This window comes from Aotus nancymaae, unplaced genomic scaffold, assembly GCF_030222135.1.
Source record: "Aotus nancymaae isolate 86718 unplaced genomic scaffold, 86718_ANA_hifiasm-v0.15.2.pri h1tg000058l, whole genome shotgun sequence".
In the NCBI taxonomy this organism is placed as follows: domain Eukaryota; kingdom Metazoa; phylum Chordata; class Mammalia; order Primates; family Aotidae; genus Aotus; species Aotus nancymaae.
Window position 1 is genome coordinate 28,442,454 of NW_026988472.1, and position 72,089 is coordinate 28,514,542.

The 72,089-nt window shown below is 38.0% G+C and overlaps 1 protein-coding gene across 1 annotated transcript; it reads left to right on the forward strand.

Moving 5' to 3' along the window:
- The first annotated feature begins 24,973 nt into the window (after positions 1-24,973).
- On the forward strand, positions 24,974-44,846 carry TASL (TLR adaptor interacting with endolysosomal SLC15A4). The gene is made up of 3 exons (XM_012448864.2): positions 24,974-25,233; positions 26,004-26,115; positions 42,188-44,846. The coding sequence occupies exon 3, from the start codon at positions 42,189-42,191 to the stop codon at positions 43,083-43,085; it is 897 nt and encodes a 298-aa protein (XP_012304287.1). The 5' UTR covers positions 24,974-25,233; positions 26,004-26,115; position 42,188; the 3' UTR covers positions 43,086-44,846.
- Positions 44,847-72,089: the final 27,243 nt, after the last annotated feature.

Below are 72,089 nucleotides of genomic sequence, written 5' to 3' on the forward strand. Positions count from 1 at the left end.
CTTTGACTAATTTCTACTTGAAGATTGCTTCTTCATTCTTTATGACTCAGCTTCAGTGTTGATTTACCTGTCAAGTATTCCTCAAGGCTCTTCTGTATTGCAGAAGCCTCTAGCATCCCCCAAGGCTCCTAAATGCACATCTAGTTATTTATTTTTGTCTATAAATAATTGTTTTATAACTATCATAACTATTTTAGTAGTGCCTTTTAAATAATCTTCCTATAAAGAATTAATGATATTCTAACTTGGAACTATTTCTTAGCCAACCCTGGCAGTCTCTAACTGAAAAATCAAACACGGACAGTTGCTTGATGGTAGGAGTTATTTCTCAGGCACTAACACACAAGGTATGGTTAAAAAATATTGGCGATGTAGATTGATTAAGTGATTGAATAGACAAGGAGTGATGTGGCAGACAAGATGGCAAGCAGGGAGCAAATGGCAGTGCCACAGCTGGGGGCATGTAAAAATGACAAGTGTTTCACTACTTCTGGGAGTGACAAATTACTTCAGAAGACTAAGAAAGGGATCTGCTGAGATCCTTGACTCATTGGTTAAGGTACTTTAATAGTACATTCAAGGAGAAGAGGCAAAGATCCTGAATCAGGACTTGACCCAGTCTGGGCAGTGGGTCAACCAGCTACTCTTGGGAAGAGATATATGTTCTAGATGATTCTGGACTAAGAATATCCTGAAGAGGGGGCTTTTAGGTCTCTTGGGCATATGAGGGTATCTTGATAGACACACAGATGTGCCTTGTGGGTGTGTATTTATAGTAAAAAAATATGGCACTCAGTATATTTAGTGAATAAATAATAGAGAATAATTGTAACTTTCAATGAGGTAGCTATTAGGAAGGTATGTATGGAATTGTGTATGGTATATTTCTGTGACAAGTCTGTTTTCCTCTTTCCCTTGCTTTTTTCTCATTCCTTGAATTTATATAATTTTGTCTTTATATGGCGATTTCCCAATCATCTTATTTTCTACTTTATTTTAAAGATACAAATAAAACATATTTATTATAAAAGTGGAAACCTCAAGCAAAAATGGAGAAGGGAGAAAAATTTTTCCCAAATATCATCTTTTGAAGATAACCACTGTTAAATTTTGGTGGCTACCCTTATTATGTAGACAAACAGTTCTCTTACTAATCATTTTATAATATAATTGAGTAGAAAATACTTTTCTCTCACACTATAATTGTATTTTTGAAATATTTACTCTCTTTTGGCATATCTTCCAAGAGGTAATGTATATAGAACCATAAATATATATGATATATATTATATGTAAAATCTATACAATATATATTACCTATATTTAATATATGTGTATATTTCATATATTCACTTATGTGGGATTATATATCCCACATTAAAAAAATATAAAACATTATATATACACACAGACACGTACACACACATGCTATACATATATGTATATATACATGTATGTATATATGTACACACACGTGTGTACCTACACATGCATACACATATGTACTACACAAATATATGTATAAATACATATGTAAGTACATATACATATATGTGTGGAGCATGCTATTCATCTATGTGGGATGAATAGCACACTCCAAATTCTTAGTTGAGAATCATCTAGGACATATATATATTTAGATATATGTATATGTATATAATGTATGTGTATACATGTACACATATGTATATATACACACATATATGTATATGTGTATATATATGTGTGTGTGTATATATATGTGTGTGTGTGTATATATATGTGCATATATATATCCCATGTAAATGAATAGCACACTCCAAACATTATTTAACACCTTGTTTTTTTCTTACACTAGATCTTGGAGGTCTATTACATCTCAGTTCACTGAAATTTTCAGTGTTTTCTCTACATGGCAAAAACTATGAAAGTGAAAACCTTTTTTTTTTGAGTGAGACTAATTAAAACAAAGAGAAGGAAATATCTTTTGAATGACACTCAGAACCCCCAACGTCAGGAGGCACAGAGAACAGGAAAGAACAAGAGGCATGCAGTGGGTGGTAGGGACCTGGCTAGAGCTGGGAAACGGTGGGGATGGCATTGCTCAGCTCTAGCTGGGAGGAGGACAGACTGGGAAAAACAAGAGTGGCTGAAGTCAACCACTAGACAGGGGAAATTCAGAGATTACTGACCCCTTGAGGTAGCTCTAACTGGGAGAGTAGATTCTTTAGTTTCAAGCTCCCAGGGAAGTCCATCTGGGCAGAGACTGGAGCTCTGGAGTTAGGAAATAGAGACTCAAATAGACAATGGGAAGTCCTGAGCAGGGAGAAGCCCATATTAAGTTTGGGGCTGAGTGGCTGGAGTAGGCAAGAGGGAGTTGATGAGCCTGGGGAAATGAGGGTTCCTGTGGAGAGGACAAGTTGGTTGTCCCTTTCTTTTCCATTTATATCACTGGGGAGTTCTTAGATGGAATCAGCAGAGACTGAAACCTTGGGGTGAGGGGAAGAGGGTAAGTGGAAAGAGAGACAGAGAGAGAGGAGGAGCAGCAGCAGTCAGAACACTTGGAGCCCTTAGTTACAAAACAGGATTTTCACTTCTCTTTTTTTTTCTTGCTGGTAGATGCTTTTGCCCACTGAGGGAGGGTTTTCCTGTCCCCAAAGCCCCTTCCCTTCTTGCAGAGGCCCCTTCACCTTGCTTTTACCTGGGAAAGTCAAGAAGGAGCCATCAGGACTCAGGAAGTAAGACTGAGAAAAGAGGTAGATGTGGGAGGGAAACAGATCAGAGTCCACAGCAGGGTATACAGTAGGGGACAGGGAGGTGATGAGATAAAAACGTCTATTTCCCAACACCAGCATGATCCAGAGGGAGGCAATTTCTTGCGCACAGGAAGGACCAAGTTGTTTACACTTGTGTGCTTTTTCATAAGTAAAAATGAATAACCTTTCTTTCTAGATAAAGAGTCCTGCATTGGCTGAAGAAATGGAGTTCCACTTAGGAAAACGAGCTCTTGTCTTGGAAGCTAACACATAAACCCATTTTAGTAGATTGAGTAACAATACCACTACCATTATTTTTAGAAAAAGGAAATACACCCCAAGACAACTAATTCTTGTGGTGGCAAATGGCAAAGGAAATGATTTTATTGTCAGATTTTTCCAGTGCTCTGTTCTTCTCCAGGAGCAGGTGTGTTCTTTGATGGGTGTCTGTCATATGTTCAGTGTGACATAGACCACATTCCTTTCCCATCTGCAGACTTGACCATGACATCCTGATCTCAAAATCTGAAAACGTAAACTGAACTAAACCCCTTTTAGGAACCTGTTCTTAGTGATTTCTGTGAATTGACTTCTTGCTAAAATTTCCACACTCTGAAGGTTTTTCCACACATGATTTTGTCTCTCCTTGAGGAAACGAAACAAATAAGCCGAGACCTTTTGATCACATGACATTTTAGATGCAAACAGGCAAAAGTATTTGCTTCAAGCATTGAAATAGTTCTTTTTTTTTTTTTTTTTTTTGAGACAGAGTTTTGCTCTTCTTGCCCAGGCTGGAGTGCAATGGAACCATCTCAGCTCACTGCAACCTCCGCCTCCCAGGTTCAAGCGATTCTCCTGCCTCAGCCTCCCGAGTAGCTGGGATTACAGGCACGTGCCACCACGCCCTGCTAATTTTTTGTATTTTTAGTAAAGACAGGGTTTTGCTATGTTGGCTAGGCTTGTCTTGAACTCTCGACCTCAGGTGATCTGCCCGCCTCAGCCTCCCAAAGTGCTGGGATTACAGGCTTGAGCCACTGCGCCCTGCCGAAATAGTTCTTTTATTCAAGTAATAATTACAGGTATCTCGGTTACAATTTTTTTATTCCGAGTTTTTCATTATTATTTTGACTTAGGAGATGTTTTAGTAAAATGGTTTTGAAGCCAGTCCTCTTGGGCTAAAATCTTAGCACTATAGTTACTAGCTGTGTCGTTGAGAAAGCTATACACCATCTCTGGGTTTCTGTTTGCTTATGTTCTAAAATAGGACGTATATGGGTACCCACCTGTTGGGAGCATTAAATAAGTGAATACATTTAAAGTTCTGAAAACAGTTTTTAGTGCATAGTAAGTGCTTGACATGCCTTAGTATTTATTATTTAAACCCTAAACCATTCACTAGAAGGAAAACAGCTTGGTGTAGTGGCAACAGAGTAAGCTTAGAATCAGGAGTATTTCAGTCTAACTCTTGTTCCCTGTTTGATCTTTGAAAATTATTTAGCCCTTCTGAGCTTCAATTTATTTATTTGGAAAATAGTAATAGCAATACCTCGTTTGTGGATGTTACTGTGAATCATAAGACAATAAATAAATAACCCAAGTACAGTGGTTATTCTAATCTCAGCAATAAATAGGTAAATCAATGCTAAACTTGCCCCACCTGCCTCCCCTACTAGTACTGTTTTATGTTCTTTTAGGTGTTTTAGGGGAGTCCATGTCAGAACACTTTCATAATAATACCAAGATGCGATTTTCCTTTTTCACTGTATTAATGATTGCACTGGTGGTGCAAAAGCAATAAACAAAATTCTGACTCCTTAGCATGTATCAAGGCAGTGGTGCTAAACTTTACTAGTAGTCATTGTATTTTTCATCCCCCCACACTCACAATTTTAAAAAGCCTCTCTCGGCAGGAGAATCACTTGAACCCAGGAGACGGAGGTTGCAGTGAGCCGAGATCATGCCACTGCACTCCAGTCTGTGTGACAGGGCAAGACTCCAGCTCAAAAATAAAATAAAATAAAAATAATAAAATAAAATAAATAATAAAATTAAAAAATAAAAAAGTTTCTCTCATTTAAGAATGTCCTTGATGAAACACTGAGAATTATTAATTTTATTAAATCTTGACTCATGTACACTTAAAAAGCCCATTCAAAAATGGGCAAAGGATATGAACAGATGCTTTACAAAAGAAGACATACATGAGGCCAACAAACATATGAAAAAATGCTCATCATCACTGGTCATTAGAGAAATGCAAATCAAAACTACATTGAGATACCATCTCACGCCAGTTAGAATGGTGATCATTAAAAAATCTGGAGACAACAGATGCTGGAGAGGATGTGGAGAAATAGGAACACTTTTACACTGTTGGTGGGAGTGTAAATTAGTTCAACCACTGTGGAAAACAGTGTGGCGATTCCTCAAGGACCTAGAAATAGAAATTCCATTTGACCCAGCAATCCCATTACTGGGCATATATCCAAAGGATTATAAATCGTTCTACTATAAGGACACATGCACACGAATGTTCATTGCAGCACAGTTTACAATAGCAAAGACCTGGAACCAGCCCAAATGCCCATCGATGATAGACTGGACAGGAAAAATGTGGCACATATACACCATGGAATATTATGCAGCCATTAAAAAGGAGGAGTTCACATCCTTCGTAGGGACATGGATGAACCTGGAAAACATCATTCTCAGCAAACCGACACAAGAACACAAAATCAAACACCACATGTTCTCACTCATAGGCGGGTGTTGAACAAGGAGAACACATGGACACAGGGAGGGGAGCATTATACACGGGGGTCTGTTGTGGGGGAGGGGGGATAGTGGGGGGGTGGGGAGTTGGGGAGGGATAGCATGGGGAGAAATGCCAGATATAGGTGAAGGGGAGGGAGGCAGCAAATCATACTGCCACGTGTGCACCTGTGCAACAACCTTGCATGTTATTCACATGTACCCCAAAACCTAAAATGCAATAAAAAAAAAATAAAAAATAAAAAATAAAAATCCCCTGCAATGAAATGTAAAGCATGCATAAAGCATTTCTGCTGCACGTTGAAGTAGAATAGATACTGCCAGGAAACCATTTGAGTGACTGGGTGGATGGCTTCCCTAGTGGCTTTTCTTGTGAAACACTATTTTTACTTGAAAGAACAACTGGCAAACTATGGTTTTTCAGACTTGGAGATTTGGCAGACATTTGCTTGCAAATGAATGAAGTCTGTCTGTCACTTCAAGGAAAACAGCTGCCAGTATATGTGGCCGACAATGAAACTCAAATGTTCAAAAGACTGTTACGATTTTGAAGAACTTATTCCACTATTGTGATTTTGACAGCATCTCAGTACCTACCAACTCTTCTGATGAGATTCGTTGTGATATTAAAAAATGTGATTGTTTGATATTATAGAGTAGGAAATGTGCCAGCATTTGGAAGGGCTGCATAACTCAGGGAACCGATATTTTTTCAAATGACCAATATATGATATAAAATCTTGCATGAGTAAATGATACATTAAAGTATATGATAGATCAATGGATTTTAATATAATGAAGTATAAAAAGTTCATAATATAGTTTCTGTTCCACGTTACAAACAACCTTTAAGAAACTGCCACTTGTCAAGTTTTGGTGTTGTGTTGAAAAACAATATCCACAATTATCTGAAAAGTTTATTAACATACTCTTTCCTTTTTCAACAGCATATTTCTGAGAGGCTGCATTTTCTTCATTTACTTCAAGTTGAATTCTTCAATCAAAACACCTTATCCCAATGGATTAAATGCAGAAACTAGCTGTCTTCTATAAGCCAGCTGTTAAGAGGTTTGTAGAAATAGAAAAGGGTGCTACTCTTCTCATTAGTTTTTTTGAAAAATAATTTTTAAATCAAAAGGGTGTTATTTATATTACCATGTAATAGGTCTATTATTATAATTCTTCAATAAGTCAATAAATATTTCAAAATTTCTTAGTTTTAATTTTGTTTATGGACAATATCAATATAACCCACTTAAGAGCTCTTTGAAATTCTCCATAATTTTGTTTGCTTGTTTTATTTCTTTATAGACAGGGTCTTGCTTCTTGAGTGCAGTGACTATTCACAGGTGTAGTCATAGTTCACTGCAGCCTTGAACTCCTGGGCTTAAGCAATCTTCCTGCCTCAGCCTCCCAGGTATCTGGGACTGCAGGCATGCACCACTTTCCACAATTTTCAAGTGTGTAAAGGAATCCTGACACCAAAAGGTTTTATAACTGCTAATTTAGATCATTATTTCTGAATGCTAGAATGGCTCAACACCAGAATCACCTAGGGAACTTTAAAAAATTACCAAAGTCTATATCTGGCATTTCTCCCCATGACATCTCTCCCCAACTCCCCACCCCCTGCTGTCCCCTCCCCTATTTATTTCCCCCCAACAGACCCCAGTGTGTAGTGCTCCCCTCCCTGTGTCCATGTGTTCTCATTGTTCAACACCTGCCTATGAATCTTGCATGTTCTTCACATGTACCCCAAAACCTAAAATACAATTAAAAAAAATAAAAATAAAAATTACCAAAGCCTGGCACCACTACAGATAAATTAGAGTATTTGCGTTTTCAATCTGGATATTAATAAATATGTACTTTTAGAAACTCACCAGGTGGCACACCTTTACACCCAGCTACTCAGGAGGTTGAGACAGGATGATCAATTAAGCCCAGGAAGTTGAGGCTGCAGTGAGCTGTGATTGCACCACTGTACTCCAGCTTGGGTGACAGTGAGACTCTGTCTCTACAAAAAAATAATAATTAAAAACAAAAAAGCAAAAAAACTCCCCAGGTGATACTAATGTATATCCAAAGCTAAGAAGTACTCCCGTAGGGTAGTCTAATCATAAGAATCTTCTGAGGCAGTTGTTAAATGTAGCAGTTCCAGGTCCAAATCTAATGAACCAAATCTCCAGGGAAGGGCCTAGAAAATAAGCCCATCAGGTGATTCTTAAAAGGAGAAAATTTGGGAAACATTGCACCATTCTCTTCCCACCTTCCTTATTCTTGATGACAGGCTTGTTAGTTGCTAACAAAGACATTATTCAACTAAATTCAGTGACAGAATTTGGAATATATGCCCTAAAACATGCCCTGGGCAGCTATCTTTTATTGTGAGATGTTGCTGCAGAAATGGCTTTAAAACTTAAAGTTTTAAAAGTATAAAGATGCAATAGTTAATTGTTTGACAATGCACTATTCTCGTGTAGAACGTCTCTTGTCCAGGCTACTCAAATTTCACAGTTTTGTGGGAGGCACTTTATGAATTTGGGTTGGGTAAATGAATGAATTCTGCATAGCAGCTGACTCTCCACCTTAAATGTTCAGAGGGACCTATTTCAGAGGATCAGCAAGAACTAGTTTTTCTGACTTGATCATCTTGTAATTAGGATTAAAGCTTTGTAAATATAACAGTGTCATTTCCTTATGAATTGCAAGAAGGCAAATAGACCCAAGGAGAGGTTCAAATGGATTACCTTGGAGTGCAGACTAGAAACGGGTTTATGGGAATCACTGTGGAGAAGTGAAACCTGACCGAATAGAATATACCCTCAAATTCCGACTTTTTCTCTTCTGGTGAAACAGGAAGAAGGCACTGTCAGTATTAAATAGTAATTTCCTGTCTGCAACACCACAATCATTTTTTTCCCTGGTCAGAGAAGTCACTGAACTATGAGCTTTTTGGAGATAGAAATTGAACCTTAGTTTTTATATGTAAAATGCCTAATGCCTGGCTCCTAATAAATACTCAATAAGTATTTTCTGAATTGAATAAAGTAGTGTCAAGTCTAGATCTCAATGTTAAAAAGGTACAAAAATTCAATAATTCTATATGAAATTTTTTTTTTATTGAGATGGAGTCTCACTTTGTCACCCAGGCTGGAGTACCGTACTGTGATCTTGGCTCACTGCAACCTCCACCTCCCAGGTTCAAGCAATTCTCCTGCCTCAACCTCCCAAGTAGCTGGGATTACAGGCATGCGCCACCACGCTGGCTAATTTTTGTATTTTTAGTGGAGACAGGGTTTCACCATGTTGGCCAGGCTGGTCTCGAACTCTTGACCTTAGGTGATCCACCTGCCTCAGCTTCCCAAAGTGCTGGAATTACAGGCATTAAGCCACCGTGCCCAACCTATATGGAACATCTCTTTAAGGTAACTTGTGTTCAATAAGACTCACACTGAAAATTGTAAAAATCTGTAAGAAAAACAGTTCTTCCAGAAAAGATACACATAAAATTGAAAACAATGTTTTTCTTTGGAAAGTGGATATAAGGGAGTTAGGGGAGAAGACTTTTTTCTTTTTTTAAAAAATTTATTTATTTATTTATTTTTGAGACAGAGTCTCACTCCGTCACCAGGCTGGAGTGCAGTGGTGCGACCTCAGCTCACTGTAACCTCCACCTCCTGGGTTCAAGCAATTCTCCTGCCTCAGCCTCCCGAGTAGCTGGGACTACAGGTGCACGCCACTACACCCAACTAATTGTTTTGTATATTTAGTAGTGATGGGGTTTCACCATGTTGGCCAGGATGGTCTCGATCTTTTGACCTCGAGATCCACCCGCCTCAGCCTCCCAAAGTGCTGGGATTATAGGCGTGAGCCAACGTGCCCGGCCTTTTTTTTTTTTAAGATGGGGTTTCACCATGTTGGCCAGGCTGGTCTTGAACTCCTGACCTCAGGTGATCCACCCACCTCAGTCTCCCAAAGTGCTATAGGATTACAGGCATGAGCCACCACACCCAGCTGACTTTTTTCTTTATAGCTCTCTACCATTATACATATTTTAAACCACAAGCAGGTAATTTATATAAATTATTATTTATTTATTTTTATTTTACTTTAGGTGCATACTATATCTGGCATTTCTTTATTTTTAAATGACAAGTTTAAATTTTGAATTACGTAATCATTGAAGTGGAGACCTTGAAGGGACTTTGGAAACCCCTCTCTCTTCCCCAGCCCCAACTCACAGAAAAGTTCCAACTTCCTCCTCACTATTATCTACATGTGGCAGTTGTTAGAATGCCCACAGTTGGCCACTTCTTCCATCAAGAGGTAGATTAATGAGAGTTAATCCAAAGTAATTGTACAGAAATATATTGTTGATTAATTTTATCATATCCTATCCTATTACTATTTAATTAACTCAATAGTTTAAACTTCTCTGATACTTGCATAATACCTTTAAAAACTAATTTATCTTTTTACATATGTGTCCAATTTCTGCCATTGTAATGTTGATTCTGAATGGTAGAAACTTTTTCTCATCTCTGTCTCAAAATGCTGTGTACTAGATGTTGTATATAATACGTAGAGAATAGTCCTCTGACTTTGGAGTGAGAAAAGCCTGGGTCCAAATTCCTGACTTCCTGTGTGACTTTGGACAAAGTAATTAGTCTCTTAGAAAGCCAAACTTTTCTTATTTTTAGAAATAATTATACATGCCCTATAGGATTATTTTGAGGATTAAATGACATAAATCAAAACTTATAGTCTATAATGCACGTATAGTAGGCATTCTGCAAAAAAGAGCTTTTGCTATGAATAAAGCCTTAAGATGTAGAACACAGGTGCTTTGAAACCTTGTTACTCAAAGTGTAGTCCTCCACAGATGAGCAGCATTGTCATCCCATGGGAGATTGTTAGAAATATAGAATGTCAGGCCACACCCCAGATCTACTGAATCTGGATTTAAATAAGATTCCCAGATGATTCATATGCATGTCAAAGCTTGAGAAGCACTGTCTTAAAAGACCATTCTTTCTGTGTATGTTTGAAGTGTACAGCGTAATTATATTGATCTTAATATACATATACATAGTGAAGTGGTTACCATACTCAAGCAAATTAACATACACAGCATCTCATCAAGTTACCTTTTTTCTTTTTTTTTTTTTTTTTTAGAGACGCGGTTTCACCACATTGGTGAGGCTGGTCTCAAACTCCCAGGCTCAGGTGATCCACCCGCCTAGGCCTACCAAAGTGCTGTGATTATGGGTGTGAGCCACCGCGCCTGGCCACCTTTTTTCTTTTCTTTTTCTTTTTTTTTTTTTTTTGTGGTAAGAGTACTTAAAGTCTAAGAGCTTTTAAAGTAAAGCCAAGAGATTTATAAATCAATTTGATGTGAATCTGTGTAATTAAGCACTAATATCTATTGGATTAGATTCTCATTAGATTAGATTCTTATCTCACTATTTGATGGGAATGTCTGACAATGAGCCCCCAACAGAAAGTTTGCGTTATCATGTGCTTTGTAGTAATCCCTCCAAGAGACTTAATAGAAAGGATTTATTTCTGCTCTAAATTTTGAAACTAATTAGTTGATTTCTACTAACTGTGAATGGGGAGGGACTCGTGAATTTAAAATTTATCTTGAAAGATGTTTTTTATTAACCTCAAGCATTGTTCTTCTCACCTCCAGGAGTTAAAGAGCATGGGAAAGAAAGACAAGAGAAATTGCTTTATTGTCGTAAATCTGTGCCTGTAAATAGACAGAAGTTGCTTAAACAAAACTAGCTCTTGAATCTATAATCTGATATATACATTTGCTTGAATTTTACTCATAGAGGAACAGGCTCCAAAGAGGAGTTTGATGTGGTCAGTTGGAGACAGAGATGAAAAATTTCTACACTAGAAGCTTTTCCACAAAGGGAGGAAATCTGGATACTTAAGGGCTTAACAGCACTATTTTCACTTCTCCATTGCTTTGTAAAATAATGTTATTTGGACTGAAGTTCCAGTTTCTCCTCCATAGGACTTATGTGTCCCTGGCTGTCTTTATTAACATGAGCCAGTGCTATGGCATGATAAAAACAGAATCAAGGGGAAAAAAAACCTAAGAAGCTTTCCAAAGAGAACGTAAATTGCAAAAAATCTGGAACTTTCTCTTGGGTGTAGAAACTCCCACTTGGCTTTGGAGTGTCTAGTTCTTCTTCCTTAAAAAATATACCAAAATTGCACAATCAGGTGGGATTAGAGGACACCAAGATTATGGAGGTTTAATTTTTTCAGGCTCTTTTACCTCTGAATATAACTCAGAACTGTTCAGTTGGCTCTCACGAAGGAACTTCTGAACTTCTAACAACTACTTGATGACAGAAACTGCAACTTGCATTAAAGCTTGGATAAAAAGCAATATTTAAACTGCTTGGAACCTTTGCTCTCCAGAGACACTGTCCTAAAACAGTCAAGTTGGAAGAGATATGGTTTGAGAAGCCCACTATCATCTTTGGAGTTGAAGGTTTACCAAGCTCATTCTTTCTGTTACGGTTCAAATTATCTAACAGAATCAAGGGGAAAACAGAATCAAGGGGAAAAAAAAACGAAACATGAGAGAAAAGGATGGTAAAGAAAACAGAATCCATATCTTATCTCAAAATATAGTTTTAGCCTATTAGTTTAATGTGTCTTTTTCATTTAATTCAGTTATTTACAGAGTACTGTATTTTGGATGTTTTTCCCTTCCAAATCTCATGTTGAAATTTGATCCTCAATGTTGGAGGTGGGGTCTAGTAGGAGTTTGGGTTGTGGGGGCAGATCCCTTATGAATGGCTTGGTGCTATCCTTGAGGCAATGAATGCGCGCTCCCTCTATGGGTTCTGTGGCAGCTGGTTGTTAAAAAGAGCCTGGCACCTTCCACCTCTTGCTTTCTCTCCTGCCATGTGATTTCTGCACACACCAGCTCACCTTCACCTTCTGTCGTTTCTGTCCTGAGTAGAAGCAGCTCAAAGCCCACACCAGATGCAGATGTTCAAGACATCTTGAACTTTTCTAGATGTCAGAATCATGAGCCAAAAAACCTTTTTTTAAATAAATTACTTGGCCTCAGATATTCCTTTCTAGCAACACAATGGACAAAGACAGAAAATTGGTACCAAGGAGTGGATTGTTGCTATAAAGATACCTGAAAATGTGGAAACAGCTGTGCAACTAGGTAATGAGTAGAAGTCTCAGATGAAAATGAGGAGCTTATTGGGAACTGGAGTAAAGGTCACCATTGTTGCATAGCGAAGAACTTGGCTGCATTATGTCCTGTGCTCTATGGCTTTATGGAGGGCCAAATTTAAGAATAATGACCTGGGGTATCTGCAAGACAAATTGCTAAGCAGCAAAGCCTTCAAGGAGTGGCATCGTTGCTTTGAATAGCTTATGATCAGATATGACAGCAAAAGAATGATCTAAAGTTGGAATTTATTATTTAAAAAGAAGCAAAAATCAAAACTACATTAAGATATCAACTCACCCCAGTTAAAATGATTTTTACCCAAAACCGTTGGATAAAATAACAAGTGCTGGTGAGGATGTGGAGAAAAGGGAACCCTCATACACTGTTGGTGGGAATGCAAATTAATATAACGATTATGAAGAGCAGTTTAGAGGTTCCTCAAAAACCTGAAAATAGAGCTACCATATGATCCAGCAATCCCACTGCTAGATACATACCCCAAAGAAAGGGAATCAGTATGTCTAAGAGACATCTACACTCCTATGTTTATTGCAGCACTGTTGACAATAGCTAAGGTTTGGAAGCAACCTAAGTGTCCATCAACAGATGAGTGGATAAAGAAAATGAGGTACATATACACAATGGAGTACTATTCATCCATAAAAAAGAATGAGATCTCTATATTTGCAAAAGCATGGATGGAACTGGAGATCATTATGTTAAGTGAAATAAGCCAAGTACAGAAGGACAAACATCACATGTTCTCACTTAGCTGTGGGAGCTAAACATTAAAACAATTGAATTCATGGACATAGAGAGTAGAATGATGATTAACAGAGGCTGGGAAGGGTAAGAGGGGGAGGTTCGGGGAGGTAGGGATAGTTAATGGGTACAAAAAATAGAAAGAATGGGCTGGGCATGGTGGCTCATGCCTGTAATCCCAGCACTTTGGGAGGTCGAGGTGGGCAGATCACCTGAGGTCAGGAGTTCAAGACCAGCCTAGCCAACATGGCGAAACCCTGTCTCTACTAAAAAATATAAAAATTAGCCAGGTGTGGTGGCAGGCACCCGTAATACTAGGTACTTAGGAGGCTGAGGCTGGAAGAATTGCTTGAACCTAGGAGTCAGAGGTTACAGTGAGCTGAGATCACACCTCTGCACTCCAGCCTGCGCAAAAAAAAAAAAAAAAGAAAGAAACAATGAATAAGATCTAGTGTTTGCTAGTACAACAGGGTGACTATCATCAATAATAATTTAATTGTGCACTTAAAAATAACTAAAAGAGCAAAATTAGATTGTAACACAAATGATAAATGTTTGAGGGAATGAACACCCCATTTACTCTGATGTGATTACACATTGTATTTTTATTTGTATCAAATTATCTCATGGACCCCATAAACATATACCCTACTAACTACCCACAAAAATTAAAAATTAAAAACAATAACAATACAAAATATTTCCTTAAAGTAAAAAAAAAAAGAAGCAGAACATAAAAATTGGGGAAATTCAAAGTCTGAATGTAGTAGAGAAGGAAAGAATGTTTTCAGGAAACAAATCTAAGGGTACTGTGGAGCAACCACTTGCGAAAGAGATTAGCATGGCTAAAAGGGAGCTAAGTGCTGCTATTTAATACAGTAGGAAATAGGACCTGAAGGCATTTCGGAAATTTTTGAGGCTGCTCCTTCCATCCACTGGCTCAGAGGCCCAGAAAGACAGAAAAGTTTTGCAGGAGATGCCAGGGTATTGCTGCTCTGTGCCATCTGAGGATGCTGCTCCCCAAATGCTGACCACTTTGAGTGGAGCAACCATGACTCAAATGGCCCCAGATACATCTCCAGCTAACACTCTAGAGAATGCAAGCTGTACACTTTGGTGCCATCCATGTGGTGCTAAGTCTGCAGGAATGCAAAATGCAAGTGTGGTAGAGGCTTGGCAGCTTGCACCTAAATTTTATAAGATGTATCAGAAAGCCTGGGTGCCCAGACCACCCTCCAGACCTTAGAATTATAGAGCCACTAGTAGTGTGCAACTCCAGCTTGGAAAAGCCACGAGCCCAGATTCCAACCCATCAGAGCAGCCACCTGGGCTATACCCAAAATAGCCATGGGGGTGGGGCTTCTCAAGGCTTGGGAAGCCCAAACTCTCCCGCCAATGTGCCCAGTATGTAGAAAATGGAGTTAAGGGAGATTATTTTGGAGCTTTAAGATGTAATATTTGCCCTGCCGGATTTCAGACTTGCTATAGAGCCTGTTACCTTTTTCTTTTGGCCGATTTCTTCCTTTTAGAAGGAAAATGTTTACCCAATTACTATACAACCATTTTATTTTAGAAGTAAAGAATTCATTTTTGAATTTACAGGTTCACAGCTGTAAGGAACTTACTTTAAATCTCAGACAAGGACTATTGCTATGGAATGATTGTATTTTACAATATGAGGAGGAGATGCTATTTGGGGGCCAGAAGCAGAATGGCATGGCTTGCATGTTTGTTACCCCAAATCTTATGTTGAAATTTGATCCCTAATGTTGGAGGTGGAGACTTGTCGAAGATATTTGGGTCATGGGGGCAGATCCCTCATGAATGACTCGGTGCCATCTTTGCAGTAATGAGCTTGTTCTCATTGTGTTAGTTCTATGAGAGCTGGTGGTTAAAAAGGGCCTGAAACTTCTGTCCCTTCTCTTGCTTCCTCTTTTGCCATGTGATCTCTACACAGCAGGCTACCTTTGGCCTTTGCCTTGAGTGGAAGCAGCCTGAGGCCCTCACCAGATGCAGACGGACAATCTTGAACTTTCAAGTCATCAGAATTGTGAGCCAAATAAACCTTTTTTCTTTATAAATTCCCGAGCTCCAGGCATTCCTTTATAACAACACAAACAGTCTAAGACACAGAAGCACCTACAAGAAGGGATACGAACAGATTCAACTTTCCCTTTTCCTTTCTTCTTTTGAAACCTAAGAGGCACACAGCAGAAAGGGTAAGATACACTTGGGTTTAGGATAAAAATCAATGCATGAAAATTGAGATTCTCCACAAATTTGGCTGAGTCTTTGGCCTCCTGGTCTTAACAGATGTAAATTATTATGAGGCCAAAGCAGAGTTCATACAAATATTGATTTGTATAAGCTTCAAAGACTAGGTAAATATACAGTATAATTACAATGGGAATTCTCAGTTGTTCAACTATGAAACAGAACAAGTGTTTTCTCTTTAAGATCAATTTATGATAGAAAGAATAAAGCATTATCTTGGCTTGAGGAGGAATTGTCTCTGTGTCCTAAGACCTGAAAATCAGACTGGGGCAGTGATAAGAGGTTAACAAAGGAAAATGTAAAAGCTAGGGAAGTGGGGCAGAAGTTTGTCAAAATGGGCTTAAAAGAAACAAGCACTTGTAGTAAAACTCTGTCAAGTATTTCCAGGGAGCGATTTACTTTAGAGTTAATAATAGAGATTTGAGTTTGGTGTTAGAGATTTGTGCGAGATTGTTAAAGCAGATAATGTTTGGTAAAAGCAAAGGGTGACAATTAGAAAGCAGAAATCAAAACATTTCGTGAGGGCCGGGCGCGGTGGCTCACGCCTGTAATCCCAGCACTTTGGGAGGCCGAGGCGGGTGGATCACGAGGTCAAGAGATCGAGACCATCCTGGTCAACATGGTGAAACCCCGTCTCTACTAAAAATACAAAAAATTAGCTGAGCATGGTGGCGTGTGCCTGTAATCCCAGCTGCTCAGGAGGCTGAGGCAGGAGAATTGCTTGAACCCAGGAGGCGGAGGTTGCATTGAGCTGAGAGCATGCCATTGCACTCCAACCTGGGTAACAAGAGCGAAACTCCGTCTCCAAAAAAAAAAACAAAACATTTCGTGAGATTTCCAGTTCCTTCAGTATTCAGGTATTTGTCTTACTGACTCTGAATAATGCCAACTAAAGGGTAATGGCCAAAAAAGAGGAGCTATTCTATGTACTGTACGTGGCCTTAAGATAAAACAAATGGGGATTAAATTCAATTTTCCTCTTTATTTTATATCATATTTTGTCATAAATCATTTTCCAACTGAAAAATGTTACAAAATGCTTCAGCAACTTTACAAATGCAATAATCATATTATTTAATGCTGAAATGAAACTCTCTCTGAGTTAGAAAATGGGAGTTATTCAAGAGCAAACAGTATACGTTACAATCAATTATATCCTAAATAACAAAATCTGTAGTGCACAAGCCATTATAGCTTCATAGAAATTCAGAATGTTGTACTTAATAAGGCAATTATAATCTGTCATCCCATCCTCAAGATAAGCAGTATTGCTCCAGAGCTTACCTTATGGATTTCTTTGGTATAAATTAGACCTACTGAAGTATAACTAAGACTTTTTAAATGTCGTATTAATTTTACCCTATGGGATATGTAACATGTTCCTAAATTCTAATATGTTCATGTTAATTTTTATAGAATGTCAATTAAAATTAATCTTCTGCAGAGGAAGTGCATTAATACTTTATATGTAATACTGTAATTGTGTCTGCAGGCAATAGTGATTGTAACAATTACTATGGTAAACTATGAAGGTGAATATGGGATAATAGGATTGTGTTTTTAAAGATGTAATGTTAAACATTATCATAAAAAATTTATTTTTATATCATTATGCACTCTCATAAGGCCACCAGCACTTTTTGTTTTGTTCACTTTTTTTTGAGATGGAGTCTCCCAGGCTGGAGTGCAGTGGTGTGATCTCAGCTAACTGCAACCTCTGCCTCCTGGGTTCAAGCGATTCTCCTGCCTCAGCCTCCCGAGTAGCTGGGACTACAGGCATGCACCACCACGCCCAGCTAATTTTTGTATTTTTAGTAGAGATGGAGTTTCACCATATTGGCCAGGCTGGTCTCGAACTCCTGACCTTATGATCTGCCCACCTTGGCCTCCGAAAGTCCTGGGATTACAGGCGTGAGCCACCACGCCCGGCCTTGTTCACTTTTTTTAGAGACATTTCTGACATTATGACAGCTATGACGTCACTAGGCAATAGGAATTTTTCAACTCCATTAAAATCTTATAGGACCACTGCCGTGTATGTGGTCCACTGTTGACTAAAATATCATTATGCGGCACATGATTGCACAGTGAAATTTATTCTTATTATTTTGAGATGGAGTTTTGCTCTTGTTGCCCAGGCTGGAGTGTGATGGCACAATACAGGCTCACTGCAAACCCCTGGGTTCAAGCAATTCTCCTGCCTCAGCCTCTCAAGTAGCTGGGATTATAGGCACCTGTCACCATGCCTGCCTAATTTTTGTATTTTTAGTACAGACGAGATTTCACCACATTGACCAGGCTCATCTTGAACTCCTGTCCTCAGGCAGTCCGCCCACCTCGGCCTCCCAAAGTGCTGGGATTACAGGTGTGAGCCACCATACCTGGCCCTGTCCAGTGAAAATTTTTTTTTTTAATTTAGAAAGAAAGAAAGAAAAAGAATGAAGAAGAGGAAGAAAAAGGAAGAGAAAGAGAGAGAGAAAATGGGAGTATTGCTTTCTCGCCCAGGCTAGAATGCAGTTTAGTAATGGGTATTGAAAACCTCTTTTATACCAATAATTATACTTGATGTAGACAGGAAGGAATAAGGGAAGAAAATAACAAACAAGCAGCCAACCGATATTTCATTTAAACCTATGAAATGCTATGCGATTACTGAGGAGCGATTTACTTCCAATTATGTAGTCGCTTTTGGAATAGGTGTGAGGTGGTAATGTATGTTTTGTGTATTTGAAGTGGAGAGTTCTATAAATGTTTATTAAGTTTACTTGTTCCGGGTCTGAGTTCAAGTCCTGGATGTCCTTGTTAATTTTCTGTCTCATCGATCTATAGAATCGTTAGCTCTTCTTGTTACATGGATCCTTTTGCCATTATGTAATGTCCTTCTTTGCCTCTTTTGATCTTTGTTGCTTTAAAGTCTACTTTATCAGAGGCGAGAATTGCATCTCCTGCTTTTTGTTTATTTGTTTATTTTTACTCTCTGGTTGATTGATAAATCTTCCTCCTTCTCTTTGTTTTGAGTCTTTGTGTATCGTTGCATGTGAGATGGGTCTGGATGCAGCATACCGATGGGTTTTGGCTTTTTATCCAATTAGAATATATATAAGTTTAATACTGGCATTTGATGCTAGCTGGCTGTTTTGCCCATTAGTTAGTGTAAAATTTTCATTGTGTTGATGCTCTTTGCTTTTTGATATATTTTTGGAAAGGCTGATATTGATTGTTCCTTTATATGTATAGTGCTTCTTTCAGAAGCTCTTGTAAAGCAGGCCTGGTGGTGGTGAAGTCTCTAAGTACTTGTTTGTTGGCAAAAGATTTAATTTTTCCTTCGATTATAAAGCTTAGTTTGGCTGGATATGAAATTCTGGGTTGAAAGTTCTTTAAGGATGTTAAATATTGGTCCCCACTCTTTTCTGGCTTGTAGGGTTTCTGCTGAGAGATCTGCTGTAAGTCTGATAGGTTTCCCTTTATGGGTAACCTGACCTTTCTCTCTGGCTGCCCTTATTATTTTCTCCTTCATTTCAACCCTAATGAATCTGGCAATTATGTGCCTGGGGGTTGGTCTTCTTGAAGAATATCTTTATGGTGTTCTCTGTATTACCTGGAGTTGAATATTACCCTGCCTTGCCAGGTTGGGAAAGTTTTCCTGAATGATATCCTGAAGAGTACTTTCCAACTTGGATTCATTCTCTTCATCACATTCAGGTACACCTATCAAACGTAAATTAGGTCTTTTCACATAGTCCCATATTTCCTGGTGACTTTGCTCATTCCTTTTTATCCTTTTTTCTCCAATCTTGTCTTCTCGTTTCATTTCACTGAGCTGGTCCTCGACTTCTGATATCCTTTCTTCTGCTTGATCAATTCGACTGTTTAAACTTGTGCATACTTCGCGAAGTTCTCGTGTTGTGTTTTTCAGCTCCATCAATTCACTTATATTCCTCTCTAAATTGTCCATTCTCATTAACATTTCATCAAACCTTTTTTCAAGGTTCTTAGTTTCTTTGCATTGGATTAGAACAAGTTCTTTTAATTCACAGAAGTTTCTTATCACCCACCTTTTGAAACCTGCTTCTGTTATTGGAACACACTCGTTCTCCATTAAGCCTTGTTCTGTTACTGATGAGGAATTGCGATCCCCTGTGGAGGGAGAGGCATTCTGATTTTGAGTATTCTCTGCCTTTTTACGCTGATTTCTTCCCTTCATTATATATTTATCCCTCTGTCGTCTTTGTAATTACCGACTTTCTAACTAGGTCTCTGAGCGGACGTCCAACTTGTTGATTCCAAGCGCCAAAATCTGAGCAATCCACTGCGCCGGCCAAAACAGCGGTGTTAAGATTGATGGTGCTTTTCTGCCCGGGAATCTCCAGACTGTGCACCAAGAACTGCCGTGCTAAGGCGCCAGCAAAACCACCGCGCTGGCCACAAGAGTCACCCTGGAGACCCGTGGGGCTCCTCCGCTGGGAATCTCTTGGTCTGTGAGCAACAAATATTCATCTGAAAGTGTGGCATCCTCTCGTTCTCTGAGCTTTCAGTGGGAGCTACGAGCCCGAGCTGCTAGTGATCAGCCATCTTGGATCTCTCTCCTCCAGTGAAAATTAAACCTTTCTTCCTATCTGATATTTGTCTCTCAGATTTCCTCCCCAGAGGCAATCACTATTGTCAACTTGTTTTGCATCAATCCAAAAATTACAATTAGTAGTGTGCAATGACACAGTATCAACTGGGTGTGGTATGGTGACCTTCCAAAAGGAGGGGCTACATCAATAAACAATTTGTTAAATACATTACTATTGGAACATCCTTACCCTGGAAATCTATGTAGTTGTTTAAAAGGATGAGGTCAGTCTGCAAGTACTAATGGTGAAAAATTGTACAAAAAAGGGAAGAGATAGAATAGCACATGTAGTATCCTACATTTGTATACAAAGAAGGATATATATATATAATTTTTGGATTGATGCACAAGAAACTGCTAATAGCAATTACCTCTGGGGAGGAGATCTGAGAGATAAAGATCAGACAGGAAGAGAGGTTGAATTTTCACTGGACAGTCATGTTCTGCATAATGACCTTTCAGTCAACAATGGACCGGGTACATGACAGTGGTCCTATAAGGTTATAATGGAGCTGAAAAATTCCTATTGCCTAATGACATCACAGATGTCATAATGTCATTGCACAATTATTTTATTTTAAAAATAAATCATGTGTAGCCTAACTGCACAGTATTTATAAAGTCTACAGTAGTGCCCAGTAATGCCCGAAGACTTCACATTCACTCACCACTCACTGACTCACCCAGAGCAACTTCAAGTCCTGCATGCTCTATTCATGGCAACTGCCCTATGCAGCTATACCACTTTTCATCTTTTATACCATATTTGTACCGTAGTTTTTCTATGGTTTTTTTTTTTTTTTGGTGGACAAAGTCTTGCTCTGTCTGCAGGTTGGAGTGCAGTGGCGCAATCTCGACTCACTGCAACCTCCGACTCCCTAGTTCAAGCGATTCTCCTGCCTCAACCTCTGGAGTAGCTGAGATTACAGGCATGCACCACCACTCCCAGCTAATTTTTTGTATTTTTTTGTAGAGACAGGGTTTCACCATGTTGGCCAGGATGGTTTTGATCTCCTGACCTTGTGATCTGCCAACCTCGGCCTCCCAAAGTGCTGGGATTACAGGTGTGAGCCACCATGTCTGGCCCCTTTTCTATGTTTAGGTTTGTTTAGATACACAAATACTTACCACTGTGTTACATTTGCCTACAGTATTCAGTACAGTCACATGCAGTATAGGTTTGTAGCCTAGGAGCAATGGGCTATACCATTCAGCCTAGGTGTGGACTAGTCTATACCATCTAGATTTGTTAAGTACACTCTGTGATGTTCATACAAGAAATCACCAAATGCTGCATTTCTCAGAATGAATCCCTGTTGTTAATTGATGCAAAACTATATTTTTGTACCATTACAGTTTTTTAAAACATGTATGTAATTTTTTTTAAAAAACAAACTATTGAAAAAGATAAAGGCTATTAGACTTGATGATTAAGGGGCTTTGGCAACTTTGAGAAAATAGGTTCAGTTGAGTCATGTGAGTATTGACAGTGGTCAGAGAGGATACTTCAGGAAGACAAAGAATTTATCCAGAGATAGTTGAGGTTTGTTGGAATAAATTTGCAATTGGTCTGTTGTGTGTGTCTGTATATACATATATATATTTAATATATACTTATATATACCTTTCTCTAGTTATAGAAAGGCAATAATGGATTTTATATGGGACTGGAAATTTGCAAGTAGGATGTGACAGGAAAATATACTGTTCAGGAATTTAGAGTGCCACTGGGAGCACTTAAGAGGCGAATAGAGGGTAGCCAGGGTGGAGGAGACCTGGTGAGGATTGAGGGTGAGCTAGGAGGGATGCTATTATAATGGAAATAACTTGAAGGATGTTTTGTACAGCAGGAAAAGTAATTGAATAATAGGAATAATGTCCATTTTAGAGGCACCTATATCGAGGCAGTAACTTTTACCTACTATTCAGCAGATTAATAGAAAATTACAAGATTTCAACTACAAGGGATGTAATTCTATTTTATTGTAGCCAGTAGAGAAAAAGCTGTTTAAAGCTGATTTTATATGATCAGGTTTTACCAAATGAGAAATAGTAGAAATAGTAGGCTAGCTTGACATAGTGCCCACTTTTTCATTATAGAATTTTGTTTTTCTGCAAAGGAGGTTTTTCCATCAAAGGGGTAACTTAAGAGACAAAATCAAGAGTGGGCCTAATCAAAATTCTGCATATTGTTTTTGAATAAAACAGTAAGTGCGACTTAAGACAACCTGAGGAAGATGGAATCACCCACAATGGTTATTTCATTGTACTTCCAGATGAGTTCTTGGTAACCCACCATAAAGTGTTTCTGGAGGTAGTTAAGATGTACTCTATGGTATCTCATGGTTGAAGTATATCATGTGGTTGAAGCTACACTAAAGTGAAATAAATCAATGTTTGGCCTTAAAGATGCTATTATTGTCTCTTGATCACAACTAAATCCCTGATGAGCTACAAATGTCTGAGGTCATTCTTGAACCTGATTTTGTAAGATTACATTGTAACAGAACCTGCCCATGGGGCAATGAGTCTGGTGTTTCTTTTGATGGTAGGTCAAGCCAGATTCGGGACTAGTTGAGAAACTGTCCTTATTATGGCTCATACATGAGACCGTGCCTTCTAAACTGGATTTAAGTTATGTTTCCTGAAAAAAAAAATGCAGTACTTACACACAATAGAGTACTATTCAGTCACAAAAAAGAATAAGATCCTCTCATTTGCAACAACATGAATGGAACTGGAGGTCATTATGGTTTTTTTTTTGAGACGGAGTTTTGCTCTTGTTGCCCAGTCTGGAGTACAATGGCGCGATCTCGGCTTACTGCAACCTCCATCTCCCAGGTTCAAGCGATTTTCCTGTCTCAGCCTCCCGAGCAGCTGGGATTACCCATGCCCAGCTAATTTTGTATTTTTAGTAGAGACAGGGTTTCTCCATGTTGCTCAGGCTGGTCTTGAAACCCTGACCTCAGGTGATTCGCCCACCTCGGCTTCTCAAAGTGCTGGGATTACAGCGCATGAGCCACTGAAGCTGGCCTGAAGGTCGTTACTTAAAGTGAAATAAGCAAGGCACAGAAAGAAAAACATCACATGTTCTCACTTATCTGTGGGATCTAAAAATCAAAACAATTGAACTCATGGACGTAGGGAGTAGAAGGATGGTTTCCAGAGGCTGAGAAAGGTAGTGGGGAGCTGGGGGGAGGTAGGGATGGTTAATGGGTACAAAAAATAGTTAGAAAGAATGAATAAGACTGAATATTTAATAGCACAACAGGAGGACTGTAATAAATAATAACTTTATTTTACATTTTAATATAACTAAAAGTATAATTGGATTGTTTGTAACACAAAAGATAAATGCTTGAGGGGATGGATACCTCATTTTTCATGATGTAATTATTATGCATCATATGAATGTATCAAAACATCTCATATACCCCATAAATATATACACCTACTGTATACCCACAAACATTAAAATAAAAAATTTTAAAAGGAACTATTCTATCACATAAGCATAAGCACGTGCGTGCGTGTGTGTGTGTGTGTGTGTGTGTGTGTGTGTGTATTCCTTAAAAATACAAACTGGAACATGAGTTCTTGCTAAACAATATATGTTAGAGATCTTTTTTTATTGTTAGACATAAAACCACCTCACTCTAACAACTGCATAGGATTTTTTTTTTTTTTTGACAGAGTCTTGTTCTGTCGCCCAGGCTAAAGTGCAGTGGCACGATCTCTGCTCACTGCGGCCTTGGCTCACTGTGACCTCCACCTCCTGGGTTCAAGCGATTCTCATGCCTCAGCCTCTGAGTAGCTGGGATTACAGGTGCCTGCCACCACGCCCAGCTAATTCTTATATTTTTAGTAGATACAGTGTTTCACCTTGTTAGCTAGGCTGATCTAGAACTCCTGACCTCAAGTGATCCACTTGCTTCAGCCTCCCAAAGTGCTGGGATTATAGGTGTGAGCCACTGTGCCCAGCCTGCATAGGATTTTAAGTATGCATGCATTCTTGTTTTTTTGGCCAATATCTTATTTATGGATGCAATTTTTCTAGTCATTTACTTTCTCAAGCAATGCTGCAATAAATATCTTTTCACATAAATCTTTGTGTACAAGTGCAAATATATAGCTTGGATACATTTATAAAAATAGAATTGTTGGGTCAAAGGGTATGAGTATTTGTATTTTATAGATACTGGGAAATTGCTCTCTAAGTATGTTTGCAATCTCATCAATAGTGTTTGAGAGTGCTTGTTTCTTCACAACTTTGCCCACACAGTGTATTATTGTTTTGACCTTCGGTAATTGGAGAGAGAAAACTTTTTTCATTTACATTTTTAAAAATTGTAACTACCATTGAGAAATAATACTTCTTAAAAATTATAAATTAGTAATGAAACAGAATTTTCTAACATTGGCTGCCTTTGGGGCAAAGGATCCCAGATAATTTACTGTTCTAGAAAGAAAATTTAATTCTGTTGCTAGGGTTCTTACAAAATATGTAACCATAAACTATTTTAATAAGAGACAGTTTCATAGATAGGTTTCATTTTTGAAAAAAAGGGGAAGAAACACCATTCTGTGGCTTGATGTGGCTTTGTCAGTTATCGCCTCTCCGCTTCCCGGGACTTCCCACTGCCTCTTGAGCACAAATCAGACTTGAGCGAAAACAACTCCTTTTCCATGGGATCAGTTATAAAAAGAATGGCTTTGTAATGAGCAGCTTAGTCTCCTGGTCTCATCTGTGAAAGGCTTGTGAAAATTTCCGGAAGAGCACTGGCTGGCTTGTTCATCTCTCTGGTCAATTGCTGGGTTTCTGCCGGATCGAATGAGCAGATTGGTTAGTGAAGGTAAGAAAAAGAAGGCAAAGGGCCCTACAACTCTGCTATTATTTCTTGTCATTTGTCTTCCACACTTTCTTAGCCCTTTATCACCGGAGTGCAGATTCATTCTTATGACATCTAAAATGCTTTTCTAGCTTACCGTATCAGTGGCAAGTGGAGGTTTAAGCAATCATTCATGGAGTCGAAAAAAAAAAAGAAATCAAGCCCAATACTTCCTTTTCTTACCTCCTTATGTCCACATTTTAACGTTTCTAAAATACATATATTTTTTACCTAAAATTTTTAACTGGTCTGTTCAAATATTTATTGTATGATTTTTGCAGTCCTCTTTCACTAATTGCTACAGTGGTTTAGCTTCTGCATTTTTAAAAGAAGGCCTAAAAACCTAAGGAGGATTTTGCAGGGACAACACAGCTCTTGAATTCAGTTACGGTGATGCAGTTTTAGAGACAAACACAATCACAGTCTTTTCCAATTGGGTTTGACTCTCAATTATTCAGTTCAGCAAGCTTGTGATAGTGTTTTTCTGTGTGGCAGGATGTAGTCAAAATGAATGCGATCTATAGTGAAGATGCTTTTCGATTTTCATCTGGGCGATTTGGGGAAAGCCACCCTTTTGGTATTAAAGATAGCACATGTACGGGTGGACTTTTGTTTGAATTATCTTTAGGCTCGCTCGAATATTCTTTGTCTTGTGCATATGAATCTGTGCTTAAATATAGACCTGGTTGGGAAAGAATATTTATGTTGATATTTTTATAACTTTTCTCCCATAGGTCAGTGTGAGAAGGTTGTTTCTGAGCTTGAGAAGCTTCTGGAGGATTGAAGAGTATTTGAAGTCTGTGTCAAACATCCGTATAATAAGGGGAATTTTGGAGATATTGAAAGGTAGTACACTCATTCTATTATCTCAGAGCAAAGCGATGGTTGAAGTATTTATATGAAGTCACTGAAACATTTCCCATCACATATGTAATGATTATTTCAGATACATAAGATGTTGTCTAGGCTCTTAATAAATATTATACAATGTAAATATGCCTTCATTAACTAAATATGGTTATTTCCTCTCTCAATTTTTATTTAGAAACATTTCAAATCTATATAAAAATTGAAAGAATACTACAACGAACACGCATATTTCCACCATGTATGTTAATCAGTGGTATCATTTTGCCGCACTTACTTTCTCTCTTGCTTTGACTTTCTCTGCCTGTCTTTTTCCATATATATACACACACACACACACATACACATATGCACAGTTTTATGCACAGTTTTTTTTCCAGGATGGGTTCAAAGTATGTTGCTGACTTTAGGACACATGTCACCCCTAAATTCTTGAGCATGTATCTCCTAAAAATGAGGGCAGTCTCCTGTAACACAATTACATCACCACAGAAACATAATATTGACCCAATACTATTATCTAATATGAGACGCACATTCAAATTTTCCCAATTATCCACACGTCCTTTAGAGCTTTTTTATTTTTCTAAATCCAGAATCCAGTCAAGAATCTTGCATTAAATTTGTAGCTGTCATGCCTACAATTAAGTAAATGGTAATGATAATTGGCAAAATTGACATAATTAACAATTATAACACCAAGGAAATTTAATATCAATATAATACTATTATGATAGATTTCTTATTTTTTCAGTGCTCTCATTTTGCATCTAAATACGTTGAAAGTAATTAAAAAATCCATAAGGTTTAATTTTTCAATTTGTGATATATCAAGGAGTATGAAGAAAAATCCAAACTATGATAAAAATATATTTACTAATATTTCTGCATGGAAGTTCACATCTTCTGAAGTAAGAAAATTCACACATCAGATAGTCTTTGGAAGTAGCCGTTAACTTTGGTCATAAAGTCTAAGCAAAACCAAACACAAAATTATTTATTTACTTGGTAATATTAATATGAAGAAAAGAGGATTTTAATTTATGATTGTGTTATCTTAGCCATCAAGTTACACTTTCAGAAATTAATTTGTTAGGTAAGAATCACTTCCTATTTGATAGAAGAATAGATAATCCCAAATTATATGATTTGTAACAGAAATTGAAATATTATTGAGCAATATTTTAGAGCATTCATCAATCAATTCAATACAAGTTGAAATAATAGGGAGATAATCTAAGGTATGTGATTAAGTGACTATTTCCAGCTCTAAAGAACAGGTATTTTTACAGATAAGAGTAAGGAAACTGCAGATGCTATTTTATACAGGGAGGCCTTTCGTTTTAGATAAAGTTCTTGCATTATTCACTGAAAAAAAAATAGAACATGTAATACAGATTTGGTTACATTATCATAATTAAATCATGAACAAAACAATATTCAAGTTTTTCAGTGATCATTTTTCAGCAATTTATCTGCAAGGCCCCCAAATCAATAAGGTCTTAAAAAGTTTAGATTGAAATTATGGGATTTAGAATTTATATTATAGGGTAATATAATATAGAGGTGAAGAAACGAAATACAGGTTTTTGAGTTTTGAAGGTATTAAAAAATAACAAACGACCTACATATAATCTTAACAAGATAGTTCACTTTCTAATTTGAGGACAAACATAAATTGGCTCATTTAACTGGAAAATTAAAAAAATAATAATGTGCTAACAAATGTCAATGAAAAAAATCTCAAGCATTGCTGGTGAGAGAATAAATTGATCCAAGCTACTTGAAAGGAAATTTGGCAATAGCTTTGATCCGGTAATTTTGCTGCTCCAAATCTGACCTGTGGAAATACTCACAGAGGCAGCAATAATTACACATAGTGGAAAAGCAAGACAAATCTCAGTGCCCGTCGAGAGACATGATTTACTAAACTAAGATGTGTCTTTAGATGTACTATTTCAAAACTGTTAAAAGATTATCTATATAAGCAGACATGTTGACAGGTAGAAAGCAAACTGCACCCCAGCTAGCTAGGTTCAAGATCTTCCATGAAACAGCAGATAACAGATGTTTTTTTGTCTATAATTCCAAGATGTTATAGCCCATGATGGTGGAAAGCAGTCCAATCCCATTGCCACCATTTGTGTGTGGCCACCAGAAATTTTTGCGTCCATCTCAATCCAGCCTCTTTGGGTGTCTTAGTTCGCACACCTCCAAAACGTTCTTGAAGAGGCAGGATCTGTTTCACCTCATCATCGAAAATTCCCACACTCTCCACCAAACCTCAATCTTGTTTTCCTTTTGCTTGTGTCAATTTTTCCTTCTTTCCAAAGACTATTCCAGTGATTTATCTTTTCTGTTTTATTAAAGTTTCATGCAATCCTGATGAACACCTTGAGATAGGGGAGAGAAGAACCTAGAATCTTTTTCTAATTCAGATGCAAGGATTCTGAATAGATGGCCAAGGGTTCTGAAATGTTAACATATGAGATGAGACTTGAAGGTTATGGGTGGTGGACCAGAGGATGGATAGGGAACCAGAACTGTCAGGACAGAAAACAAAAAATGCACAAATCCCTGGGCTAGGCATGGGCTCGGGTGAACTGGGAAGGGATCAGCATGGCTGGGGTCCTGGGTCCTGTGGGGAACAGGCAGAGATGAGATTAGGAAGACAGACAAGGAGCACAAACACAGGCCTACACTATATGGACTTTATCCCTGAGATGATGGGAAGTGGTTTGTATTTAAACAGAGGATCTGTATTATTATTATTATTACTACTAATTTTTGAGATGGAGTCTTGTTCTGTCGCCCAGGCTGGAGTGCAGTGTTGTGATCATGGCTCAGTGAACCTCTGCCTCCTGGGTTCAAGCAATTCTCCTGTCTCAGCCTCCCGAGTAGCTGGGATTACAGGTTCATGCTACCACACCTAGCTAACTTTTGTATTTTTAGTAGAGACGAGGTTTCACCATATTGGTCAGGCTGGTCTCAAACTTCTAACCTCAGGTTATCCACCCACCTTGGCCTCCCAAAGTGCTGGGATTACAGGCATGAGCTACAACGTTCAGCCTGTAATATTAAATAACCCTGTGGAAGATGGTTGTAATATTAAAGATGAGGTGATGCCAGGCTATAGCGGAGACATGGTTTAGGAAAATGTTCATATGGTTAGAATAAAAAACCAGAGAAGGCCGGGCACGGTGGCTCACGCCTATAATCCCAGAACTTTGGGAGGCTGAGGGGAGCGGATCATGAGGTCAGGAAATTGAGACCAGCCTGGCCAACATGGTGAAACCCTGTCTCTACTAAAAATACAAAAGTTAGCTGGGCGTGGTGGTGCATGCCTGTAGTCCCAGCTACTAGGGAGGCAGAGGCAGGATAATTGCTTAAACTCGGGAGGCCAAGGTTACAGTGAGCTGAGATTGTGCCACTGCACTCCAGCCTGGCGACAGAGCGAGACTCCATCTCAAAACACACACACACACACACACACAAAAAAAAAAACCCAGAGGATGAAGCAATTGTATTCCTCAAAGATATATGAGCATTGATACATAATTGGGACAAATTGGGGTGAGTGCTGACTTTCCCCTGGAGCCTTTCTTTCTGCTCTTCATTGCACCTTCTTTATTTTATTTGGCAAGTGCTGTTGTTACTACATGGAATCAGGGCTGGTGCCCTTTTCCTGGAAGGACTAATTACTTGTTATTATGACTGCGTGATATTAACTGCTCACTGTACAATAGTGTGATATGTTCTAAGAACAGAACACACACTTTGGAGTTTATAAACTTGGGCTTGAATCTTGCCTGTAAGTACTTAGTAGCTGTGTGACCTTGGAAGGGTATTTATCATTTCTAAAACTCAGTTTGCTTATTTGGAAAATATAGATTATGATAAAGAACAAAAAAATTAAAAGATTTTAAAAGGATATTATCATATCTGGATGATGATAATACTTAACGTGCAGTGTTGTTGGGAGGTTAGAGGCTATGTCTGGAAAGCACGTGGCATACAGTTGTCATTATTATGATGCCTATTCCATTTATTGCATCTGCTTTTTGACTTAGGTCAAGGGTAGGCAAGCCACAGCCCAGGACCATATTGGCCCCCTGCCTGTTTCTGTAAACTTTAGTAGGAGCACAGACACAGTCATTTGTTTACATATTGTCTATGATTACTTTCCTGTTACGCTAGCAGGGTTGCAACAGAGTTTCTATGACTTGCAAAGTCTAAAATATTAACTCTCTGGTCCTGTATAAAAAAAGTTTGCTGATCCCTAACTTAGGTTTTTTAAATGTTTCCCCTTATAAAGTTCTTCTCTCTTTAAGTTTTCTCTTTGACTCCATGCTTGTGTTGTTTAGATGTAAATTAAAAGAATGTCCTTTGATCAGCATACTCAAAGGATACAAAATTACAGTTATATAGAAGGGATAAGTTCAAAAGATCTCTTGTACAGCATGGTGACCGTAGTTGATGACATATCATATTCTTGAGAAATGATGAGAAACTGAATATATAAGTATTCTCACCACAAAAATAACTGTGAAGTAATATATGTTAATTAGATAGATTTTGCCATTTCACACTATATACACTTCAAAATATCATATTATACATGAGAAATTCATATAGTTTTATCTGTCAATTTTTAAAAAATACATCGGAAAAAATGTGTCTGTGTGAAGAAGTGATGGCAACAGCTTTCTGGAAAACTGTGTAAATGCTTGTCTAGAAAGAAGAACTTACATCGCAGTTTCTTCTGAAAAGCAAGTAAATGATTTAACAAGGCACTGCACTTTAGCACATATTTCTAAGTTGCGAATTTGCACATAAGGTTAATTTTGGCATTCCCCTATCTGGTAATGATTAATGTGGGCTAAATTTGCCTAGAACATCTCCTCTGCAAATGTTCTCAGGTGTCTTTTCCTTCACACTTAGCCAATCAGACAGAATTTTATACATTATATATATATATATATTTAAAATATATATAATATATATAGCTTTATATATATGTAGCTTTATTTAGTTAGCTTCTCTAAGATGAGAAACAAGAATTCAAGTGACAAAAAATATCATTGAACAATTGAAGTCATCCATTGGGTAAAATTTTGGTATCTCAGATGAAATCAAGTCTAACAAATATGTTAACATTTGTTTGAAGTGTATCTTTTATATACCTTTGAAGAGATCCAGTGATATCTTATTAGAATTTCAAAAATAATGAAAATTATTAAGAAAAATGCCAACAAGCAGTCAAAATAAACCCAATTAACTTTTCTTGATTTCTCTAGTCTAAAATTTTAGGATATTGTGATGTGCAATGCTGTCTTTATTCTAGCAGTGCATTAAAGGATGCAGTAATGGGCCCCTCTCTGTTTTTTGAGACATACTCTTGCTCTATCTCCCTGGCTGGAGGGCAGTGGCCCAATCTCTGCTCACTGCAACCTCTGCTGCCCATGTTCCAGTGATTCTCCTGCTTCAGCCTACTGAGTAGCTGGGATTACAAGCACTTGCCACCACGCCCAGATAATTTTTTGTATTTTTAGTAAAGACAGGGTTTCACCATGTTGGCCAGGCTGGTCTCGAACTCCTGACCTCAGGCGATCTGCCTGCCTTGGCCTCCCAAAGTGTTGAGATTACAGGCGTGAGCCACCGTATCCTGCTTAATGCTCCTGCCTCCCTTTTTTTTTGAGACAGAGTTTCACTCTTGTTGCCCAGGCTGGAGTGCAATGGTGTGATCTCAGCTCACCACAATCTCAGCCTCTCGGGTTCAGGCAATTCTCCTGCCTCAGCCTCCCAAGTAGCTGAGAATATAGGCATTCGCCACCAGGCCCGGCTAATTTTGAATTTTTAGTAAAAACAGGGTTTCTCCATGTTGGTCAGGCTGGTCTCAAACTCCCGACCTCAGGTGATCTGCCCGCCTCGGCCTCTGAAAGTGCTGGGATTACAGGCGTCAGCTATTGCGCCCGGCCTTGAATGGGCCCTTTTAAGTGCATTAAAGTGGAAGATGAATTGAAACAAAGGGCCTAAACTAGGAAATTAAAGTAACTATGAATATTAAGTGTGATAATATATGTGTTTTTATTCATAAGTTTTATGTATTATTACTCTGCATAGCGTTAGAAAGGTCTTTTAAAAGCCTCCTTATGTGCTCTCTGCTGCCCTCTGCTGCTAATTTTCAGAAATTAATTTTGGTTCCGATTAATGCTTACTTAACTCTTCATAATCTCATTCAAATTTAAAGTTTGATGGTACTCTAGACATAATTTAATCCCACATTCTCAATTTACAGATGAGAAGTTGAGTCTCTGAGAGGTTAAGAACATGAACTTGGGCTCTGTTTCCTGACTGCTGGTGATTTTGGACCCATTACTCAATTCTGTCATCTGTAAAATGAGCATAATAATGAGTTTTTGTGATGATCAATTAATTTAGTACACAAAAAGCACTTAGAATATTATCTGGGATGTAGCTAGTACTATGTTAGTGATTTTACAGATTTGGCATTAACTAAACTAAAACCAGCGCTAGTGACAATATCACAGCTAGAACTCTGGTCTCTTAAATACTAGTGCATGCTCTCTGTCTCTGTCTCTCTCTCTCTCTTTCTCCTTCTCTCGTTCTTCATACATATATGTGTGTGTGTGTTTATGCACACACACATATATATTTTATAAAATATATACAATTCTCCATGATTTGTTAAGTGTGAAGGAAAGGACACCAGAAGACTTTTGCAGATGAGATGTTTTAGGTAATATATACACCACGTATATATATATATTGCCTGAATGAGTATAAAATTAAATTTTACCTTTGAGCGTAGATTTTTTAAATGTGACTTGTTTAATGCATTCAAAGCTCTTGTAGTCTTTATAAAGCCCTTGCTGCTGCTCCTACCTCCTTGTACTGTTCCAGGTGGGCCCCCCACAGAAGTAGTTCCAAACACTAGAAAGCTCCTCAAGCCCCCAGTATAAGTTCCTATTGCCTGCAAGTGGAAGGTGACTTCACTGGGACTTTAAATAACTTCTCTAATGGGCTGCGTACCTGAATCTCCAATGGACAATTACACACTTGCACCCAGACAGTCTGTCTCTCATTAGGCTCAAGAAGAGCTAAGCTAAACCCATTGCTTCCTTCCCAGCTCCTCCTCCTGATCTTCCCATTTTGGTCAATGGTGGTGCCATTTCCCCTGCATACCCACACTCAGAGTTACTTTTGGCTCCTCTCTCTCCTTCACTTCCATGTCTGGGAGTCTTGCTCTCTCAAATTCATTCCTTCTCTTTCTTTTCTCCTACCTCCCTCCTGGCTCCTGTCCTGGTCATCTCAGGCTGGGATGAATCCAGCAGCCTCCTAACTTGGGTCCTTAACACCAATCTCACTCTGCTGAAATAAATTTTGCACTTTACTGCTATATTGCATAATGCAGTGAATCAACTTCCTTACCTGCCAGAATGTTGTATTGTCTATAGGATAAATCAAATATACTCAGTCTTGCATGTCCCAACTTACCTCCCTGGCCTGAACTTACCTCCCACTCCTCCTTCCCAGCAATCTTTTCCTTTTGCTGGGGACGTGTCCATCCCTAGAAACCGGGATGTACTTTCTGCTTTTCCATCATTGGATCCACCACTTTACTGGTATATCTTGGGCCCTACACATCAGAATGATAGGGTTCTTACTCTGCTGGTATTAAGATACCAACAAACCTCTCAGTTGACAACAAATAGGAAAAGGGCCCCATTACTGTACTCAAAATAAAATTCTAGGCCCTTTTCCTTCATTGTTATGAAGGAGTGTGGAGATTATCTGGAGTACTTATAAACCTCATCCGCATACAATGAAAGACCTCATTAGGGCTGATTGTTTAATACGAAGAGAAATAAGATAAACAGTGGGACACTTGGGGTATGTCTGAATTGGGATAAGGGGTCCTAAAGGGGGGATTTGGCAAACTGGGGCATTTCAAGAAAGGCTCTTAGGTTAGCACGACACTTACAAACAACGCTTGTACCCCACCTACATTGGTGTCTGTTTCTGATCCATATGAAATTGACAACACAAACCTCTTCACATGTGTTGCCCTTCTCTCTCTGTCTGCATTTTCCCTCTTCTCATTGCCCATCTGAATCCTTTCTGTCTGTAGGACCAAATTAATGTTAACCTTTCACACAGTCATGTCTCTCTCTTCTTCACCCTTAGAAGATGCATTATCTTTAACCACAAACAGCTGCGCAGGAAATGCCATCTGCTTTCCCCCTACCCCCTTAGTTACTATTTATTTATTTATTTATTTATTTAAGACAGAGTCTCGCTCTGTCAGCCAGGCTGGAGTGCGCTATCTCGACTCACTGCAACCTCTGCCTCCCCAGTTCAGGTGATTCTCCTGCCTCATCATCCTGAGTAGTTGGTATTACAGGCACCTGCCACTACCCCCAGCTAATTTTTGTGTTCTTTAGTAGAGATGGGGTTTCACCATGTTGGCCAGGCTGGTCTTGAACTCTTGACCTCAAGTGATCTGCCCACCTTGGCCTCCTAAAGTGCTAGAATTACAGGTGTGAGCCACCGCACCCGGCCCTTAGTTACTTTAAAATATTTATCTTTAGTTTTTATTTTAATTAAAAATTTAATCACAGTTATACTTGCACATAATTTGGGTCAAATAATTCTGAGAAGTTTGTTATGAGAAACTGCCGTCCTTGCCACCTTTTCCGGAAGCAACTACTTTCATCTCCCTTAACCAATTACTTGGTATTTACCATCATTTCTTTAAATAGCATGCTTGTGTTGCAACTTTTGGATTTTTCAGTTTGGGGCATTATTTCTTGACTTGTCATCATGAGGAGGAGGATTTAGCTATCCTTCCTCCCCTGGCTCCACCAAGTATATACAACTCCGTCCCTTTCCTCTCACTATATGGAGTGGCCGCCTAGTCTGGACTCACAGGCAAATGCCTGGGATGATTTTTATTGGTATCACTGTGCTACATGTGACAAAATAGTATGTTATACATACATAATATTCTGCTATATATGATAAAAATATTTTATCTTTGTATACTGACTTTATGGTCACCCTGTGGTTATAAGTTAAGTTAAGGTAGCTCCATTTTCAGTGCTTTATATTATCATGTGCTATATCATCATGACTATATGAAAGCTATTTATAACTCAGCCATGTAGTAGACCATGGGATTTTTTTTGTTTTGTTTTGCTTTGTTTTTTTTTTGCAACACCCAACTTTTTTTTTTTTTTTTTTTTTTTTTTTTTGAGACAGAGTCTCCCTCTGTTACCCAGGCTGGAGTACAGTGGCACAATCACAGCTCACTGCTGCCTCGAACTTCTGGGCTTAAGCCGTCCTCCCACCTCAGCCTCCCAGGTAGCTGGGAACACTATGCCTGGCTAATTTTTAAATTTCTTGTAGAGATAGGATCTCCCTATATTGCCCAGGCTGGTCTCAAACTCCTTGGTTCAAGTGACCCTCCTGCTTCAGCCTCCCAAAGTGCTTGGATTGCAGGCATGAGCCACTGTCCCTGGCTTTACTGCTACACAACTTTTAAAATTATGATTTGAGGTTATAATTGTCTAGATCTGTGATGTCTATATGGCAGCTACTAGCCAAATGTGGTTATTTAAATTAAATTAGATTTAAATCAAATTAAAATTTCAGTCACAGTACCCACATTTTAAGCGGCTATTGGCTATCATATTGGAAAGCACAGATATCGGACATTTTCATCACTTCAAGAAGTTCTATTGGATAGCACTTTTGTCACCTCAGAGATGACCTAAGAGAACGCACAATTAAAATGAAACTATCTTTACAATTTTTCTTTGAACAATTCACACAGGCATTCTAGACTTCTCCAAATAGAGGCATTTGAAAAACTTTAAAAGAAACTCTGTATCATCCTTGTTTCAAAATAATGAATCAGACAAAAAAAGTCTCAAATAGGTATTCTAGTCCCATTTCATTACCAAACATCTAACAATTTATGCTCTGACTTTGACTTTTTTTTTTTTGAGACAGAGTCTCACTCTGCCACCCAGGATGGAGTGCAGTAGCAAGATCTTCGCTCACTGCAACCTCCACCTCCTGTGTTCAAACGATTCTCCTGCCTCAGCCTTCTGAGTAGGTGGGATTACAGGCATGTGCCACCACACCCAGCTCATTTTTGTATTTTCAGTAGACACGAGGTTTCACTATGTTGGCCAGGCTGGTCTCGAACTCCTGACCTCAGGTGATCTGCCCACTTTGGTTTCCCAGAGTGCTGGGCTTACAGGCTTGAGCCACTGCGCCTGGCCTGGTTTACCATCTTTTGATAGCTCCTTTCTGACATCCCTTGAAAGGAACACAGAAACAAGTTACTCAGATGTTACTTTAGTATGCAAAAAATAACTGTCATAGTATGATATGACATCAATCAACCAATGAACTTTAAATTGCAATTATAGGCCGGGTGCAGTGGCTCACACCTGTAATCCCAGGACTTTGGGAGACCAAGGCAGGCGGATCACTTAAGGTCGGGAGTTCGAGACCATCCTGGCCAACATAGTGAAACCTCGTCTCTACTAAAAATACAAAAATTAGCTGGGAGTGGTGGTGCGCATCTGTGGTCCCAGCTACTTGGGAGGCTGAGGCATGAGAATCAGTTGAACCCACGAGGTGGAGGTTGCAGTGAGCCAAGATCACACCACTTCATTCCAGCCTGGGCAAAAGAGTGAGACTGTCTCAAATAAACAAACCAAAAAAAAAAAAAAAAAAAGAAAAAAGAAAAACAAAACTGCAATTATAATTAGCAGTCTTTAGTATTTAAACATTTTACAATGTCACCTTCACAATTTTCTAAGTCTTTGCTGTCCCATAGTGTAGTCATGTGGCAATTAAAATTAATTAAAATGAAATGAAATTAAAAATTGAGTTGCCTTAGCCATATTACAAGTGCCCAATAACTACATGTGGCTATTGGCTGCCATTTTGGACAACACAGATATAGATCATTACATCATCCCGGAAAGCTCTGTTGGACAGTGCTGGTCTAGATTTTTCATGCGCTTAGCTTTTCTAATTTATCCCCAAAGTTCGAAGCCAATTATATAAATTGTATTTCATGATGGTCAGATCTTTTCAGTTGTCTTCATTTTATCTTTAGCTTCAGGAGCCTTCCGATCTGTTCTAATCAGCCTGCTTGCCTTTTAAACCTGTTACATATGCAGCTTTCATCCTGGAATGTCTTTTTACTGTCATCATGGGATGTCTCCTATTCACAACTCCCAGGCCTAAGACAAAAAATGGGGAGCCTCAGTCTTCAGCCCTTCTGTCTTCTTTTCCAAGTCCTGGCTACCCTTTACATTCAGTCCATACACCTAAGCTCTGTCTACGGCCCTAGCTAAAAACCATCTCTTCATCATCTTTTGGGTCTAGGGGTGTGTGCATGTTCAGTCCCCCTAAGTCCGCCCTAATCATGATGGATCTGTGGAATAGCCTGTGCAGGCTCTGTAACTGGGTCTGCAATCTGAGCAGGGAATTGTGAGGTCCTGAATACCAGGAGTGTGAGTTAGAAGGCATCAGTATAGAGGATGGGTGGCCTCCCATCATGTTGGACTCTAGAACTCCTTTCACTGTTGGAAGAGGTGCAACTAAAGGAAGGCCATAGTGGGACCCTTTACAATTGCAGAGTTCAGAACGAGGGCTCAGGCTATCCTAGTTTAAGGGCTGTTTGCTTCTCTCTTGTGCTGGATTTCCTGTTTCCTATATTCTTTGTTTCCATTTTATTGTTTTACTTACCCCTTTCAGTGGAGCACATATTCTATTGACTTTCTGAGAAAGGTGCTTGGAAAATCAGTTATTTGAGACTTATAACCTAAAAGTATCTTTATTCTATCCTCATAATTGATAACTTGGTCATAAAATTCTAGGTTGAAAATAACTAGTAGAATGAAAATTCTGAATTTTTAGACATTTTTTCATTGTCTTATGGTTTCTTATGTTGCTGTTGAGAAGTCTGAAGATTCTGGTTCTCGGTTTTTTGTGACTTTTTTTTTCATTCTAGAAGCCTATAGGAACTTCTTTTTGTCCAAAGTATTCTATCATTTCACATTCATGAAAGGAGGTATAGGTCTATTTTCACTCACTAATTTGATAACTTATGTCCTTCCATTCTGGGAAATATTCTTAAATTGTGTCTTTGAACTTTTCCCCTATTTTCTCTGGTTTCTCTTTCTGAACATCCTATTATTCAGATAATAGATCTCCTGGACTGGTCCTCTCTAATTTTTTTTTCCATCTTGTAATTTTGTTCTGCTTTCAAAATAATAATTTGCCTTAACTTTTTAAGAATATTGATGATAGAATCGGCCACCTCCTTCACCCTGCTCTAAGTGTGTTTCCTCCAAATGACTATTTTGGTCTTTCTTATATCAGACCTTTCCTGAGAGGTTTTAAGGAGTCCCTCTTGGAGAGAAAAAGTATGAGTTTTAAACTCATATTTAAGGATAAAGATCCTTAAAAATCTCAATAAGCTCTGTTAATTGTGGGCTTAAATAAAGGATGATCTGGTTGCCTGTTGAGTTGGGGAACCTCTAATGTCAGTTTCTCTTCTTCTCAGACAAGTCAGATTCACCAAAACGTTCTTCCCAATATCCTGCCCAGAAGGTGAATACTCTTCTTGCCAGCATTCTTGGAACTGAGTAAGGGGAAAGAGGTCATGGATCTCAGCAAAAATATGCGTATGTTTAGTTAATTGATCTATTATCAATTCAGTAATTCTACCCTCAGCTGGTATTCCCTACTCCAGAGACCCTCTGTTTCACTCTTCAGAGACTACATTTCAAGTTTTTCTTTGGAGTTAAGGATGGGGAATGTCACCCGGCTGCATGGCCAGGTATGAAAGATGATCTGGGTTTCTGACTGCCCTTTAAATAGACTTTCAGTCTTTCTTACTTCAGATATATCCCCTTTACTCTCACTCCAAAAAGGTATGTGGTACCACCAATTCCTCAACATATAGAGGAATTTAAATCAGATTGGTTCTTGGCTTTTCCCATGTGTATTAGTCCATTCTCATGTTGCTGTAAAGAACTGCCTGAGACTGGGTAATTTATAAAGGGAAGGGGTTTAATTGAGTCAGTTCCACAGGGCTGAGGAGGCCTCAGGAAACACAATCACGGTGGTAAGGCAACTCCTCACAGGGCAGCATGAGAATGAGTGCCCAGAGAAGGGGAAAACCCCTTATAAAACCATTGGATCTCGTGAGAACTAACTCACTATCAGGAGAACAGGACGAGGGAACCACATCATGATTCAATTATCTCCACCTGGTCCCTCCAGTGACACGTGGGAACTACAATTCAAGATGAGCTTTAGGTGAGGACACAGCCAAACCGTATCACCACGGCTCTTGTAAGATTCAGTTTTCTCAGGTCCCCTAAGTCATTAACTCCTCAATCTCCTGCTTCCCTGTTATTGTGCTGGTTTCTTCTCCTGTTCTTTTTTTGTGTGTGGATTCTATCGTTTAAAAAACCATTTATTGTTTTGGTGAAGTTTGGAAAGAAGAAAAAATACATGCATGTGCCTATTCTGCTGTCTTTCCTAGGGATGCCTGCTTTCTTCAACCTCAATTGGATTCTTTTTTGAGCTCACGTTTGTTCTCCAGAGTGGTGGGAAAGTACTCACTGTCAATCAGGATTTCCTCAGTCACTTCAGGGCTCCCTCCTCCTTGGATGTGCCTCTAAGTTTTAGGTTGTTTATATAAAACCATAGGGTCAGCTGAGGATGGGAGTGGGTGGGGGATATCTTTGGTTGTCATCATGCAGCCATAATGGTATCCATGGCAACTTATCATTCATCTGGTCCCTGGTTTGTAGTCTATGGAGATCATGTCTGCAATCTTTCCATCTCAACTCTAGGTCTTCTCCAGGATTTCAGGCTCTCAGCAGCATGCTGATGAGCAGACTTAATGAGGCAGCCTCATGCCGGCCTGCCCAGGTGATCCATGTGGCTGTCTCTCCTTCTGCTCCTGCACCATGCTGGGCATGAGATAATTTTGCAAACTTGTCTACTCTTGGCTCCCAAATCTCTCTGGAGACATACTTTTTCTCTCCAAGGGGGACTCAGTCTACTTAAGTTTATTATTAGTGCATAAATATTATGCCTTAAGTCCTTCGGGTTTTAGATTCTGAGGTGTGAAAGCGCAGGTTATGGTTTCTCAAAAGTCATTTCTCCCAAACGATTATTTCTGCCAGGAATTTCTAAAGCCCATTTAGATACTCAAAAAGTCAACCAATCATTTTTGCTCTGATTTTCTATAATGATATTCTGAGGCCTTGAAGGTGGAATGCTCTAGCTACAGCTTGGGTGGGGGTAGGGTGTTGAGGGAGAGGAAGTAACTGCATCCCTATTAGGTCTTTACGATAGACTCTTTCTCTGTTTCTTATCTTACCATATAGGTAAGTTTGGCCTTTTCACCTGGATATTAGATTTGAGGGCAGAACTTCACATAGATTTTTAAGGAAAGGGCAATTTTTAAAAATTTTATTTTTATAAGTGTGTTCCGCATCCAGTGATTACTTCATGGTTTGTTGAAGACCTTTAGCTTAGTATCTTTATGGTACATAACTGTGCCCAGAATGTAGTAAATATTAAAAAAATTGAGATTCGCTAAATAAACCAGGAATAGTTCCAAAAGTGAAAATAAACATTTACAATCTTACCCTTATACATTTTTTTTTAAAAGGGAAACATTTTATTTACCTGGGAAACAATAATTACATTAATGTAAAAAGAGATGTTAAAAAAATTTAAAAGGACCTTTATGTATGGTCCTTTTAAATAATCTTCCTTTTCTTATTTGACGTTTCAATTTCAGGCTCAAGTTGACAGGTCTGTTTCAGAAGCCTAGCTCCTGAGGCCCAAGAGGACCAGTTTTCCTTGCTGTTGGCTCTTGCCCCAGTGCCAGGAATGCCAGTGTGTTCTGTTTTTAGAAACTGCAGCTGCTGGTTTCTAGCCTGTTCTAGCCACTCCAGACCAGTAACAATTGCTGGGGGTGGGGATGGGGAGGCAGATGTAGGGAAAGTCCATGGTCAGGAAAGCTCCTTGGTAACTAGGAGGTAAACACATCAGTTAGATACAGAGACATTTTCAGGATGTATTCTGAGAAGGGGGAGGGATAGAGAAAGAAATTCATTCTGGGATACAAAGGCAGGGTAGGCTTTGTGGTTCTTCATGATGTGTTGAGCATGAATTAATTTCATACCATGTTATTGTTGAAAATTCTTCAGCTCAAATTAACAAATATCTTTTGAATCTCAGTAGAAATGCCAATAACTGTGTTAGCTCCCAGGGATCCAATACAAATCAAGTAAGACACAGCACTTATTTTCAGTAGAATTTGCCACAAATTTTCTCATTGGTTTGCTCGTAAGTCACCAGCCACGATTCTCTCCAATCTGCAACTTTTAGATCACTGTTCATTTCCTATGAGGCAGAATGTAAATGTTTTTGCCTGACAGCCAAGGCTCTTCACAATCCAATTTCAGCTGATTTTCTCAATGTCTTCTGCTTGTGCTCAGCTTCTTTGTATGGGTGAATAGGTCATGCCACCATATTCTCTTATAACTCTGTTCCTATGGCTAGAACTCCTAAGTTACTCTTTAGCATTCAGCTGAAATGTCACCTTCCCTATGACACATCCTGTGACTTCTTCTCCTTCACCCTAGGCTAACTTAGGGACCCCCCCCCCCCCCGCCGTACTTCATTTGCACCTATCACTATTATATTCCTCAGTGATATAATATTGGAATTGTTTGTATCTTTATTATTTTTCCTACAGTGGGGAACTTCCTGAAGGATGAAACTGTGTCCTTTTCATTTTTATATCCTTAGCACATGCCATACTCCTGGTACACAGTAGGCACAGAATTAGTAAGAGCTTGGTGAATAAATGAAGTGAATTTATTCATTGTTCTTATTTTTGATATATCAAGTGCCAACTTCTAAAATTTCAGTGTTCTTTTTCTCCATTCTTACTCATCGATTCTCTTTCCAGAATGCTGTCAGAAGGGTATCTCAGTGGACTTGAGTACTGGAATGACATCCACTGGAGTTGTGCCTCTTATAATGAGCAGGTGGCTGAGGAAAAGGAAGAGGAATCAAATTCTGTTGCTACTCTTTCCTATTCCTCTGTGGATGAAACACAAGTCAGAAGTCTCTACGTGAGCTGCAAATCATCTGGCAAGTTTATCTCTTCAGTGCATTCAAGAGAGAGCCAACATAGCAGAAGTCAGAGAGTCACAGTGCTGCAGACAAACCCCAATCCTGTGTTTGAAAGCCCAAACTTGGCTGCAGTTGAAATATGTAGAGATGCCAGCAGAGAGACCTACTTGGTTCCATCTTCTTGCAAAAGTATTTGCAAGAATTACAATGACTTACATATTGCAGGGGGCCAGGTGATGGCCATTAATTCAGTGACAACAGATTTTCCCTCTGAGAGCAGTTTTGAATATGGCCCTTTGCTGAAGTCCTCTGAGATTCCTTTACCCATGGAGGATTCCATTTCTACGCAGCCCAGTGACTTTCCCCAAAAACCTATCCAGCGGTACTCATCCTACTGGAGAATAACAAGCATCAAAGAGAAAAGCAGCTTGCAAATGCAGAAGCCTATTTCTAATGCAGTGCTGAATGAGTACCTGGAGGAGAAGGTTGAGGAGTTATATAAACAGTACATTATGGACACCGTGTTTCATGACAGTTCTCCTACCCAGATTCTGGCGTCTGAACTCATCATGACAAGTGTAGACCAAATCAGTCTTCAAGTGTCTAGAGAGAAGAACCTGGAGACCTCAAAAGCCAGAGATATAGTCTTTGGCCGTCTATTGCAAATGATGTCAACTGAAATCAGCACTCCTAGTCTCCGTATTTCTCAGTATAGCAATGTAAATCCATAGAGAGGATGCTTCCATTACTGTGTCTCATTTACTTAAACACGAAGCAACACTTTATTCATTTATTCTGAGGATGTGCAGGAGAGAGTGGTGAAGGGGAGTTAAGGGCTAGAGAAGTAAAGGTCAGCTGGAAGTCATGTGTGAATCACGGGAGAATCTCATAATATTACACTTGATGAAGGAATACGGTAAGAGGAGCCATAAGGAATTATTTCAAAGAGAGGTGTGTACAGCAAGGAAGCAAAAATAAAAATAGTCAAGAAAGAAAAGGTGAGTTCATTTGAAGAAACATAGGAATTGAAAAAGAAGATAGCCAAATGAGATGAAACCAAAAAGCCAAAAGGTTTCAGGGTAAAGAGCTAAGAACATATTTGTTACCCAAATAAATTCCTCTAACTTGTTTCTTCTTGAGGGAAATGGACTGTAGAAAGCTGCTATATTTGGGTAGAAAGACAGGACCAAACAGTTTTCAAAATATATGTTTATATCTCCTTTGTCTATTCTGTATCAGATCCTTTAAAGGTATATTCTTTGTAAATATTAAAACTGTAAGAAATTATAATTGTGTTTGTATTTTTGAATGGTTACTTAGTTATAGACACAGCCACAAAACAGCCGCTCAAATCTCCTACTTCTGTTTCCTGGTAGAGATGAAGTTGTCTAAATGAAAAACACCACACAGCACTAAACCATTTAGTGTTATTTTGCTGGGTATGATTTTCTTGGTATTAAGCTTCAAAAGAAATTATGAGGCCAGGCTCATGCCTGTGATTCCAGCACTTTGGGAGGCTCAGACAGGTGGATCACCTGAGGTCAGGAGTTCAAGACCAGCCTGGCCAACGTGGTAAAACCCCGTCTCTACTAAAAATACAAAAATCAGCTGGGTGTGGTGGCAGGCACCTGTAATCCCAGTTACCTGAGAGGCTGAGGCAGGAGAATCGCTTGAACCAGGGAGACAGAGGTTGCAATGAGCCGAGATCACGCCGTTGTACTCCAGCCTAGGTGACGAGAGCGAAACTTCGTCTTAAAAGAAAGAAAGAAAGAAAAGAAATTACGAATCTTATTGTTTCCCTTTTGTTCCACTTCCTTTTCTTTATGCCCTCCTGACCTGGAGCCAGGAAGGGGTCTTCCATATCCTTGGAACAAGGTTACAAGCCGTAGGGTCCCATGATATCAAATTCTGTAAACTCATTCACTACAATAGTAGCTTCCTGAGGGCTTCACTGCTCTGCATCACATCTTTCCTTTGGCTCAGGAGTTGGCAAACTATGGCCTATTATGCCCTCCTGACCTAGAGCCAGGAAGGGGTCTTCCATATCCTTGGAACAAGGTTACAAGCCGTAGGGTCCCATGATATCAAATTCTGTAAACTCATTCACTACAATAGTAGCTTCCCGAGGGCTTCACTGCTCTGCATCACATCTTTCCTTTGGCTCAGGGGTTGGCAAACTATGGCCCATTGGCCGGATCTAGCCTGCTGCCTGTTTTTGAACTCCCACAAGCAAAGAATGGTTTTTCCAATTTTCAAATGGTTGAAAAAAAAAAACACAAAAGCAAAATAACAACGGTATTTTGTAATGTGTGAAAATTACATAAAATTCAAATTCAGTGTTCGTAAAATAAAGTTTTATTGGAACACAGCAGTGTCCGTTTATTTATGTGTTGTCTCTGGCTGCTTTCACACTAGAATGGTAGAGTTGAGTAGAAGTGATAGAGAATATGGCTTACCAAAGCCTAAAACCCTTACTGCCTGGTCCGTGACAGAACTTTGCCAACCCTACCTAACAGAAACGTGTTGTCCATGTAGTGGTTGCTTGGCTTAATTCAGGTTCGCTAGAGAGGTGGACTCTGAGATGGAAATTGGTGAGTAAGTTTCTTGAGGAGTGGTCTTGGGAACAACGTCTGTGATGGAATAAAGGAAGCAGAAGAAATTTCCACAGAGGCCTTCGTCCATTTCACAGGGAGCCCTGGAGCTAGGGTGACCCTTCAAAATGGATACAAATGAAAATAAGAGGGTCAGCTTTTATACTCCAGCATCTACCAGGAGCGGGGTGTAACCTTAGCCAAGACAGCTCAGTGGAGGGCAATCCCCAAAGTAGGAATCAACTGTGTCTTTGGCAGCCAGATTCCAAGCAGCTACTGAGGGAATGAGCTCCTCACCCCAAAAGAGCAATCTGGATGGAGCAATCCCCTACATTTCACAGTATTTGTAGAGTGAATGAATATATATATTTTTGGATATATGTTTTTTCACAATTTATACTGTTGTGTAAGGAAATATGGTTTTGAAATAATTATTTGGAAATGTGTTTCACTGTTTTAAATCTATCACAATAATAACTGCAGTGTATTAATTGCTTGCTCTGTGTTTAGCACCATTTTAAGAATTTTACATGAATTATCTTATATGATTCTTATAATAACCTTATGAGGGGGAATGTCTATTATTATCCCCATTTTATGAATAAACCAGCTGGGCTCAGGAAAATTTAATAATTTGCCCAAGGGCACACAGTAGATGGTGGAACTGGATTTGAGTTCAGTTCCATTTAACTTGAAAGTGCTGATTCTTAACCACTATCACCTGCTCTTTCTGTTCATCACTCTATTTGTCTCATTAAAGATTTTTTCTGCTCCAAATGGAGTCAACTTATTAATCTCTTAATGTTATCTCATCTTTTCGTTTTAGTGTTTTGCTTGATATACTATTTATTTGTATATCCCCCTGCCCAGAACATGAGCTTTGATTTATCCACATGCTTTTCCACATCCCAAACATTACTTGCACATAGTAGGCAACGATTTCATATTTGTTAAACCTATGAATACATTTTGGTCATGTTGGCTACTGCATTTGGTGGTTGAAGTAAAAGACTATCAATATCAAAATCAGATAATTCTGACTAGAAAAAAGTGCTATTGAGGTTTTCTCAAGGCATAAACTAACGGAATAAATGAGATTAATTTATTATAGCAGATTAGTAAATAGTATAATAGAATGTATGGTTATTTTCCTTTGCTTCCCAAGAAATAATTTGTTACAAAGTAGACTGGTTCATTTTTTTCAATGAATATTTATTTGAAGTTGTATTTTTATTTTGTTTTGTTTTGATTTTTGGGTTGGAGCACTGTGTATTAAGCATATGGAGGGAAGACATATGTGTGTGTACACACACAGGAGTAGGCCTCTGCTCTCTGAAAACTTACCATATTGTCAGGGAGACCTGAAAGATAACTAAGGAACAAGTAACAAAGCCATTTATTAGGTAAGAACATGGCAAAGTGATACAAACAGGAATAAGATGATCAAGTATTACAATTCTAGTGAGTGCTGAAAAGGAGACAAGGTAGGGAGTTCTAGACAGTGGGAGAGCCCAGTGTAGGAAAAGCTTCCAAGGGGGAAGTGATGGTTTAAATAACTCTTGAAGAACAAGATAGGATCTAAGCAAATGGATAGAAGTGTTCAGGCAGAAGTATGAGAGGGTTTAGTGCAACTGGAAACTGCAATTCGATGGCTGTAACTGGAGCTGAATGAATGCATGAATAGGCAGGATATTCATTTTTTAAATTGCTATTGTAACAAGTTAATCGACTTTAGTGGCTTAAAACAATAAAATGTCCCATGAATATGCAGTCTACAAAACTCAGATTACAGGAAACTAGTGTCAATTTTTTCAACAGGTAAATTGTAAGTAAAAGAAAGAGATGAAGGGGATAGTTGTAGATTTGAAAAGACTTAAAAGGCATATCAACTTTTTTCTAAATGAGCAAGACTGAATTAGAATGTCTAAGGATGCACATTGGGTGAAAATACCATCAAGAAAGACAAGGACATGATTACTTTGTAAGTCGTAATGGTTACTTTTGATGGGAAGAGGGGACTGTGGTTAGGATGGGACACATGGAGTGATTCTGCAGTGTCTGGCAAATTTCTATTTTTTTTTAATTTGAATCAGGATCCAATAAAGTTCATATATTGCCATTGGTTAACGTGTTTCTGTATCTTTTAACCTACAGGTTAAAACTTCATCCTGATTTCTTTGTTTTCCTTACAGTTTGTGAAGAAACTTGGTCCCTTTACTTGTCCTACAGTTTTCTCGATTTTGTTGATGGTATTCCCAGGGCATTATTTAACATATTTTTCTATACTCTGTCTTTCTTTTAAATTAGTAGTTAGCTCTGCAGGCTTGATCAGATACAGGTCTTGCTTTTTTCCCCCAAGGAGAATTCATGGGTAGCATTATGTCCTTCCACGAGAAGGCACAATGGTTGGTTACATAATATTTTAATTTGAGAAAATATTATTCCAATTGCTAAATGGCTAGTTTTATATTTGTAAAAAATATTGAAATCCTCCCAGCTCAACTTCCCAAGTAGCTGGGACTATAGGTGCACACTACCATGCCCAGCTCCATTTTTCAACAAATATTTTTACAAGAGAAAATGGGTCCAGTACATTGTCTCTATTTATAATACTTTGGAATGTTTTGCCAAATTTAAATGTTGCAAAATTAGAACCTTCTTGGTCTTCTCCTGGTAATGATAATACATTTATCCAATTAAAATTCAGAGCTCCACCAGAATATTCCTTCCACAAGTGGAGATATTCCAAAGCCCAATAATAGAATTTCAAAATTAAATCTTGCATACTATTTGTGCTGTCATCATTCCATTTGTTTAGTTCCTCCTTTCTTTTTTGCAAAGATAAATTTCCAGTCTTTCCTTTTGCAAGTTCTATTTTCAGTAATCATAACTTTCTGGAAGCTTCAAAGATTTCCAATGACCAAATTTGAGAGGGCGTATTTACATAAAAGTGTGTTATTGAAGGGCACATAGGTTGATCTACATAGTCGTTTTTCAAAGGTGCAAACATTTCTAAAATCTGACGAGGGGAAGCTGAGAAGACTCATTCTGCCATGTTAAAGTACTTTTAGTTTTCAATATTAGTTTAATCATGAACATTTTATAGTTTACTAATTCTGCGTATTTATAAAAATACCTTTAAAATACTTTTAATATTAATAGCTCTCATATCAACTGGTAGAGTATTACTTCTTGTTTGGACGCAATTAAGAATTTTGTGTTCACTATGACCTATTGTATCTTCTTGCTTTCAAAGTTCCTTAATTTAGTGAGAACATTGCTTTAACTATGATGCTGTGCCCTACCAAAATTAGTAATCATTTCATCCTCTCAAAGGAAAATCTTTTTCTTCAAAGTTTAACTTTTTAAATTGAATTTGCAATAATATGGACATCAATGTCAGATGTTTTATCTTCAACAGAATGAACATAAAAGCTTTACTTTAATTACATAAATTGAATGGAAAGAAACAAACCACTTTTGAAATTAACCTGTTTTCTACTTGAAGCATCTGGGGTTATTTAACTTCATGAGGAATTCCTCTTATATTCATGGTAAAAGCATATTTATAACTATTGCATTATCTCTTTTTTGGTACATGACAAGAAAACTCAGAACTGAAGATTAGCACAATTAATTTCACATAGGTATTTAATCTCAATGAAAAGTGATGTGTCATACACCTTTGATCTTTTTCAGATATAGTCTTTTTAAAAAAAGTATGACGTTTTGTGGTAGTTACTGATAATTCTTAAGCAAATTTGCGTTTTCACGTACTCAGTAATAACATTGTAATCCTCGTGGTTGATGAAAAATGTTCATACATATTTTCTCAAAAGTTACTCATTCACCATATTTTCTTCAGAAATGAGAATTAATTACACTTAATACAATTTTTAATTACACATAATACAATTTCTTTCTCATACAAAAGTTTAGTACAAAATAGAAAGCATTACCAAACAACAAAATAGATACATAAAAGTAGATTCACAATATTCAACAAATGCCAAAACTTCGTAGTAAGAATGTTAATATTTTTTCTGAGCATTTTTATCCCATACATGTACACCTCATTTATCATTTTTTAGGTTTCCCACTGACTTCACTAACTGTTGGCCTGGTGGCACTGTGTGTGTGTGTGTGTGTGTGTGTGTGAGAGAGAGAGAGAGAGAGAGAGAGAGAGAGAGAGAGAGAGAGAGAGAGAGAGAGAGAGAGAAAGACAGAGCCAGAGCGACAGAAAGAGAGAGAGATTGAGTTTCTCTTGGGTGTACACATAGGAGTTGAACTGCTGGGTCATAGGTTACATGAATTTTCAACTTAAAGTGAGAGATAAATCCATTATCAACAGCAGTATATAAGATGTCTTGTCAAGCAACATCTTTGCCGAATCTTGACATGGTCAAACTTTAAATTTATGGCCAATGGGGTATATACAAAATGGTATTTCATTTGGCTTTAATTCATATTTTCCAGACCACCAACAAAGCTTAAAATCTGTTCATATGTTTAATGGCTATAGGTATCTTCCCTTCTGTAAAATGCTTACACATGCCTTTAACTCATTTTTTCCTCCTCTAAAAAAATAAACTTTATTTTTTAGAGAAAGTGTATGTTCACAGCAAAATTGAATGGAAGATACAGAAAGTTCCCATATACTCCATACTACTTTGTTACTATTGATAAACCTACATTGACACAGCTTCATCCAAAATTCTGTAGTTTACATTAGAGCTCACCCTGGGTGTTGTTCATTCTGTGGGTATTGACAAATATATAGTGACATGTATCCACCATTATAGAATCATACAAAATAGTTTTGTTGCCCAAAAATCTTCTGTGTTCTGCTTACTTATCCCTTTTTTCCCTCGATCCTTGGCAATCATGAATTTTTTTATACTTCTATAGATTTGCCTTTTCCAGAATGTCACATAGATGAAATCATGCCTTTTCAGATTGGCTTCCTTCACTTAGTAATATGCATTTAAAGTTCTTCCATTTCTTTTCATGTCTTGATTGCTGGTGCATCTAGAAAATGAAATATTATAAACTGTGATGCATCTGGACAATGAAATATTATTCAGAGCTAAAGAGAAATCACAGTTTATCCATGTAAATATTGAAGAACATCTTGGTTACTTTAAAGTTTTGACAATTATGAATAAAGCTGCTATAAGCATTAATGTGAAGGTTTTTATGCGGACATAAGTTTTAAACTTCTTTGGATAAATACCAAGGAGTGTGATTGCTGGATCACATGGTAAGAGTATATTTAGTTTTGTAAGAAACTTCTAACTATCTTCCAAAATGGCTGTATTTAATATTATTTTGCATACCTACCAGCAATGAATGAGAGTTTCTACAGCTCCATAGCCTCATCAGCATTTGATGTTGTCAAAGTTTTTGATTTTGGCCATTCTGATAGGTACGTAGTGGTAGTTCATTATTGTTTTGATTTGTAATGCCCTAATGACATATGATGTGGAACATCTTTTCATGTGCTTATTTGCCATCTGTATATTTTCTTTGCTCAGGAGCATGTCCAAATCTTTTGCCCATTTTTAAATTGGGTAGTTATTTTTCATATTGTTGACTTTTCAGCTCTTTCATGTACTTTGAATAACAGTCTTTAATCATGTCTTCTGCAAATATTTTCTTCCTATCTGTGGCTTATTTTCTCATTCTCCTGACAGTATCATTCTCTGAGCAGAAGCTTTCATAATTTTAACAAAGTGCAACACTTATCAATATTTTTTTCATGGTTCATGCCTTTGGTGTTGAATCTAAAATATCATAATCATACCCAAGACTATCTAGATTTTCTCCTATGTTATCTTCTAGAAGTTTTATAGTTTTGTGTTTTACATTTAGGTCTATGATCCATTTTGGGTTAATTTTTGTGAAGGGTGTAAAGTCTCTGTCTAGATTCATATTTTTGCATATCTAGTTGCTCCAATACCATTTGTTGAAAAGACTATGTTTTCACCATTGTATTGCTTTTTCTCCGTTGTCAAACATCATCAATAATATTCATGTGGGTATTATGGACAAATAAAATTGTGCATTGTGTTGGTACAAAAGTAATTTTGGTTTTGGAACGTGAAGTTTAAATCACTATAACTAGGCTCAGACACATCTTCATTAATCAAAATAGGAACCATTACAATCAACACATTTTTGCCAACGAGAAATGTAGAAATGTTTGTTTTTCCCTGCAGCTTGAAAATCCGTGCTTTGGGATTCGACGAACTCTTGGAAACCATTTTCTGCATCCTGGCGGTTGTGGAAGCGTTTTCACTGCAAAAAATTGTTGAGATGCCTGAAGAAATGGTAGTCGGTTGGCAAACGGTCAGGTGAATATGGGAGATGAGGCAAAACTTCATAGTCCAATTCGTTCAGCTCTCGAAGCATTGGTTGTGCAATGTGCAGTCTGGTGTTGTGAAGAATTGGGCCCCTTCTATTGACTAATGTTGGCTGCATATGTTACAGTTTTCTGTGCTTCTTATTGATTTACTGAGCATACGTACTTGATGTAATGGTTTCACCGGGATTCAGAAAACTGTAGTGGATCACATTGGCAGCAGACCACCAAACAGGGACCGTGACCTTTTTTTTCTGGCTCAAGTTTGCCTTTGGGAAGTGCTTTGGAGCTTCTTCTTGGTCCAAACACTGAGCTGGGCATTGTCAGTTGTCATATAAAATCCACTTTTTGTTGCAGGTCACAATCCGATTGAGAAATGGTTTCTTGTTGTTGTATAGAATAAGAGAAGACGGCACTTCAAACAACGATTTTTTAAAATTTATTTTTGCTCAACTCATGAGGCACCCACTTATCGAGCTTTTTCACCTTTCCAATTTGCTTCAAATATCGAAGGACCATAGAATGGTCCACTTTGAGCTCTTCAGCAACTTCTTGTGTAGTTTAAGAGGATCAGCTTTAATAATTGCTCTCAATCGGTCATTGTCAACTTCCAATGGCCGACCACTATGCTCCTCGTCTTCAAGGCTCTTGTCTCCTTTGCAAAACTTCTTGAACCACTGCACTGTACATTTGTTAGCAGTTCCGGGGCCAATGTGTTGTTGATGTGGCGAGTTGTCTCCACTGCTTTATGACCCGTTTTGAACTGGAATAAGAAAATCGCTTAAATTTGCTTTTTGTCTAACATAACTTCCATAGTCTAAAACAGAAAATAAACAGCAAATAATAAGTAATTAGCCAAAAAAAACCATAAAGCAAGAAATGCCCATTAAAATGATGTATAACATAACTGCATTATTTAAGAATTTATTCCAATATCAAATGGCAAATTCCAACAATGCAAAAAGTGCACCTACGTCTGTACCAACCTAATATATTTAGGATATATGAAATGATGGATTCGATATGTATATACATCGTGAAATGATTACTGCAATTAAGTTAAGCAATATTGCTAGGCACAATGGCTCATGCCTGTAATCCCAGTATTTTGAGAGAGCAAGGCGGGCAGATCACCTGAGGTCAGGAGTTCAAGACCAGCCTGGCCAACATGGCGAAACCCCATCTCTACTAAAAATACAAAAATTAGCCAGGCGCAGTGGCACGCACCTGTAATCCCAGCTACTTGGGAGACTGAGGCAGGAGAATCGCTTGAAACCAGGAGGAGGAGGTTGCATTGAGCCAAGATTGCACCACTGCACACCAGCCTGGGTGACAGAGCAAGACTCTGTCTCAACAACAACAAAAAAAAGTTAAGCAACACATTCAATCACCTCACATAGTTACCATTTTTCCTGTGTGCTGCGAACACTTAAGATCTGCTCTTTTCACAAATTTCAAGCATACAACACAGTATTGTTAACTATAGTCTCAATTTGCATTTCCCTGATGATTAGTGATATTGAGCCCGTTTTCATATACCTCCTGTTCACCATTTGTATATTCTCTTGTGAGAAATGTCTATTCAAGTACTTTACCATTTTTAAATTGGGTTATTTGTTTTTTAATATTTAAATATAAAAATAGTTAAGATTTTAATATTACTATTATTATTTGAGATGGAGTTTCACTCTCGTTGCCCAAGCTGGAGTGCAATGGAGTGATCTTGGCTCACCGCAATCTCTGCCTCCCAGGCCAGGTTCAAGCGATTCTCTTGTCTCAGCCTCCCAAGTAGCTGCGATTACAGGCACCTGCCACCACGCCCGGCTAATTTTGTATATTTAGTAGAGATGGGGTTTCTCCATGTTGGTCAGGCTGTTCTCGAACTCCTGACCTCAGGTGATCCATCCATCTCAGCTTCCCAAAGTGCTAGGATTACAGGCATGAACCACTGTGCCTGGCCTATTATTATTTTTGCTATTGAGTTGTATAAGTTATTTACGTATTTTGGATATCAACCACTTATCAGATACATAGTTTGCAAATATTTTCTCCCATTCTTTAGGTTGTATTTTATTTCTTTGATTGTTTCCTTTGCTATGCAGAAGTTTTTTAGTTTGATGGAATTGCACTTATCTGTTTTCGCTTTTGGTGCCTGTGCTTTTGGTGTCATATACAAAAAATTTTTTCTAAGATGAATGTCAAGGGATACATGTGCAGGATGTAGGTAAACTGCATGTCAGGGGGTCTTGCTGTACAGATTATTTAGTCAACTGGGTAATAAGCATAGTACCCGATAGGTTTTTCTTTTTATTGTCTCCCTCCTCCCACCCCCTACCCTCAAGCAGGCCCGAGTGTCTGTTGTTCCCCTCTTTGTGCCCATGTGTTCTTGTTGTTTGGCTCTCACTTGTAAGTGAGAACATGCAATATTTGCTTTTCTGTACGTGTGCATGCATTTTTTTAGTTTTTTTTGTTTTTTACAGAGTCTCACTCTGTCATCCAGTTTGGAGTGCAGTGGTGCAATCTCGTCTCACTGCAACCTCTGCCTCCCAAGTTCAAGCAATTCTCCTTTCTCAGTCTCCACAGTAGCTAGGACTACAGGAGTGCACCACCACGCCTGACTAATTTTTGTATTTTTAGTAGAGATGGGGTTTCTCCATGTTGGCCAGGCTGATCTTGAACTTCTGACTTCGGGTGATCCACTTGCCTCAGCCTCCTAAAATGCTGGGATTATGGGCATGAGCCACTGCGCCTGGCCAAGCCATCATGCTCATAGAGCCTGTGTCTCTATGGCAGAATGATTTATATTCCATTGGGTGTACACCCAATAATGGGATTGCTGAGTTGAATGGTAATTCTGTATTTAGATCTTTGAGGAATCACCACACTGCTTTCAACAATGGCTGAACTAATTTACATGCCCACTAGCAGTGTATAAGTGTTCTCTTTTCTCTGAAACTTCACCAGTATCTGTTATTTTTTGAGTTTCTAATAATGGCCATTCCGACTGGTGTAAGATGGTGTCTCATTGTGGTTTTGATTTGCAGTTCTCTGGTGATCAGTGATGTTGAGCTTTTTTTTATATGCTTTTTGGCCATATGTGTGTCTTCTTTTGAAAAGTGTTCATGTCTTTTGTCTACTTTGTAATGGGGTTGTTTTTTACTTACAAATTTGCTTAAGTTCCTTATAGATTCTGGATATTAAACCTTTATCAGATGCATAGTTTGCAAATGTTTTCTCCCATTCTGTAGGTTGTCTGTTTACATTATTAATAGTTTATTTTGCTGTGCAGAAGCTCATTCGTTTAATTATGTCCATTTGTCATTTTTTTTTTGTAATTGCTTTCAGCATCTTAACCATGAAATCTTTCCCCATTACTATGTCCAGAATGGTATTTCCTAGATTTTCTCCCAGGGTTTTAAAAATTTTAGGTTTCACATTTAAGTCTTTAATCCATCTTGAGTTGATTTCTGTATATGGTATAAGGAAGGAGTCCAGTTTCAATCTTAGGCTTATGGCTAGCTAGCTATCCCTGAACCATTTATTGAATATGGAGTCCATTCCCCGTTGTTTGTTTTTGTTGACTTTGTTGAAGATCAGATGGTTGGAGGTATATAGCATTACTTCTGATCTCTCTATTCTGTTCCATTGGCCAATGTGTCTGTTTTTGTACCAGCTGTTTTGATTACTGTAGCCTTGTAGTATAGTTTGAAGTTAGCTAACATGATGCCACCAGCTTTGTTCTTTTTGCTTAGGATTGCCTTGGCTATTAAGGCTCTATTTTGGTTCCATATAAATTTTAAAATAGATTTTTCTAATTCTGTGAAGAATGCCATTGGCAGTTTGATAGGAATACCACTGAATCTGTAAATTGCCTTGGGCAGTGGGGCCATTTTAATGATACTTATTTTTCCTATCCATGAGCATAGAATTCCATTTGTTTGTGTCATCTCTGTTTTCTTTTTTTTTTTTGAGACGGAGTTTCACTCTTGTCACCCTGGCTGGAGTGCAATGGTGTGACCTTGGCTCACTGCAACCTCCTAAGCTCCTTGGTTCAAGTGATTCTACTGCCTCAGCCTCTCTAGTAGCTGGGATTACAGGCACCCACCACCACGCCCAGCTAATTTTTGTATTTTTAGTGGAGTCAGGGTTTCACCATGTTGGTCAGGCTGCTGTTCAACTCCTGACCTCAGGCGATCCACCTGCCTGGGTCTTCCAAAGTGCTGGGATTACAAGTTTGAGCCACTGCTCCTAGCCATGATTTCTTTGAGCAGTGTTTTGTAATTCTCATTGTTGAGATCTTTCATCTCTCTGGCTATCTGTATTCCTAGGTATTTTATTATTTTCATGGCTATTGTGAATAGGATTATACTTCTGATTTGGCTCTCAGATTTGAATGCTACTGATTTTTGTACATTGATTTTGTATCCTGAAGCTTTGCTGAAATTGTTTATTAGATCAAGGAGCTTTTGGGCAGAGACTATGGGGTTTTCTAGGTATAGAATTATGTCATCTGCAAACAAGTATAGTTTGACTTTCTCTCTTCCTATTTGAATGCCTTTTATTTCTTTCTCTTACCTGATTGCTCTGGCTAGGATTTCCAAACTGTGTTGAATAGGAGTGTTTAAAGAGGTCATCCTTGCCTTATTCCAGTTTCCAAGGGGATTGCTTCCAATGTTTCCCAATTCAGTATGATGTTGGCTGTGCATTTGTCATAGACAGCTCTTATTATTTTGAAGTATGTTCCTTCAATACCTGGTTTGTTGAGGGTTTTTAATATAAAGAGATGTTGAATTTTATCAAAAGCCTTTTCTGCATCTATTGAGATAATCATGTGCTTTTTAGTTCTGTTTATGTGATGAATCACATTTATTGATTTGTGTTTTTTGAACCAATCTTATGCCTCAGGGATGAAGCCTACTTGATCGTGGTGGATTAGCTTTTTGATGTGCAGCTGAATTTGGCTTGCTAGTATTTTGTTGAGGATTTTTGCAAATGCTTAGAATTTTTAAGTCTATATTAGTAAGCAAAATAGATTTGTTATGCTCCTTTTTTGTACTGTTTTATGCATTTCTGATCTCAGATATATGCAGGACTAATAGATGAGTTAGGGAAGAAATCCTTTTTTCCTTTTTATATTCTCCGAAAGCATTTGAATGAGATTAAGATGATCTGTTTTGAGATTGGTATTTATTTTAGAAGAGATTTGAAATTATTGTTTTAATTTTATCATATTAACAGGATCATTCAAGCTTATAATGTATTTCTCAAATCAATTCTGCTAAGTTATATTTTTCTAGAAATTTGTCCATTTTGCCTAATTCATTAAAGTTGTTGTGTGCTTATCTTTATATTTTCTGCTTTAAGTTAGGTTCTTCTTTTTCATTTATCATTTTTACTTTGGTGACTCCTCTCATTCTCTGTCATTTTTTCTTTATGAATCTTACTGAAAGTATACTTATTTTGCAATCTTTTCCCAAAATCCCAATTTTTGTCTTTGTTGCACTTTTGCATGTGTCACTCCTATTTCATTGGTTTACATTCTGTTTTTTATTATTCTTCTGCTTTCTTTAGGTTCAGTCTAATACTCTCTTTCAGATGTCTAATTAATTCATAACTTTTCCCCCTAAAATAAGCATTTAAGGCTATAACATTTCCTTCAAAGTACTGCTTTTCCTATATGCCTTGTTTTGATATACAGCATTTTTATTATAATTTTCTTTTAAACATATTACAATGTTCATTACAAGTTACTTATCAGTATGTTTTTAAAATTTCTGAAAACATGGATATCAACCCATCATAAAGGACCTGAGATTTTACCCTACTTACAAGCTAAGAAGTTAACATCCTTGTTAACATCCAGTTCATAGATGATGACAGATTCAAGATTCCTAGGTCAGCAAGAAAGGACCTTATAAAACAGCATAAGCAGTGGTCAGTGTATCAGCATTTTCATGTGCTGGGTCCCCAAACTTCAATTTCACCAGGGTGATGAAGAGAGCCAGGTGACATGTGCATTTACAGTGAGTTGCGTTACAGGAAATAATTCAGAGCTTAAGAAACTCAGATCTTTTATACTGTACAATAAGCATGCTTGCCCTTTGCTCTAGAGGGAGATACTATCTTTATCTTCCAAACTTGTCTGCTGTACAAATATCCTTGAAAAGATAGCCTGAGAAAAAGCCAGTCAGTGTCTCTGCTCATAAGACTTGCAGAAATACAAAACCCATGGAAAATTGTCTCGCAATAGTAAATATATTGGTTAATTATTTTTGTTATCTTTCTAATTTAATTGAGTTGTCAGGGAAAATAGTCTGAATAATACCTATGCTTTAAAATTTATTAAGCTTCATTTTCTGGCTCACTACATTTTCCACTTTTTTTGCTGTCTCATTTACAAAATATGTTTCTTGAAAGAATGCAAGTTCTCAAATTTTTGGATGCAAAGTTCTATGTAGGTCTATTAGATCAAGATTTTTAATTGCATTATTCAGACTTTCTATATCCTTTCTGAATTTTATCTCCTTAATGTATTGATAATTGGGAGAGGTGTATCAGAATCTTCTACCATGATGGTATCAGTTTCTCCTTTTTGCTTTTGCTGTTGTATCAATTTTAACTCTACATATTTTGAAGCTATTTTGTTAGGTTCATCCATAGTTAAAATTTTCTATACTTTTTTTGGCAAAATGAATGTCATTTGTATTTACCTGCTCTCATTCTAATAATGCTTTGTTTGAAAAAAAACTATTTTGTCTGATACTAATGTAAATACTAGGCTTCTCTTGTTAAGTATTTGCCTTATATGACTTCTTTTAACCTTTCACTTTCAACCTTTGCATGTCCTTGATAATTTAGGTGTGTCTCTCATAAAAAGATATATTGTATTATGTTTATTATTCTTATTTTTTAAAAGGATTGTTTCTGTGTTGTAATATTTCGGCTTTAGATGAAATCTTTTCAAATAGTTTTCTCTTGAAAGAATCCTGTTCTTCAGATATCTTGATGTATTGGTCTGTTGACATATTTGTTGGAATACGAGCTACTTTTATTCATCAATGGCTATGGTGAAAGGGTCAGAGGTCAGATCTCAATCTGCGTTCCCTCAAATGAGTTTCAAGAAGTCACTGTGGAGGGAATATGCCCCTTATGCTGGGGAGCCCCATATTTAATCCCTCCTCTGTAGCAGCATTAACAGAGGTCTCAGGACCTACTCATGATGTTGAGAGACAGGACTCAGGGCATTCATTTTGTTTGTATGAATCATAGCAGGAATGACAAACCTCTGGAACTCATAGCAGCAGTTTCCAGATTGTGGTGGTTTCCTGATGATGGCAATAACAGCACGGTTCTGGATCCACAAGCCCCTGATCATATAAGAGGCAACAGCTGCCCTGATAGCCAGGTTCCCTGGTGAGTGTGTAGAAGTTGTTTCTGAAAACTAAAACTAGAGTTTTTTCTTCAGCTCCTCCCACAATTCTGTAATGAGTTCTAATATGGTTTGGTTCTGTGTTCCCACCCAAATCTCACCTTGAATTGTAATAATCTTCACATGTCAAGGGTGGGATCAGGTGGAGATGATTGAATCATGGGGATAGTTTCCCCATGCTGTTCTCGTGATAGTGAATGAGTTCTCACGAGATCTGTTGTTTTTATAAGGGCTCTTCCCACTTTGCTGCTGGGCACTTCTCCTTGCCTTGTGAAGAAGGTACTTGCTTCCCCTTCCGTTATGAATGTAAGTTTCCTGAGGCCTCCGCAACCATGTGAAACTGTGAGTCAATTAAATTTCTTTTATTTATAAATTACTCAGTCTCGCTGGGTGTGGTGTCTCACACCTGTAATCCCAGGACTTTGGGAGGCCGAGGTGGGTGGATCATGAGGTCAGGAGTTTGAGGCCAGCCTGGCCAACACGGTGAACCCTTTTTCTACTAAAAATACAAACAAACATTAGCCAAGTGTGGTGGCAGGTGCCTGTAATACCAGCTACTTAGGAGGCTGAGGCAGGAGAATTGCTTGAACCTGGGAGGTTGAGATCGCAATGATCCAAGACCATGCCATTGCACTCCAGCCTAGGTGACAGAACAAAACTTTGTCTCAAACAACAAAAAAAATTACTCGGTCTCGGGTATTTCTTCATAGTAGCATGAGTGTGGACTAACACAAATTCTTTCCTGCTTGAACTAGCTAAAGTGCAGTCTGTGCAACTGAACCTGGACCTAGACAATATGCTAAAGGATCTAAGAAAGTTGAACTCATTAAAGTAGAGAATTGAGTGGTGGTGTTACCAGAGGCTGAGTAAGAGGGGTAAATGGGGAAAGGGGAGATGTTGCTCAAAGTGTGACAATTTTAAATAGGAGGAATAAGCTTTAGTAATCTATTGCAGAGAATGGTGACTATAATAAACAATAATGCATCATATATTTCAAAATTACTAAAAGAGAAGATTTAAAATGTTTTCACAACAAAAAATAAGTATGTGAAGTTACATATTTGTTAATTAGCAAATGATTTAATCATTTCATATTGTAAATACATATCTAAACATCACATTGTACTGTTGTATCTGAGCGAGTCAAGGAATGTGCCACACTCTGAGATTGAATTATGAGTCCTTTATTATGCCGGCGACTGAGAGGTGGCTAGCGCCCAAAATTCTTTCGGCCCCTAGGAAAAAGTTACATGGTCTTTTATACCCTAGTTTTAAAAGGGAGGGGGAACTTAGCTGAAGCAAATTTTTCACAAAAGCAGAGTAAGCAAAAAGTTAAAAGATAAACTAGTACATGAGAAATAAACAGTGCCAGGTGCGAGGGGTAAAGCTGTCATGAAAGACATACAACTTATAGATGATGGGGGCTCTGGGCACTCAACAGCACCTGCAATCCCAGGCTCTGCCGGTACCACTTAACCTGGCCTCTTATCAACAAATGCATTCCTGGAGGTGCCCAGTGTTAGCCTGCCCCAGCTACATACTATAGTTGCATACTTAATGGTGGGAAAATAACTAAAATGAAGAAGCTAAGATGGAGTCTGTCCGGCTCAAGAAGGTAACATAAAACCCGAACAGCTTTTAGACTGAGAAAGAGTTAGTTTTAGCTGGCAAAAAGCAGGTTACCACAGTACCTCATAAATGTCTAATATATATAATTTTATTTGTCAATTAAATAATTTAAAAACAACATGCTAAAGGTAATTATAAGAATTTTAATAACCTCCCCTCAAAATCTATATCAATGTGCTTTTGTCTTTTGCATTTGTATTACATAACTTTTGTTTTAGTTGTGCTGGTAATCAGACAAACTGAAAATTTTCTCAAGTCACAAATTCTGTTAGTAGTCAAAACTTCAAAATGGGCTGCTTGTAGTATTTACAATAGCAATGACGTGGAATGAGCCTAAATGCCCGTCAATGGTGAAGTGGATAAACAAAATGTGGTCATACATATACACCATGGAGTACTATGCAGCCATAGAAAATACAAAGTCATGGTTTTTTGCAGCAACATGGATGCAGCTGCAGGCCATTATCCTAAGAGAATTGACACAGAAATAGAAAACCAAATACTGCATGTTCTCACTTTTATAAGTGGAAGATAAACATTGAGAACACAAGGACATAAAGGTAGGAACAATAGAGTTAGAAAAAATGAATAAGGTTTACTATTTGATAGCACAACAAGGCGACTATAGTCAACAATCACTTAATTGTACATTTCAAAATAACAAAGAGTATAATTGGATTGTTTGTAATACAAAGAATAAATGCTTGAGGTGATGGATATCTCATTTACTCTGATGTGATTATTATTCATTGCATGCCTTTATCAAAATATCTCATGTAACCTGTAAATATATACACATACTATGTACTCACAAAAATTAACAATGATTTTTTTTTTTAAATGCTGGGAATAATAGACTGTGGATACTATTAGAGGAAGGAAGGCGTAAGGTGGGGGCAAATGTTGAAAAAATACCCATTGGGTGCTATGCTCACTACCTGGATTATGGGATCATTTGTAACCCAAATCCCTGAGACACACAATTTACCCATATAACAAAGCTGTACATGTATCCCCTGACCTAAAATAAAAATGGAGAAAGAAAAAGAAAACAGGCTACTTTTAATCTTTGCTTTTTTTGCTATAACATCCCAACCTCCACATCCCTCACACTACATATATGGATGCATCAGACCACGTAAAACAGTCATATATTAAATCATATTAACATATTTTAAAATAGCATTCTCTGTTGTAAATATTTATAACTACTTTTTAAAGATGAATTCCCAGAAATTAAATTGCATAACAAACATTTTTCATTATGGATACTTATTTCATATAGTTCCTGAAGTGTTTTACTACTGTATTTTCTGTCCACAATGTAGGATTTTTTCCTAGCATTTATCCATTACACAATTACCCAAAATAGGAATTCTGACAAAGTATCTTTTGCAAATCTGGTAAATGAACGATGGTCTTTTATTGTTGCCTCGATGTGCATTTTTGATTACTGGGATACTTGAAAATTTTACAATATTTATTTGACTAAATGTATTTTCATTTGTTGATGGAGTCTTTAAAGTCAGAGAGATTTTGTGTGTAGAGTGAAAAGATCACTTGGATTTTGCTTTATTTATATGACTAGTGAACAAATCTGGCAAAGTCATTTTTTTTCTTAAATACATAGAGATTACATGCTGTCTTAATTAAATTTCCTTAAACAATTTAAGTTCCAACAACAAATTTAATGTAACTGTTTTTTTTTGAAGACATCGGATAAGTTATCAGCAATGTAAATATTTCAAACACCTTAAACAGCAAATACAACATGAATAAACATAGTGATTGCAAAACGTATTCTACAAAATAATTCCTTGGGTTCTAGGTTAAGTATCAACAAAGATGTTGAACTAAGACAACTAGCTCCCTTAGCGGAGAAAGCTGAGAAACTCCTCAGAGGTTCAATCCCTGGTATGAGTGTTTGCAGAAGTAAAATCAGAGTAGTGAATAAACAGTGCTGAAGATCTGAGGAACAGGGTTGGAGATTGACTAATTTCCAGCAGTCACTTCCCCATTGCACTCCCAAACTCCAGGCCTGGTACCTTTTCAAAATGGTCCTCTGGGTGGAATTATTGAAGGAAGAGCCTTGATATGAAGAAATAGGTTGGTAGAGTGAGGAGTGATTAAATATGGGGCTCCCCATCAGATGGGGAGCATATTCCCTTCCACAGACTCATCATAGAACCTTACCATTGAGGTAGCTTCTGCCTCTTACATGATCTGGGGCTCCTGGCTCCAGAATTGTGTTGTTATTGCCATCAGCAGGAAACCACCATGATCAGGAAACTGCTGCTGTGAGCTCCAGAGGTGTGCCATTCCTGCTATGATCCATGCAAGCAAAATGAATGCCCTGAGTTCTGTCTCTCAACATCATGAGTGGGTCCCGAGACCACTGTTAGTGCTGCCACAGAAAATAAAATACCAGCAAAATCATTCTCGAAGTTCTCATGCTGTGTTTTTCAGCTCCATCAAATCATTTATATTCTTCTCTAAGCTGTTTATTCTAGTTAGCATCTCATCTAACCTTTTTTCTAGGTTCTTAGTTTCTTTGCATTGGATTAACACATGTCCTTTTAGCTCTGAGAAGTTTGTTATTACCTACCTTCTGAAGCCTGTTTCTGTCAATTCATCAGACTCATTCTCCATCCGTCTTTGATCCCTAGTTGGTGAGGAGTTGTGATTCCTTGGAGAAGGAGACGCATTCTGGTTTTGGGTGTTTTCATCCTTTTTGTGCTGGTTTCTTCCCATCTTTGTGGATTTATCTACCTGTGGTCTTTGTAGTTGGTAACTTTCTGATGGGGTCTCTGAGTGAATGTTGTTTTTGTTGATGATGAAGTTATTTCTTTCTGTTTTTTAGTTTTCCTTCTAACAGTCAGGCCCCTCTGCTGTAAGACTGCTGGAGGTCCACTCCAGACCCTGGTTGCCTGGGGATCACCTGAGGTAGCTGCAGAACAGTAAGGGTTGCTGCCAGTTTCTTCTTCTGTTATCTTTGTCCCACAAGGATACCCACCAGATGTCAGCCTGAGCTCTCCTTTATGAGGTATCTCTTTGGATATATGGGGGTCAGGGAGCTGCTTGTGGAGACAGTCTGTCCCTTATAAAAAGCTCAAGTGCTGAGCTGTGAGCTCCGTTATTCTGTTCAGAGCTGCTGGGCAGGTACGTTTAAGTCTGCTGCAGTGGAACTCATAACCACTTTTCTTTCCCAGGTGCTCTGTCCTAGGAAGCTGGGACTTTATTTATAAGTTCCTGATGTGCTGCTGCCTTTTTTCAGGGGTGCCCTGCCTAGCGAGGAGGTAGCCTAGTCACAGTCTGCCAACAGAGGCATTGCTGAGCTGCTGTGGGCTCTGCCCAGCTGCTGTGTGAACTTCCTTGTGGTTTTGTTTATAGAGGTATAGTTAGAACTGCCTCAGTAATGGTGGTCTGCCTCAGTAATGGCAGACTGTCTTTGTAATGGCGGATTGCCTCAGTAATGGTAGGCTGCCTCGGTGGTAGTGGACTACCTTGGTAATGGCAGACGCCCTTCCCCCAACAGAGCTGGACTGTCCCGGGTCCAGCTGTACTTGCTGTGAAACTCTCAATCCAGAGTGTTTCAGATTGCTTGTCTTTGTGGGGGTGGGACCCACTGAGCCAGATTACCTGGCTTCCTGTTTCAGCCCCCATTTTTTCAGTTGAATGGGTGACTCTGTCTCCTGGGCATTCCAGGTGCCATTTGAAACGGCCACCCAGATTTGTGTGAGTTTTTGTGTGGAGACCCGCTGTCCTGGCTGAAACAGCCGTACTTGTGGCATTTTTATGCCAGGGAATCTCCTGGTCTGTGGGCAGTAAAAACATTTTTGGAAATGCACTGATCACTCACCCTCTGTGTTCTCGCTGGGAACTGCACTCCAGAGCGTTCCTATTTAGCCATCTTGGATCTCTCCCCCTGTAGTCATGTTTTTGTTGTTGTTGTTGTTTTGAGACGGAGTCTTGGCCTCTCACCCAAACTGAAGTGCAGTGGTGCAATCACAGCCTACTGAAGGCTTGACCTCCTGGACTCAGGTGATTTCCCTGCCTCAGCCTCCTGAGTAGCTGGGGCCACAGGCACACATCACAATGCCTGGCTAATTTTTATGTATTTTGTAGAGATGGGGTTTCGCCCTGTTGCCCAGGCTGGTCTCAAACTCTTGGGCTCAAGCAATCTGTGCAATTCGATCTGGGGTTGCAGGTGTGGGATGCCACACCTGGCTAATGTGTTTAAAACTTACCAAATTGTTGCCAAGTGTTCTGCTGTCACAATAGAAGCTTTGACACAACAACGTGAATGAATCTCAAGAGTATCGTGCTTAATAAATGAAGCCATTTATTAAGTTTTTTTAAAGTTTTTTATGAATTGTGCATGCTTTGAATGTATAATGTGATAAGGTTTTTTTTTTTTTAAGTAGCTGGGGCCACAGGCACACATCACAACGCCTGGCTAATTTTTATGTATTTTGTAGAGATGGGGTTTTGCCCTGTTGCCCAGGCTGGTCTCAAACTCTTGGGCTCTGAGTAGCTGGAGCCACAGGCACACATCACATTGCCTGGCTGGTGATGTGTGCCTTATCACATTATACATTCAAAGCATGCACAATTCATAAAATGTCAATTATTCAAGAGACTAATATTAAGAATATACAGGAAATTCAAGCAAGTCAACAGTAAAAAGCAATAATATTATTTTTAAATAGACAAAGGATATGAATGGAGATTTTTCAGAAAAAGGCAAACAAATGGTGAACAAGTATGAAAAAATACTCAACATCACTAACTACCAGAACAATTTGAATTAAAACCACAATGAGTTATCATTTTAGCTTCATTAGAATAGCTATTATCAAAAAGACAGAAAATAACAAATGCTGCTGAGGATGCAGAGGAAATGGCTGTAAATTAAAATTAGTAAAGATATTAAGGAAAACAGTGTGGATGTTTCTCAAAAAACTAGAAATAGAATTACCATATGATCCAGTAATCCCACTACTGGGTATTTAGCCAAAGAAAAGGAAATCAGTATGTTGAACAGATAGCTACAGCCTCATGTTTATTACAATATTATTTACAATAGCCAAGATATGGAATCAACCTAAATCTCCATCAACAGATTAATAGATAAAGGAAATGTGTCATATATATACAATAGAATACTATTCAGCCATAAACGAATGAAATCCTGTCATTTGTGGCAACATGGATGAGCTTGGAGGGCATTGTGTTAAGTGAAATAAGCCAGGCACAGAAAGATAAATAATGCATGTTCTCATTCATATGTGGGAGGTGAGAAAAGTTGAGCTCATAGAAGTAGATAGTAAATTACGGTTATTAGAGGCTGGGAAGGGTGGGAGGGAGGAGAGGGAGAGGTTTGTTAATGGATGTAAAATTAGGGCTAGATAGGAGGAACAAGTTCCAGCACTATATAGCACTGTGGGGTGAATGTAGTTAACAATAATTTATTGTACATTTTCAAAGATCTAGAAGAGAGGATTTTGAGTGTTCCCAGCACAAAGAGATGGTAAATGTTTGAGGCAATGGAGATGCTAATTACCCTGATTTGGTCATTGCACATTGTACACATGTATTGAAGTTTCATTCTGTATCCCATACATATGTGCAATTTTAATATATTAACTAAAAGGAAAAGGAAAAATACCAATTATACTTTAAAAAACTGTTTTTGAAAAGGAAATATGGAAGAACCTAGGAAGTACAAAAACTACTTAATAAACTAAGTAGTTTATTAAGATTAAACTACTTAGTTTCAATTTGTGAAGGAAGAAGATTTGGAAGTCTAAGCATTATGGTGAAATTGAAGGATAAGTATGATTTTGTGAATAGATAGGAGTCTGTCATTTATGTAGCATTATATGAGATTTAAACCAAAAGGCTCCATATTGCTGAAAGAATGAGTGATGAAAATAGGATTTCTCATGCAAGTACTTACTTTTATATAAAAAAAGTATGCATAAAGTAATTGTGAAGTGATTTCTTATGACACTACAGATTTTCCTTCCATAGAAGAATGAACTTCCAAGTAGCTGGAAAAGTATAGGAGTGGAAGAGGGCACTTGCCACTCATGAGTACATAATGATTCTAACAATTGTGCTCATTTAGAGTGCACTATAATAATTAACCTCATAAAATTACTTTGTGTTAACCTATCTCATGGAAGTAAGTATAAAGGCCTTTATATGTAGAATGCATAACTAATTCCAAATTAGCACTAAGGAAATTCATAAACACATTCTGTAACCACCTAACCTGAATACTTCAGATGATGCAGGAATAAACATTTCAATTCAAAAATTCTTGCTGAAAATGTGCTTTGTGAGATTTTCCTTTCATGCTATTTTCTGCTCCCTAGAGAAGACAATGCTTTGTGAAGTTACCCAATGGACCAAGAAAACTCACTGAGCTAGTGACTCATAGGCAAAAGAAATTCCAAAACAGACATCTCAGGCATCATACTCACCACACTGATCAACTAAACTGAAAGAGAGAAACTTCAGTTACTCATCCATGTATTTGATCTATATCAGTCTATATACTTCTATAGAAAAAAGAATTGATTTAGTGATTCTCAAGCTTTTCAAATGTGAGAATTCCTTTTCAAACAGCAAAACATTTTAAGACCCACACATGTGGAGAACACGTGTTATTATAAGTGACCACTATATATTCTACAATGCTATAATGGTCAACATATTTTTGCTGGTCAGCATCCCTTCCCCTTATTGCGGTACCAGTACCCCAATTTTCCTATCATAAACCATCTCTCCCTTTTTTACTCTTGGTCCATTCACGTTGGGTGATTTAGACTCTACTCTTGGCTGTAGCAGTGAGTATGTATCTTAGGCTTGCCCTATCAAAGTATTCCATATCCCAGACCACAGTAATTACATCTCTGATGGACATGGGATACCCAATTAGAGATAGTCTCAGAACCTTTGCTGAGACTGCTGAGACTGCTGAGAGTGAGGCAGTCCTTTTTATCTGTTGGGATTTGCCTATATAAACTTGTACCTGCTGGCAACCACCTACAGAGTGTTAAAGTATGCATGAGAATAAAGCTCAAAGGCAGGAAATAAAGCTGAGATATTTAAAGAGATGGAGTCCTATATTCATGGTTTGTACCACTAGATCTATTCATGCATGCTCAGATTTATCCATATTCTTTTCAGACATATGAGTCCCCAAATTTCATTTTTAGTTTGAATTGGGCTTCTGTCTTTTGAAAGCAAGTTTTTTTCTGACACGAACGCTCTGCAATGATATTTTATTGTATGGATCCCAATAGCTAGAAATATTTGAAACAGCACAAATATTCATGAGACACATTATTTAGTTAATATGAAAGTAACACTCTGTGTTTATGTGAAGATGAAGACCTTTTACAATTAACTGCCACCAGAGTTCAGAGGTCCATGGGTTTGAAACCATTTTAATTTAAGTTTTGGAGGTCACATTGACACAAATTAAGGCCATGTTTATAAGACTAAAATGTGGAGTAGACTGTGATTATCTTGAAAATCTAGTGGGGCTTAGAAAGCTAATCAACACTGCATTTTCTCTGTGTCAGCGTAGTTTCAAAGTCAAATATGGCTTGCATCTAAAAAAATATGCCTTGCAGTTAGATGGTGTTTTATCATGCTTGAAAATACTCTAGGGAATGCAGTACATTTTATTTTAGCATGTAGAATATTTAGAACTTCAGTAAGTCTTCAAGGTATTATTCAGTAAAACAAGTTGATTCTCAATGTTGACTTAAAATGAATCATGAGGATATGTTCATAGCTAAAGCTATTTTTCAAGCACCATTTTATTACTTTGTAAGTTTGTTGAGCTAATCTACTGTTTTCCAGGTGCCTCCAAACACATTATTTTATTTAATTCTAACAGTAATTAAATGTAAGGAAGTGAACTAAAAGTTATTGAGACTATGTTGAATTCTATGGTGGGGAACACATAAGCACACATACATGTATTTTAACTTAAAATAACATTATAAGGTGACTATTATTATAACTATTTTATATACAAGAGAATTAAGGCTCAAAAGGTAAATAAGTTGTTCTAGTTCACACAAGAAGTTTAAATTAATACTAAAATTATTGAATTCAGGATCCTCTCTAGTAGTCCTAAGTAGGGTCCATATGGGTGAAACAGAATTAGTGAGTGAAGATTTGCTTTGTCAGGTTAATGGATATTGAGGACTGGTATATCTGGATTTCTTGCCTCCATGTTGACTTGGATTATTGAAAACAATCTAATTTATGTGATTCTAGTGCACCTCAGTAAAAATCAATCTAAAACCCTTCCTCTCTTCCTTTCTTCCTTTCTTCCCTTCTTCTTCTTGTATTTTTTTCTCCTTCCACTCTTCCTCCTCCTGTTCCCCCACCCTTTCTTCTCTTTCTGTGATGGTGATATGGTTGAGGGAAAATCTTGCTTTGCTGATGTGCCAAATTTTTACTTCCTTCCTTAGTCTGACACAAGTGACATTTTCTGAAGTCCACTTTAGACACAATATTTTGGAAATGATTCAGTTTTACCAATCTATGAGCACACTGATCTACAAGGGCTGGTGGCAAGGTGAAAAAGCAGTGTAGACCTGATAGGCCTGAAGAAAAAGATGGAGTGATTCTAGGTAACAAATTTTAAAAAAATACAGAAATCAGGAAAAGTAAGGACATTTGACATAGGGAAATAAATCACAGGGCTGTTCTTTTAACCTGCCCAACCTGGACTCCAAGAGCAGCCATCTGAATACCACTTCTGCTAGTAATTTGAAATACTCATTCTCCTTGACCTCATTGCAGGTGGACGTTGGCAACACCCAGCCTGTGATAAACTCTACCTTCTTCTTACACATAGTTGAAATCACAAAATTGAATGGATCTATTGAAGATCATGCCATTGAGCCAAAGAGGGAATTCCTACCTGATTGCTCCATTAGGGCCTCAAATTCAACATATTTTAGACCTGAACAAATCATCTCTTTCTTTTCCATATGTATCCCCCACTGTTTTTCGTTTTCTAATTTGTATTAATGCCACACCATTTTCCTAGTCTCATAGACTTCACAGCTAATTCAGGTTTTTCTCTACCTATTTAGTCTTCATATCCCAGCACTTTTAAAACCCTGGAGATTATGTCTCTTTATATCTCTTGAATGTGAAACGTTCCTTTCACTCCCTCTGCAGCAGCCTTGGTTTCAGATCTCAGTACTGGGCCATTGTTATAATAGATATCTTGTTAATATCCACTTGAATGAGGTCTCTCTCTCTCCTTATCCCAGCCTCACATCGCTTCCAAATTAAACTGTAGCTGAAATCGTATTTTCTCACTTTGAAGCATTCTCACATAAATTCCAAATTCTTGGCCCTGGCACTCAAGGTCACCCCTTATATATTCCAGACTCAGTTTTTCAGACTTTTTCCCCACTGCTCTCTTGACTCCTAGGGGACATTTCACATCTTGATAACCCCTGGGTCTATGATTATCCCATGTCTTTGGACAAGAATGTCCTCACATTTCCAGTTCTGGATAGCTTTGAAGTTATCCTTTCTTTCTCTTAGCATTGTTGACACTTTTGACACACAATCATCTCATTATTTTGCACATTTTAAATATTTGTGTAATCTGTTGTTGTCCCAGCTAGATTGGGAGCTCACTGAGAAAAGATATTACTCATGTTTGCAATCCTCACAAGGTCCCTTTACATTTCATTTACACTTTTGAATGAAAGTGATTAAACCTTAAGTTTGGATTGTTTCTTTTATGGTGACCGAAAACAAGGAGAAGAGTTGCGTCTGTTCTGAACCTCTTTTTAAAGATGAACTTAATTTAGGATTCTAAGTAGTTAAGGAATAGGAAAATGCCTTTCTTTGTTCTTTGTGTTATTAAGGCACTGTTTGGAGCTGTTTTAAAATCATAGAGACAGATAGAGGGCAGATTTCTATAATATTTTAAAATTTAGATAGATGTAGTATAAATCATTTCTGGAGGTGACATGGTACCCCACCGTAGTACTGTATCTGAGAGGGCTGTTAGATGAAAGTAATCTTTTCTAAACTCAAACTGACATGGGAACAGTTAAGTCTGATTTGTGAGCTACTGAAGTGTCATCTTTTATTCTTCTCGAAGACCTTAACAACTTGAAGGTGAGAACAAAGGGAAGGAAAGAAATGGAGACTCATTTATTTTTCTTGATGTAGAAATTGATGTTCATCAAAATCTTCTCTCTAACGACTTGCAATGATACAATTGATGGATCATAAAAATGTTCACCAAGTTTTGACGTATTGGGTCACATTTTAATTTTATTTTGGGAGAATTTTGAGATTCAGCTCTCTTTTTGGGAAGGGGATTGTGCCCCACTACTTAACAGTAAGGATATTAATGACCACTCACACATTCCACAATTTGCTATAATTCCCAAGGCATTTTTCTGACTTATTTTATTCTGAGTTTATGAATCAAATTTTATATTTTGTTTATACATAAAAAATCTTTTTCCCCCACTAAGGTACAAGAAGAGAAAATAATTCATATGCTTGTCTAAGAATTGAAATATGTTCCCACTTCTGATGGAACTTTGAACTGCAGACGATGGAAATGGAAAAAATAACAAGAAAATCTGACAAAATACTTATTATGCTTTTTTATTCCAACCCTATGCAGGAGTTCATTAGTATTTTCTTACCATTTCAGAGACAAATATCACAAAAACTCAATTATGTTTTCTTGATATCTGTACTTCTTTTTTATTCATTCATCCGTCAAATATTCTTTCAGTACCTACTCTATGCTGGATAGAGTTTCAGGTGCTGGCATTCAATAGTGGGTTCTCAATTGATGGGGTGACATCTGCAATCCCATTAACATCTCTACCCACTACATGCTGTCCAGCACTGATCATGGAGTTTTAAAATGTTATTTTCTACTCATTTTCACTGTGCTTTGAATAGTATATGTGTGACAAAGTAATCCTCAGAAATTTATCATGATGTCAAGACATTTAAGTCTAATGCAAATGGAAATTTCTCATAGCCATGCCAGGAGGGTAGCTATTTCATATAAGGATTTCTATGAAGAGGGATACTGCAGTTCTGTTTCATTTGAAGATGTGAGTCTTCCTATGACAGGTCTCATGTCTTATTGCTAGTGGCTGCTTGCTTTATCCTGAAATGGGAGTTCTTGGTTTCGTCCTTATTTAGAAGGGAACAGGGGTCAGCAGCACAAGTACTACATTGCATTATAGGAATTAGAAAACTTTAGTTTTCTCACACATGTAAACAAGTGATTGTCTTTTATATATCTCTTGTTTGAGTACTGGAGAGCTTTCATTTTCTCTCTCTCCTCAGGTCACCTGGAAGAAATCTCTGTCTCCTCACTCCACATTTTATGTAGCCTATTTTAATAGATGTTAATTGACTGATTTCAGGAGCCTCTCAACCAGTTTGACTTCCTTTTCTCTCCTGCCTAAACGCTTTCTCAAGGCAGCCAATCTAATAATGCCTCTCTCTATCTCTAAGTCACTGATGGCTTTTCAAGGCCTATCTGAGCTACAGAGGCTCCCATATAAGGTGGCCCTCCTGACCTGCCATTTTCTCTCTCTCTGATGGCCAGAGACTAGATCATTCCTTCCTATGCTGATGACCATACCACTCTTTTTGTACCGGTAATGTAGCTGTTATTATACTGTAATCT

Coding starts and splice junctions, on each gene's coding strand:
- TASL (XM_012448864.2), top strand. CDS start 42,189: ATGCTGTCAGAAGGGTATCTCAGTGGACTTGAGTACTGGAATGACATC.